Source organism: Schistocerca cancellata, chromosome 2 (assembly GCF_023864275.1).
Source record: "Schistocerca cancellata isolate TAMUIC-IGC-003103 chromosome 2, iqSchCanc2.1, whole genome shotgun sequence".
Lineage (NCBI taxonomy): Eukaryota > Metazoa > Arthropoda > Insecta > Orthoptera > Acrididae > Schistocerca > Schistocerca cancellata.
In genome coordinates, this window is record NC_064627.1 from 589,145,042 (window position 1) to 589,217,130 (window position 72,089).

At 39.9% G+C, this 72,089-nt stretch overlaps 1 protein-coding gene and 1 long non-coding RNA gene across 2 annotated transcripts; both read right to left on the reverse strand.

Moving 5' to 3' along the window:
• Nucleotides 1-8,827: 8,827 nt before the first annotated feature.
• Nucleotides 8,828-9,301, reverse strand: LOC126156742 (uncharacterized). Its single transcript, XM_049916330.1, has one exon. It carries the CDS (start codon nt 9,299-9,301, stop codon nt 8,828-8,830), a length of 474 nt encoding a protein of 157 aa, XP_049772287.1.
• Nucleotides 9,302-15,495: 6,194 nt separating this feature from the next.
• Nucleotides 15,496-45,955, reverse strand: LOC126162217 (uncharacterized). Its single transcript, XR_007535037.1, has 2 exons — nt 45,589-45,955; nt 15,496-15,938 (listed from the first exon to the last, which is right to left on the reverse strand). It is a non-coding gene; the product is annotated as an uncharacterized LOC126162217 (long non-coding RNA).
• Nucleotides 45,956-72,089: the final 26,134 nt, after the last annotated feature.

Consider the following 72,089-nt stretch of genomic DNA (forward strand, 5'->3'; position numbering starts at 1 on the left):
CCATTATCTTAAGGCAGTGTGATTCCTCGGTAATTAGTGCATTTCTTTCTACTACCTTCTTGAACAATGGTATTTTAATTCCTTTTTCCATTCATCCAGCACTGTTTTCTTTCCATATCACCCCCAGCACCTGGTGTAACCATTGTATTCCATGGATTCCTGTGGCTTTAATCATATCCGCTGTCAGCTCATCTACTCCAGCTGCCTTTCCACTTTTCATCTGTTTCAGGGAATTCTCAGTTTCTAATTAAGAGATTGGATCCTGCTCTTCCTTTAATTCAATGACTTTGGTGTCACTTTTTTTGTGCACCTTCCCCATTCAGTAAGATTTCAAAATAATTCATCTCTTCTCTGATACCTTCCATGTCCCTGATAATATCCCCATCCTCTGATACAATTGCTTTTATATCTTCTCTATCAGATATTTACCTTTTCAATAACCCATATAGCAATTTTTGGTTCCCTTTGCTATCCTGCTCTAGTTTCTAAGTGAATATTTTCCAATTCTTCCCCTATTTCTTCTTTCACAGTTCTCTTTGCTTGGAGTTTCTTTTGTTGGTATTCCTTCTCAAATATTGTCATCTTGTGTTCATCTTTTGGTACCAGCCCCTGGTTCTGATTTCTTTTTTCAAACTCCATGTTTTTGTTTGCCATATTATGTTTTTTAATTGCATCTTTTACTGTATCGTTCCACCAACTGGTTTGTTTGTCTTTCACTTTACCCTTTGTTTTGTTGCATATCTGCACAGCACTGTTAACTATTGATGTTTTAAAACAGGTACCACTCTTCCTCTACACTACCCCTTTCAGTTTTTGGCAATTTTTGTGCTACTAGATTTTGGAAACTTTTCTTATTTTCTTCTTCTTCCAACTTCCACTCCTAATTTTTGGCATTCTTTGTACAGCAGTAAAACTTTTTCATCTTATAATTTAGATCAGCTACTATAGTCCGTTCAGCATACGAATAAACCTGATGTAAACATTGCACTATGTATTCTTCCGCATTGGCTGGAACCTCATTGTGTTTCCATTTCATGTGGGACTGCGGCCAAGCTGTCTCGAGTACTGTCAAGTACGATAACAAGGGTGCATTTTGTGCTGTGCATTATGGGCACATTGACTTTGCAATAATATGGGACAATAGCTTTACCTGCGCATTTAACTTGGACAGCACTGGCCGGGCAGCTGGTACAGCTAGCCTGCAGTGACTTGGCCAGTTGCAGTTCACACATAAAGAGAGACGAGCAGAGGAGCAATACAGCTTCGAATGTCATTTAATTTTTAAGCAGAATGAAATAATACACTGCACATCTCCCACAATACACTCATTAGACGACTAGACGAAAACTGTGCCACATTATCTGTTTTAGCTTACAAACTATTGTAATTAAAAAAAAGAATGATGAAAGTTCCTGACTTAACCACAAGGTTATTTTTTCTGTATAAGCTGTGTGTAACGTAAGAGTATTGAAGGATTTCACTGTATAGTTAAATATTTAAGCCACATTAGGTACTACTTACAGTCAGTCATTTGGTGATCTCTTAGCTCCTTCCATATCCAAATCCGAGAAATACATTTCAGTTCCGGAACTGTCACCTGCTACACTGATAATGAGCCTACCAACAACATTTTCCCTTCTTGTATGACGAGCCGTTCTATATCCCACCAGTGTTCGAGAAGGACGCGTTAAAAAGCTGTGTGCACTAGTTCCAGGACCTCTGGCAGCTTAACAGCCTTGTTACTTCTCGGGCCAAATCCTGCAGCTTGGCTCCAAATGTTCTGTTGGGTTCATATTGTAATAGTACAGTAGCAAATGTAAAAATGCAGCATTTGTATCATGTGCTCAATGCTGTGAAAATTTTTGTTTTTCACGTTTCTACGATACTTATCTACCTCTGGGGTATAAAACGATGGACATATTCCAAATAAAGAGGATTTGGTTTTTCATTCTTACCTTAAAAATTAAACTTACGTTTCCTTAATTTAATCAACTTTTACCAACAGTCCTCCATAAAACATCGATAATTACGAATTTGTATTTGAAATGGAAACAGGTATTTTGTGTCGAATATGTAATTAGCAACAAGAAGTGCATTATTCATAAAAATGATGATGAATTTTATAATTACAACAAGTAGGTATGTGAAACTGAATGAGGAAAAAAGGGTTGCATATTGATTTGAACCAGCACACGAATAACTGCATGTGTGCTCCCTGCCGCCGTTGGATAAGCAGCTGCAGCAGCAAGTCGTATACCCCTAGCTTACTTATTTGTTACATAGTTTAATTCTTAATTCCTTTGCGTGTTTTTGGGTACTTGCATTGTTTAATTCATAAATTTTGGGTTTATTATAGTATTTGGGAGTTGTAGCATCACACTTTAGTGTTTACTTCGTAGATTCTTACTTAAATTGCGTGCGAGTTTCATATGAGGTGTAATTTCGAGTTTTAGTTACTGAAATCGTAAATTCAGGCAGATTGTAGCGCAGTCGTTAGGCATTTGTACAGGTTAGTTAATACATTCTTTGTGTGTTTCCCTTGCATTATCTAGGCACGGACTCGTGTTTCAGTAACTGTTGTTCAACATCGATTAGAATGGACAGGGACTGTGATTGCTGTGTTCGGATGAGGTCTGAGTTGGCATCCCTTCGCTCACAGCTGCAAGCGGCGCTGACTTCGGTTGCGCAGCTTGAGGCTGTTGCCAATGAGCACTACTGTGGGGAGCCGGACTTGGGTATCACGGGGATGTCAACCTAGTCCCGTCTGTCCCCAGATCGGTCTGCCGCTGTGGTTGCCCCGGTTGCTGTCCGCAGTGGGGCTGAGCCATCGACTGAGGTTGATTGGGAGGTCGTTCCAAGGTGTGGCAGGCAGCGAAAGACGTCCCCTGAGGCTGATCAGAAAACCTCCCCAGTGCGTCTGACAAACAGGTTTCAGGCACTGTCTCTGGCTGAGCCAGATGCGGCTGCCTGCCCTGTTTCAGAGGATGATTCTCAGCCTTCAAGGTACGGGCAATCACAGAGGGTGGGCTTATTGGTAGTTGGGAGCTCCAATGTTAGGCACGTAATGGGGCCCCTTAGGGATATGGCGGCTAAGGAGGGGAAGAAATCCAGTGTGCACTCCGTGTGCATTCCGGGTGGAGTCATTCCTGATGTGGAAAGGGTCCTTCTGGATGCCATGAAGAGTACAGGGTGCAGCCAGCTGCAGGTGCTGGCACATGTCAGCACTAATGACGTGTGTCGCTTTAGATCTGAGGAAATGATCTCTGGATTCCAGCGGCTATCTGATTTGGTGAAGGCTGCCGGTCTTGCTTATGAGATGAAGGCAGAGCTCACCACCTGCAGCATCGTTGACAGAACCGACTGCGGACCTTTGGTGCTGAGCCAGGTGGAGGGTCTGAATCAGAGGCTCAGACGGTTTTGCGACCGTGTTGGCTGCAGATTCCTTGACTTGCGCCATAGGGTGGTGGGGTTTCAGGTTCCGCTGAATAGGTCAGGAGTTCACTACACTCAGCTGGCAGCTACATGGGTAGCGGCGGCTGTGTGATGTGGACTGGGCAGTTTTTTAGGTTAGAAGGCCTCGGGAAAGTACGGGGTGGGCTGCAATCTCAAAGGGTGCATCGCAAATACAGGACGTGCTTGGATCAAGGGACTGTTGGCATTGTAGTTGTAAATTGTTGTAGTTGTGCTGGGGAAAGTCCCTGAGCTTCAAGCGCTAATAGAAAGCACAGAAGCTGAAATCGTTATAGGTACAGAAAGCTGGCTAAAGCCTGAAATAATTCTGCAGAAATTTTTACGAAGTCTCAGACAGTGTTCAGGAAAGATAGATTAGGCAGAATTGGTGGTGGAATGTTTGTGTCTGTCAGTAGTGGTTTATCTTGTAGTGAAGTCGAAGTAGATACTCCGTGTGAATTGGTATGGGTGGAGGTTATACTTAGCCCAACTAAGTTAATGATTGGCTCCTTCTACCGACCCCCACACTTCGATGATATAGTTGCTGAACAGTTCAGAGAAAATTTGAGTCTCGTAACAAATAAATACCCCATTCATACGGTTATAGTTGGTGGGGACTTCAACCTTCCCTCGTTATGTTGGCAAAAATACTTGTTCAAAACCAGTGGTAGGCAGAAAACATTTTCCGAGATTGTCCTAAATGCTTTCTCAGAAAATTATTTCAAGCAGTTAGTCCATGAACCCCTGCAAATTGTAAATGGTTGCGAAAACACACTTGACCTCTTAGCCAAAAACAATCCAGAGCTGATAGAGAGCATCATGACTGATACAGGGATTAGTTATCACAAGGTCGTTGTAGCTAGGCTCAATACCGTTTCTTCCAAATCCACCAGAAACAAAATAATTTTATTTAAAAAAGCGGATAAAGTGTCACTAGAAGCCTTCCTAAGAGAATCTCCATTCCTTCCGAACTGACTATGCAAACGTAGACGAGATGTGGCTCAAATTCAAAGATATAGTAGCAACAGCAATTGAGAGATTCATACCTCATAAATTGGTAAGAGGTGGAACTGATCCTCCGTGGTACACAAAACAGGTCTGAACGCTGTTGCAGAGGCAACAGAAAAAGCATGCGAAGTTCAGAAGAACACGAAATCCCGAAGATTGGCTAAAATTTCCAGACGCGCGAAATTTGGCACGGACTTCAATGCAAGATGCCTTTAATAGGTTCCACAACGAAACATTGTCTCGAAATTTGGTAGAAAATCCGAGAAATTCTGGTCGTATGTAAAGTACACAAGCGGCAAGACGCAGTCAATACCTTCGCTGCACAGTGCCGATGGTACTGTTACCGACGACTGTGCCGCTAAAGCGGAGTTATTGAACGCAGTTTTCCGAAATTCCTTCACCAGGGAAGACGAATGGAATATTCCAGAATTTGAAACATGAACAGCTGCTAGCACGAGTTTCTTAGAAGTAGATACCTTAGGGGTTGCGAAGCAACTCAAATCGCTTGATACGGCAAGTCTTCAGGTCCAGATTGTATACCGATTAGGTTCCTTTCAGATTACGCTGATACAATGGCTCCTTACTTAGCAATCATATACAACCGCTCGCTCACCGACAGATCTGTACCTACAGATCGCACCAGTGTTTAAGAAGGGTAGTAGGAGTAATCCATCGAACTACAGACCTATATCATTGACGTCGGTTTGCAGTAGGGTTTTGGAGCATATACTGTATTCAAATATTATGAATCACCTCGAAGGGCATGATCTATTGATACGTAATCAGCATGGTTTTAGAAAACATCGTTCTTGTACAACGCAGCTAGCTCTTATTCGCACGAAGTAATGGCGCTATCGACAGGGGATCTCAAGTTGATTCCGTATTTCTAGATTTCCGGAAAGCTTTTGACACCGTTCCTCACAAGCGGCTTCTAATCAAGCTATGGGGTATCGTTCAGTTGTGCGACTGGATTCATGATTTCCTGTCAGGAAGGTTGCAGTTCGTAGTAATAAACGGCAAATCATCGAGTAAAACTGAAGTGATATCAGGTGTTCCCCAGGGAAGCGTCCTGGGACCTCTGCTGTTCCTGATCTATATAAATGACCTGGGTGACAATCTGAGCAGTTCTCTTAGGTTGTTCGCAGATGATGCTGTAATTTACCACCTAGTAAGGTCATCCGAAGACCAGTATCAGTTGCAAAGTGATTTAGAAAAGATTGCTGTACGGTGTGGCAGGTGGCAGCTGACGCTAAATAACGAAAAGTGTGAGGTGATCCACATGAATTCCAAAAGAAATCCGTTTGAATTCGATTACTCGATAAATAGTACAATTCTCAAGGCTGTCAATTCAACTAAGTATCTGGGTGTTAAAATTACGAACAACTTCAGCTGGAAAGACCACATAGATAATATTGTGGGGAAGGCGAGCCAAAGTTTGCGTTTCAGTGGCAGGACACTTAGAAGATGCAACAAGTCCACTAAAGAGACAGCTTACACTACACTCATTCGTCCTCTATTAGAATATTGCTGCGCGGTGTGGGATCCTTACCAGGTGGGATTGACGGAGGACATTGAAAGGGTGCAAAAAAGGGCAGCTCGTTTTGTATTATCACGTAATAGGGGAGAGAGTGTGGCAGATATGATACCTGAATTGGTATGGAAGTCATTAAAGCAAAGACTTTTTTGTCGCGGCGAGATCTATTTACGAAATTTCAGTCACAAACTTTCTCTTCTGAGTGCGAAAATATTTTGTTGAGCCCAACCTACATAGGTAGGAATGATCATCACAATAAAATAAGAGAAATCAGAGCTCAAACAGAAAGGTTAAGGTGTTCGTTTTTCCGGCGCGTTCTTCGGGAGTGGAATGGTAGAGAGATAGTATGATTGTGGTTCGATGAACCCTCTGCCAAGCACTTAAATGTGAATTGCAGAGTAGTCGTGTAGATGTAGATGGTCCAATACGCAACCAACTGCGCTATACGTTCATTGTTATGATCAATATCAACTACAGTATGTTGCTGGGAAAACTTCAAAGCTGATTATCTCCGTAAATTTATGAAAAACATTAAGAACAGCCTACTTCTCGGCACTTTTTAACCGTGTTTCATGAGCATGTTTCACTTCGGAACAAAAAGCAGTCTCAGCCATTTTCATACTGCGCATTAACTGTACACGATTTTTTTGAAATAAAAACTACGTAACTAAAACATAATTAAGAAAAACGTTGATGGCTGTTAATACATTTTAATATCTTGAAGTTTCATTTAACGTAACTTAGCAATAAGATATATAATACATAATTAGGACCTACTTCCAAGAGCGTAACAACACCAGTGTACGTGTGCTACAGCTTCTGACCAGTCATCGCATTTGTGTTTGTTTACATTAGGTTTATTCTTATGATAAACAGATTACAGAACAGAAGAGAATCTAAGCATTTGAGATGTGGTGCTATAGACGAATGTTGAAAATTAGATGGACAGATAAGGTAAGGAATGAGGAGCTTCTAGACAGATTCAGAGAGAAAAGAAATATGTGGAAAACACTGTCATCAGGGAATGACTTCCATGGTACTAGAGGAAGCTGTAGATGGCAAAAACTGTAGAGGAAGACCGAGATTGGGATATGTCCAGCATATAACTGAGGACATAGGTTCCAAGTGCTATTCTGGGATGAAGAGCTTGGCACAGGAGAGGAATTCTTGTTAGGCCACTAAGTAAAAACAATTCTCAACCCTGTGGCACAAGCCTACGAAATCACAGCCTAGCTTCTCACAGAACTTTTGCTCTCAGTGGCTCCAGCCTTCCAGTCAACCTGGAACCAGAGGGCCATGATCTGTTCTGGGGACAATTTTGCAAATTGTGAGCTTTGTTGAAACTCCATGAGCAAGTTGTTAACCACCAGCTGGATTTTCTCAGGTTTTCAGACTTCCTTTATAATTCAGATTTCTTATTTACAGAATCATACGAGGGGCTTTCAGTAAGTAATGCAATACTTTTTTATTGCACACTGTCGGTTGAAAAAAAAAAAAGGCAGGACTTTTTGTGAGGCATCATGCAATATTCCCCTTCAGCCCCTATACATTCATGAAGTTCCAAAGGTGGTGGCACTATACGTAGCCTTCAAAATGGTGTAAGTAATGGAGGTTCATTCCAAGCAGAAAGCTGTCATTTAGTTTCTTTTGGCGGACAACGTTGATGGCTGTTAATATATTTGAACAGGGGAAGAAAGGGAACTGAGATGCAAAAATTGAAATCTAAATAACACTTTTTTAAAAAAAATCTTTATTGGTTTAATATCTTCTGGTAACCATGTATACTGTGCTTAAGTATGTCCAAAGTGGTACAATAATATTTTAATGTATTGTTTTTCCTTTTAAAAAAATTAATCACGAAAGTGTCTCACTGTACCCTTGAATTTTTAATGGTGGGTACAGTGAGACAGTGCCTCAAATTCTAACAAACATCATAAGAAGCAAAGTTAATCTCAAATGAAATAGCAGATTGTTGTCTTTTTGTCTTGCTGTGCATTTTTGTTGGGTTAAGCAGTAACATTTTTATGCATTTTGTGTCAATGAACGAAATATCTGGAACTACAGGAATCGCAAATTTGTTCTCTAGTTTCAAACTTTTCCTAAGAAATGTAACTTCGAAATTCGGATGACTCTCCTACAATTGAAAGAATTTTTCCTATATAATATATTTTCTTTTTTGCCTCGAACTCTACTAAAACAAAGTCACCCACTTTGGGTGAGCGCTGTAAGTTTTCAAAGTTAACCATTTCCGATTCTGGAATCAGTTGTATCTGATCAAAGGTCTCATCATCAGAAAAATCGTGCAAAGTTAATTCACTTTTGTCAGCATCCGTTTCACCAACTAGGAATAAAGCTTGCTTTGCTTTAGGTCCCTTAATGTCTTTTCGTTTCCTTTTCATTTGTAGTTCATTCCTTTCTGGTGTGTCAGTCGCAATCATTGTTCTTCCTTTAGGCCGCTGGCGACTACAACTTTTTCTTGGTCTTGCCTTTGGGAAACCTCTTATGTCTTTTGGAGAGAGATAATACATTGGTGCAGATTTTCCATGTGATTGTGAAGAACTGGATGCTATAGACTGTGCTTCACTTTCATCATGTGATGAGTGTCCCACGTAGGTTTCAGGTTTAAGGTCTTTTTCGGGTGATGTGTGTTTCCAATTTAGAGGTCTGTCAGTAACAGAGGATGGAAGAAAATCATCCTCATTGAACACATGGCAATCTAAAGGAAATATTCCTGTCTTCTTAAATTCGGCAATGATATTGACAGGAGTCATTCCTCGGGGATATGCTATCCCCACACAGGTAAATTGAAAATGTTTCACCTGGATGAGACATCATCTATGTGTTTACAGCAACATCATGAAAGGTATCGATAGGTTTCATGACACTGACAGCAAGAGGCTGCAGCATATTGGTGCAATGAGGTGGAATTGTCAGAATTGTTATCCCATTATCTTTGCACAGATCTATTGCCTCTATTGAGAGGATGCTCTCATGATTATCCATCAGTAACGAAGGTGGATTTGCTTTTGAGCTGGCAGAGAACTTGACGAAGTGACAAATGACCTTCACAAAACATTCTGAGTTCACCCAGCTTCCTTTAACGGCAAGACCTAATGTGCCTGCAGGTGCTCCTAATATGATATGATCTTTAAAATTCACACGTGGAAATATCATGACAGGTGGTAGGCTGCTACCGAGAGCATTTATAATACAACATGTTGTAACCAGTGTTCCACATTCTGCACTGGTTGCCTTGTTAACTTGTTTCACACCCTTTACGGCCAAAATCTTCTGTGACTTCTGCACCATTGTTGTTCCAGTTTCATCAAGATTGAAAATATGTGATCCATCAGCAAAATTTGGATGACATTTGATTACTTCTTCCAGTTTATCAAAGAAACTTGACACATTAAATTTATTAAAGTCTGTAGCTCTAGATAAGCTGCATACTTCTGGGGTTTGAAGAGACAGTTGAGGGAATCTCTGTAAAAAACCTTTCATCCAGTCTATAAATGTTTTCTCACTTGCAGTCCAGGTTTCGGGTAAAACAATGTTATTTTTAATACTTAATTCATAAGCCAAGGCATGGCAGTTGTTCATAGTAAGTCCATAAAACATTTTAGAACACGCAACTAGATATTCAAACAAACTAAGCTCCAATTCTGGTGGAAAAATGTGGTTCATTGAATAGGTGGGGCACAAGTTTGAAGTGTTATCCTCATGATATTTCTTAACGTATCGACTAACATTCTGAAAAAACCTCCCTATTTCCTTATCAGTCTTCTTTCTCCTGGGATTTTTATAACCTAAAAGAAAAGGTTGCACACTAAAATCTACAGAAATCACTGTTTTATATAGCAAGCATGCACTGTCAGACACTATGAACAAGCATTGCGAACAGTGAGACATGTGCAAACACTTTCAGCTTAAAACAAACATTTCAATTAAGGGGATTTATGTGTCTTGAAAAACCACAGTTTTGAGTGACTAATGAAATGATTTGAAAATACCAATCGTCTACTCAGAAACCAGCTGCATAAATTTAGTAAAAAGATACTTTTCTTACCTCTGAGCACAAATATACCAACAACGAAATCACAAAAAGAATGTCAAGTATGAAACATGGAAATCCATAGACAATAGGACAGTACAGCATGGTGCAGGGAATGGCAATTGAATCTCAATGTAGACAAGTGTAATGTGCTGGGAATACATAGAAAGAAAGATCCTTTCTCATTTAGCTACAATATAGCACGTCAGCAAAAAGACGATCATGTGAAACCCAGCTCGCGCTATTCGTCCACGAGGCTCAGAGGGCCACAGACACAGGTTTCCAGGTAGATGCCGTGTTTGACTTCTGCAAGGCTTTTGATACAATTCCCCACAGCCATTTCATGAACAAAGTAAGAGCATATGGACTATCAGACCAATTGTGTGATTGGATTGAAGAGAGTTCCTAGATAACTGAATGCAGCATGTCATTCTCAATGGAGAGAAGTCTTCCGAAGTAAGAGTGATTTCAGGTGTGCCTCAGTGGAGTGTCGCAGGACCGTTGCTACTCAATATATATATTTTTAGGGGGAAAAAAGGTAAGTCTTTCCGCTCCCGGGATTGGAATGACTCCTTATCCTCTCCCTTAAAACCCATATCCTTTTGTCTTTCCTTCTCCTTCCCTCTTTCCTGACGAGGCAACCGTTGGTTGCGAAAGCAGATTTTGTGTGTATGTTTGTGTTTGTTTGTGTGTCTATCGACCTGCCAGCGCTTTTGTTTGGCAAGTCTCATCATCTTTCTTTTTAAATATATTTTTCCCACGTGGAATGTTTCCCTCTATTTTATATATATATATATATATATATATATATATATATATATATATATATATATATATATATATAACCTTGTGGATAACATCGGAAGATCACTGAGGCTTTTTGCGTATGATGCTGTAAGTATATCGAGATATTATAACAATGGAAAATTGTACTGAAGTGCAGGAGGATCTGCAACGAATTGACGCATGGTGCAGGGAATGGCTATTGAATCTCAATGTAGATAAGTGTAATGTGCTGCGAATACATACAAGGAAAGATCCTTTATCATTTAGCTACAATATAGCAGGTCAGCAACTGGAAGCAGTTAATTCCATAAATTATCTGGGAGTAGGCATTAGGAGCGATTTAAAATGGAATGACCATATAAAATTAATCGTCTGTAAAGCAGATGCCAGACAGATTCATTGGAAGAATCCTAAGGAAATGGCAGTCCAAAAACAAAGGTAGTAGGTTACAGTACACTTGTTCGCCTACTGCTTGAATACTGCTCACCGGTGTGGGATCCGTACCAGATAGGGTTGATAGAAGAGATAGAGAAGATCCAACGGAGAGCAGGGCGCTTCATTACAGGATCATTTAGTAATCACAAAAGCGTTACAGAGATGATAGATAAACTCCAGTGGAAGACTCTGCAAGACAGATGCTCAGTAGCTCAGTATGGGCTTTTGTTGAAGTTTCGAGAACATACCTTAACTGAGCAGTCAAGCAGTACATTGCTCCCTCCTACGTATATCTCGCGAAAAGACCACGAGGATAAAATCAGAGAGATTAGAGCCCACACAGAGGCATACCGACAATCTTTCTTTCCATGAACAATACGAGGCTGGAATAGAAGGGAGAACCGATAGAGGTACTCAAGGTACCCTCCGCCACACACCGTCAGGTGGCTTGCAGTGTATGGATGTAGATTCCAGAGATAAAATCAATGTCTCACTGTTCCCACTCTTCCCCTACCTTAAAGTTTCAAGTAACGGAACATAGTAATAAGATATCTAATACAGAAGTATGACCTAGTTCCAAGAGCGTTACACCACCAATGTACGTGTGCTACGGCTTCTGACCAATCATCGCGCTTGAGCTTGTTTACATCAGGTTTATTCTTATGCTGAACGAATTATAGTAACCTGTGGTTGCTGTAAGTGCTCACTTGGTATGACTTTGTGTCCCTTACTTTTCCTCCAATTAATTTGTCCCTTAATATATAGTCTGTAACTGTCTTAGACTTGCCATTCCAGCCATATTTAGTAATCTTATGGCTATCTTGTTTCCTGAAGAATGTATTCTTCACTAAAAGATGATTCCTTATGCACAGATATAGAATTTCTTTACCCTCAACATTACGTCTTCCGTATCCAGAAGGGCCCATCACCTCCTCATATCCATTTCTATCTGTGCCAATCTGAGCAGTAAGATCCCCAATTATCATAATGTTGTCTTCTCTTAGTTGGTCTTCAAGTTCTTCAGGGAATTTCGTTTTTTCTTCCTCACTGCACCCTTGCTGAGGTGCGTACACTAAGTATAGTAAACCTTTTGTTTCCCAAGTTCACTCTTGCTCTAATTATCCTTTCACTTACAAAGCTCACATCTGTAACTGGGTCAATGTCTTTGTGAAACAAAAACCCCACTCCATTTTTGCCTCTTTATTGTGACCCTGCCAGTATAATTTGTACTCACCTCTCAGCAATTTAGAGTTTTTCCCTTCCACTTGATCTCATTCAATCCAAGGATATGAATCTTTCTCCTCTCCATCATGCCCACAATCTCTTCAGTCTTTCCTGTCAAGGTTATTACTTTTAATGTTCCCACTCTCAACTTGTTTTTGTCTTTTGTTGGGTTCTAGTTTTTTGTTCTTGTTGAGTGTATCTTTGTGTTCCTTGGTTTTTCTTTAGGCTGTGAAGAGCTGACATTCTTTCCAGGGGAACAAGAAGTGCTGTCTACATTAGGTATTTTTAATCCGAGGCTCTTTCTTTGATTGAAAGCAATGACAACATTTTCTCATTTGCTGGCCTGTTAAGCCTAACACATCCAAGGATTTTCTTTCAGCGTTTACTCCCTCAGTCTTTGAAGATCCCTCTTCACCACAAGACAGTGGTTCCACTCCTCATTTGCCCTTGGAAAGGGTGTCTCCTCCGCCAGCTGTGCCGAACCAAGGATGTTCTTCTCCGCTGTAGCTGCCGTTAAGGACTTTGCCATATCCCTAGCAAGGGTTTGATAATGGTAAGGAGATGGATTGGAAAGGATAGGAGACAGGCTAACGACAGATCATAATTAAAATAGTAAATAGTTAAAATAGTAACCTCATAATATGTGGTTTGTTGACCACAAAAATTTGGAGTGAGCTGTCAACCCTGATATTATAACTATCACTCAGGTTGGGGAGAAGTTTTAGAAACACAAATTAAATGCAATGAGAGAGAGTCTTGCAGGTACTATAAATCTGTGGCTTGTCTAGGTGGAGGAAGTAAAGGCATCTAGGAGGGCAATGTCCAGCAGGACTGTTTCTTACTCTTAAGATGCTGAAATGAAGTTGCAGAGTAGATCACCTTTTTTTCTCAGTACCAGGTAATAGGCTATAGTGTGCCACAAGGTGGTCTTGCCAAGCCCTTCTATGATCTAGGTTACTTATATCTTCTTCTGCTTGCTGTGATAGTCCTTCTCCTGAAGGAAATGTGCCAGGAATTATCCATCAGTGTTAATTTACAGTACTTTTTTGAACAGCATGCAATACACTTAGAAGTCCAAAACATCTTAATTTGCAGTGCACCTTTTCACTTCAGTCCCCTCCCATTGTTCAACTGTTTCATGACATAACAAGAAGAAAATTAGGAGATGGAGTTGCCATCAGCTTTATTATGGGTATTAAAAGAGAAGCATGGCAATTTGGATACTATGAACTTTACTGGTGTTCAAACATAAAAAGGATATATGGGGAACCTAACTCAAAAAAATTTTTGAGATTGTTCCTGAACATTTTCTGAATATTTTGGTGACAGGGACCCCATGTTTCAGAGGCTCATTATTGAGAATAATGACTTTATGATTTAGTACACACGGAACAACTCGGATTAGCATCATCACGCTGCTCTTCCATTACAGTCAGTGAAGTCACAGTAGTCAACTACCTCTTCATCAGGATACATATTCGTACTGTTGTGTTAACGCACAATGCACACTACTGAAAAAGCACATCTGAGACAGAACCAGGCAGTACTGAATGAAAGCTGGAGGATGAAGAATGAAATAGGTATTACTGGAGGAATAGAAAGAAAGGAGAAAGTATGAATGACTGGAATAAGCAGGTTTCCGAACAAGACACACAGCATATACTGGCCACACTTGCAATATTGTATTGATATTTTCAGGTGCAACAGAGATACAAAGAAAGCAAACAAAATTATATCAAACTTCTCAAAAAATATATCTGAACAACTTCTGAAATTTTATTGGAGTTTCTCAGATTCACCCCGTATAATGATGAATGTCAAAGAAATAAATTAAAATAGCCTACAAGTAAGTGAGGTAATCACTATGAAGTGGATGCAGTAGTACCAATAGAGAAATAATATACGTGATGTACACTGACAAACAAGGAATCAGCCTAATACTTTGTGTAAAGTATATGGTGCAATTCACTATAAATGTGTAAACTAAGTATACCAATGAAAATTAGGAGCAAGAGAATGAAGCAATACAAGAGTCAGACACAGTCATCCAGAGGAAATGATGATATAGCAGTGATCACTATATTTCTGAAAATGATGTACATAAACCCCCCACCAATTATAGGAAAACTGGAAGAACTGCTCAAGAATAATGTTGTTACTGCCAGGGAGATACTTGTATTTGGCAATACCATTGATTTCATTTCAGTTTTTTAAATGTTTTGTGCCTGTATTAAATTTTATACCTTACATCAGCCCAAAGGCCGTGATAAGAAAAACAGAACTCTGGTTAGAATTATTTTGATGAAGTGCTTAAGTTTCGTATCATTGGTTGAAACTCCCAAACAACTCACTAGAGTACTATATGAATCACTAGTAACTATTTCATATATCAATGTTTGTGAATCCTTGTGTCTCTGCTCACTGTTTCATATAATAAGTTTTGATTATGTAGTTTCATAGTTGCCATGTCTGTCATACAAGGCCAGATCATATGATCCACTTATGATGAATTTGGTTTTCAGTTCACTCTTCATCTGTAAGCTAACAGTTACAAAGGCAGTTATAATGGGAAAACAAAGAAACTGAAAATCCTTCACAGATCTCCAATATATAAAAGTCATAGTGTTGTTTATGCCATTGCATGTCATTAAGGATAATTTAAAATTCACTGCAGCAATTATCCTTAACATATTAACATCTTAATTTGTTGTAAGTTTATACTTATCCATATCAACATTATCAACAATTTTAGCAATGTTGAGAATGTACAGATTTATCATTTGAAGGCTCATTTCTCAAGAAAAAAAGAAAGACAGTATAAACTGATATATGAATTTAAAAAATAAACAATAGGAATGCAGCATCAACTCATAAGGATTTTAAAAGAATGAGACTTCACATTTATAACAAAATGTGTAAATAATACAGTAACAATTTCCTCTGTTCATTACAATATTACCAATAGATTATTTGATCAACAGCAGCATTAACAATGATGATTACACTATGTATATAAAAGTCCATTGTTTATTATTAATAAGTAGCATATTGCAAAATACACATTTCTTTCATAACATAGTAATATATTTTAGAATTCTGAATTTCTCACAGAGCTTCCTTTTCAACTAAACAGTACACCAAGATAAATGACATAGGCTACTCAGACTATCGTGTACTGTATGGAATGCATGTAGTTTGTCGTGGGATACACAACTGAAAATAAATTTCAGTGACTTTATCACAAAACCAGATGACCTTTATAATTTTTTGTAAACTGATATCCCACTTTCATGTTGAGACACTATGCTTATAGCACAAAATAAAAAGGCAGCACTGTGCATATGTCCGAGCACTAAACTAAAGTGTATCTCACAATTGATGATGTGGCATAAAGCAGAACAGCATAATTGAAATATGATAGCATTAGAAATACCACAAGTATGGCAACATCTGAAGTGGTGTTAAGGTCAACTGGCAGCTGAATGGCACACGTTTGACAGAACTATGTTATTTATATTACAGTAATGAGATCAAATTACTTCTACACAAAGAATGTAAAATACTCTCATAATTTAAAAAATAAAGCCAATTATTAACAACCATATTTTTTTTTTTTACCTTAAATGATTCCTGCATATGAATGTCAGATTCATCTCACTCCAGCTTTCCTCCAAAACACAAATACACCCCACGACCTATACATTAAACTGCAACAACTATTTCAATGACCCTGATCTATGGGGCTACAAACTTTATTTAACGCCCAATGTCAATAAATTCCACATAGTAAACTATTTTATATTGATGTTTGAGAAAGAATTACTCAGATTATAAATTATTACCGGTACAGCAAAGAATGAATTTATGATTTGGACTGCGACACATAACTGAAAATAACTGCCAGTAAAACTTTCCTGGCAGATTAACACTGTGTGCTGGACTGAGACACCATATCAGGACCTTAGGTTTTCACTGGCAAGGGCTCTAACAACTTAGCTACCCAAGTGCAACTCATGATCCATCGTCACAGCCTTACTTCTGAAAGTACCTCATCTCCCAAAGCCTAGGGTATGATTCCAGAATGAAATCATCACTCCGCAACGAAATGTGTGCCGATATGAAACTTTCCTTGCTAGTTTTGCAAGAGTACTTCTGTGAAGTTGGGAAGGTAGGAACAAAGTACTGGCAGAAGTAAGGGTGTGAGGATGGGTCGTGAGTCGTGCTTGGGTACCTCAGTTGGTAAAGCACGCACCTGCAAAAGATAAAGGTAGCCTACTGAGTTCAAGTCTCTGTCTGGCACCTAAGTTTTCATCTGTCAGGAAAGATTGATACCGGTGCACACTCCACTGCTGAGTGAAAATTTCATTCTGGAACTGCCAGTAAATTTATCACAAGACAAGTTGAGCCTTATAAACATGTATAAATTGATATTCCACATTGATCCAGAAGAGAACCAATCAATATGAACTAGTCACTTATTTGTACTATATTAATTAACAAAATGGTCAAAAAGAGATGTGTAGTACAAAGGAAGGAAGATTAGCTCTAACTGGGCCAGTATAAGAGAGGAAATTATTACGCTCTATAGAAGGAATCATCTTAGCACACACCATATGATGTCGGGAAGCTGTGGAGAACCTATATCTGTATGGTCACATGTGGGATTGGTTACCTAGTCCTCCAAAATGCAAGTTTAGTTTGGTTAGCTTCATGTTCCATGGATCATCTGCACAATAAATCATACTGATGTGAAACACTTCATTTAACATTCACTTCACAAATTAATTTGTAAATACTAAATACGGCTCTGTGCTTAACATTTATAGGTTCCCCCCCCCCGCCCCCCTTTTCCTATATTTGTGGAAAAGCAGTCAAAGTACATGCCAAAAACATGTATATTTAGTTTATGCATCATTTTTAATAATGAATATCTTGTTATGGTGGTGAAATGTCCTTTATTTTCTGGATGGCCCTCATATGCAAGTCTAGTATGATATATACAAAGGCCAACCAGATAGTGAAGAATGTTTCACCATCCTAAGATATTATATAATAATAATAATAATAATAATAATAATAATAATACAGACCCATACACATTCCCTAATACACTTACCCATGGAATAACTTATCTGAAACCTAAAGATCAAGCAGACACAGCAAACTCAGCTAAATATCACCCCATAACATGCCTACCAACAATATACAAAATATTAACTTCAGTCATTACACAGAAATTAATGACACATACAACACAGAACAAAATTATAAACGAAGAACAAAAAGGCTGTTGCAAAGGAGCACGAGGATGTAAAGAGCAACTGATAATAGATGCAGAGGTGACATATCAAGCTAAAACTAAACAAAGTTCACTACACTACGCATACATTGATTACCAAAAAGCTTTTGATAGTGTACCCCACTCACGGTTACTACAGATATTGGAAATATACAAAATAGATCCTAAATTGATGCAGTTCCTAAACATAGTAATGAAAAATTGGAAAACCACACTTAATATCCAAACAAATTCAAATAATATTACATCACAGCCAATACAGATTAAGTGTGGACTGTACCAAGGAGACTCATTAAGTCCTTTCTGGTTCTGCCTTGCTCTGAACCCACTAGCCAACATGCTAAATAATACAAATTATGGATATAATATTACTGGAACATACCCACACAAAATCACACATTTGCTATACATGGATGATCTAAAACTACTGGCAGCAACAAATCAACTCAACCAATTACTAAAGGTAACGTAAGTATTCAGCAATGCTATAAATATGGCTTTTGGAACAGACAAATGTAAGAAAAATAGCATAGTTAAGGGAAAACACACTAAACAAGAAGATTGCATATTGGATAACCACAGCGACTGCATAGAAGCGATGGAAAAAACAGATGCCTATAAATATCTAGGATACAGACAAAAAATAGAAATAGATAATACAAATATTAAAGAAGAACTAAAAGAAAAATATAGACAAAGACTAACAAAAATACTGAAAACATAATTGACAGCAAGAAACAAGACAAAAGCTATAAATACTTATGCTATACCAATACTGACCTACTCATTTGGAGTAGTGAAATGGAGTAACACAGACCTAGAAGCACTCAATACACTTACACGATCACAATGCCACAAATATAGAATACATCACATACATTCAGCAACAGAAAGATTCCCATTAAGCAGAAAGGAAGGAGGAAGGGGATTCATGGACATCAAAAATCTACATTATGGACAGGTAGACAATTTAAGAAAATACTTTATAGAACAAGCAGAAACTAGCAAAATACACAAAGCAATCACTCATATAAATACATCGGCTACACCATTGCAATTTCATAACCACTTCTACAACCCTTTAGATCACATAACATCAACAGATACAAAGAAAGTAAATTGGAAAACGAAAACACTAAATGGCAAGCACCCGTATCATCTAACACAGCCACACATCGAGCAAGACGCATCCAACACATGGCTAAGAAAAAGCAATATATACAGTGAGACGGAAGCATTCATGATTGCAATATAGGATTAAACAATAAACACCAGATATTACAGCAAGCATATTATTAAAGATCCCAATACCACAACAGATAAATGCAGGTACTAACAATAATTTTGAAACAACTTTCTATAAAATATACATTAACACTAACCTGAGACAAAAATTTAAGTTTTGAGTTGAAAGCAGTTTCCCAATAAATTGTCTTGGAACTTCACATATTACATTTTAATAAAGCTGACTGGGTTTGGTTTACATCACTTTCATTAAGAATGTATGTTCTCCCTGTCGGAGTAAATGGATTCACTTTTGTGAGAACATCCACAACTGACACCCACAGGACATCTGCATGTGCAGGATAAGAGAATGACTTAGCTGGTCCACATGGATGAAGAAAAGTTATTTTCACTTCATCAAGTTCTTCGTTTTTTTCTAAAATGTACCCAAGCCACCAGTTTCTGCCATATACAGTGATGACATAGTCTGATACACCTTGTAACTTCAGTTTGTCTGGTGATGTAGTTACTTCCCTCTCCCAACTCTGCATATCACCTGAGAAGTATTTGACTATTAATTTTGATGTAGTGTTGGGAATGAAAGCGTGAAATTTCTGTGTTTCTTTGATTGTCAATGCCTCTTCAAGTTGGCTTTTTAAGAATATTTCTGAAGCAGCATAGTCTTCTTGAGTGGAATATGCAAAATCAACATTTATGATATTATCTACTGCCCACTCAAATAGATCTTGTGCAGTTTGGATCTGATTTTGGTATGGCCTTTGCAAACTTGCACGAGCTGCCAGTATCTTTACTGCAACCCCTACTCCATCACAAGGCCCTTTCCCATGTGCTGTGGCTGAAAAGTGCCACTCAGCTTTTATGTTGAAGTCTTCCTCATGAAGGCAAAGGTTCAGGAAGTTTTTCTTGTTTTTATACTGAGTGGCAGAACCGTCAGAATAATAGTATATCTTTTTTGGAATCTCTTCAAATTTATTTGTTAGATATGAAATTAGCTTCTTTTGAAAGGTGTAAACCGCAGTTGTATTGTGGCTCCAGGCAATCAGAAACAATGACAAAGCTCATATGCTCAATTTTGTCTTCCTGTTTGTAATATATAACAAAAGGATGAATGGTAATCTGTAGTCTTGTCCAGTGGAAACTCTGAGCTTCATCCTGTAGAACTATACTATAATTTTCTGAAAAATCACATATGACAACAAAGTCAGATTCCATAAGGTTTCCTCTTGTGGCGTTAAGGAATGTTCGTTGTTACTTGGCAATGAAGTCATGCCAAATCAAAGTCGACATCTTACTACAAAATAAAGCTATGGATTCTTCAGAAGTTTTTTGAACAATTTCCAGATTACATCGGTCAACTGACATCCACTGTCGGAACTGAACTTGTTCAATTAAGTTTTCATGAAAACAGTCTTTTTAAAATTTTACGTATGACAGTTTCTCCTGGGCAGTATTCACAGTTTCCCATGTTGCAATCAACTGATGATGGGTTGCAAAGCATTTTTGCAATGCACAGCTTATAATTGTTTAAGCTGCTGTTTGTTACTGTATTTAGTTTGGCATTTTCTATCATTAATTTTATGTTTTGGTGAGTTGTGCACACGCAGACAGTGTGTATGCCACTCCAGCCAGCTAATACACAATGTTTTGGTCTCAACTCATCAAATTTAGAGAAACCTATTTTTATGTTAGGAAACTTGTCTTTAAAATGTTTGTAAGCTTCTTTAAGGTTACACAAAATAAGTCTTTTTGATATTTTTGTTTTATTTCCACTTGTTTCTGTAATTGTCACACAATCTTTAATACCTGGCATTGCCCTGCTAACTTCATCATTTTCATAAAATGAATGTACAGTTTTGACAGTTTCTGTTGGTGAACACTTCCCTGGTTTTGGGTCACTTTTCTCTTTTAAAATTCTTTTGGACTGCCGAACAATGTAATTAGGAGCATTAAATTCCCTCATTATTTTCCTTACACTCCACTTTTCAGGTAAATTTGTAAGAATCATTAGTTTTTTTTGCTCTACTTATAGAATTTTTAAAGTTTCTTTTAAGATTTTCAAGAACGGATTCATCAGTATCAGTATCTGACGAAGTTTCAGGAGCAACAAAAAGTTTACATGACACTGATGAGATTTTCTTCACTTCTGATTTGGCGTAATGCCTAGATGTTAGTTTTCTCTTGTCAATTGGGGACTCTCCTAGTTCTTGAAGTGTTGTGTTAAATGTTTTAACAGCTACTGAAGTTGGAGTGAAGTCAGGGTCTTGGTCTTGGATGATTATCTCTGATCCAGAAGATCATCACTGATGGGCTCTGGTGTATTTTTCCATTTGGTTACATCTTTCCTACATTTATCACAAATCTTAGCACCACTTGGTATTTGAGGAAATAATTTGGGCATCCATGCTGTGACATTTTTCAGTTTTTTTTCTGTATCTAATAAAATGATTTGACTTCTTCAATGGATTACAACACTGCACTCTTACAGCACTGCACTTTTTACTTGGTTCCATATTTATACAAAAACCACTTATAAACTGTCCTTCAATGTATAAATTTACTTAAAAATGAACTATTAAATATAATAGATACAGACTGGTCAACACAGAGGTAACAATTGATTTGCACTAAAACCACAGTGCACAATAATGCTGTAGGCACACAAAGCCTTAGAAGGTAACAATGCAGACTACATCATTTCATTTCAACAATGGCTCCAGTCTCTGAATTATTGTACAGACATCAAGCCCTATGTATACGGTCTTCTACTGATGTACTACCTTAAAGGTCAGTTTGGTCAAACTAGGGCCGTTAGTGAAAAACAAAAGTCCAAAATAATTTTTTTTTTAACAATGAACCCATCATCATCATCCCACATTTATATTTTGCCATGTGATTTACAAAAGAATGAAGTAGTTATGGAAATATTTTGAAAATTTTCAATTATGTACTTTTTGTAAAAAAATTAAATCAAAATATTAATTACCATTTTGAAAAAGGTTATTAATTAGAGGCTATGTTTTTTGTCTATCACTGGAAAGAGCATGAAAAATGCTGCAAAATGACACCTTTCCCAGTTCTCTAGCTCAATTAGGGCAGCTCCTATGGCAATTTAAAAAAAGTCCATTCACAAATTTTTGGCCAGTTTTTGAAAAGTTTTCATGACCATATTTCAGGAATAGCTTGAGGTAAAAAATTGAAATACAGTATTTTTCTTAGTTTCAGCACCCACTATAAGTATACCAACTTTCAGCAAAATCTAAGAGGGTGAGGTAAAATTTTTATTTAAAGTGTGTTGACTTGACATGGAGTGACTCCCTGTAATACAGGATCAAACAATGAACACCAGACATTACAGCAAGCATATTATTTAAGATCCCAATACCACAACAGATAAATGCAGACTTTGCAAACAACAAATAGAAACAGTAGATCACATCACAAGCGGGTGTACAATACTAGCAAATATACCATAATACATGACAATGTAGCAAAAATAATACAGCAACAACTTGCTATACAACATAAACTAATAAAACAACATGTTCCCACATACAAGTATGCACCATAAAATGTACTGGAGAATGATGAATACAAATTATACTGGAACAGAACCATTATAACAAACAAAACAACACCACGTAACAAGCCTGACATCACACTCACCAATAAAAAGAAGAAATTAACACAACTAATTGAAATATCCATACCCAATACAACAAATATACAGGAGAAAACAGGACAGAAAATTGAAAAATACATCCAACTGGCTGAGGAAGTCAAGGACATGTGGCATCAGGATAAAGTTGACATTATACCAATTATACTATCAACTACAGGTGTCACACCACACAATATCCAACAGTACATCAATGCAATACAGCTACATCCAAACGTATATATACAACTACAGAAATCTGTAATTATTGATACATGTTCAATTATCTGAAAGTTCCTAAATGCAATGTAACATATACCGTACAGTTAAAAGGAAGTCACGCGTGATCAAGGTCCGCGTCACTTTCCATTTTTAACCAGACATAACGTCTGAGAAAGGAAAGAAGAAATAATAATAATAATAATAATAATAATAATAATAATAATAATAATAATAATAATACAGAAACAGAATATACACGTTTTGGCACATACTTTTCCACACAGTAGCCTTTGACATTTAGGCAATTCTTGTACCTTGGCACCATTTTGGATATACCCCCTTCACACCCTATGACCACATGGCTATTCTAGCAGGTCACAACATTATCCTTCAGGAAATCATGATTTGTGAAGCATTAACCAGCAAAGAGCTCCTTCAAATTTGGAAACAGAAAAAATTCTGATGGTGCCAGGTCCAAACTGTAGGGAGGACGCTCGAAAATGTCCCACTGGAATTTCTCATGCAGCAGGTTTGTGTCTGCTGGGCAGTATGTGGACACGCCTTGTCATGCAACAGAACAATTGAAGACATCCACGGAAAAATAAGCTAACCCTCAACTTAGAGATAAGTGTTGTCATCTGTTGCAGGGTACGTGATATTTAGGGGTGAGACCAATGTCAATTTTGATAGTTCCTGTACCCAGAACAGATGGGAACACTTATCTCTAAGTTTTTACAGTCAAGGGTTAGCCCATTTTTCCACCCATAACTTCAATTCCACCTGAGAGCTTGCCTCTTCGGCGGTTGTGAATAGCCCAATGAAGACATTCAAGGATAGCACAGTAAGCTTGACTATTTATTGGTGTGTTGCGGGACACGAATTCGACAATAGGACCCCTTCACTGTCGCAAATATAGAAGCCATCAGTTTTTGAGTTGATGCATTTTTTTAAATTTGCGTGGCTTCTGTGGCAACTGAAGATGCCTATCTATGGACTTGCTTCATTGTGTGGGTATTATGAGAAACAAGTTTCATCCCCTATAACAATCTGGCCAATGAATATGTTGCTGTCCCTTTCATGATGCTCCAAGAATGTTAATGCAGCACCCCTTCTCGCAGCTTTCTGGTCATCCATGACTGTGTGGCAGCCTCTGTGCGCAGATTTTGAGGTATCCCAAGTGCCAAGTGATAATTTCATGTACAATTGGACGAGACACTTCCTAACATTGTTCATACATGCTGTTAATCATGAATCATAATTTTTTTTAAATGATGCAATCCATGTTTTGTTTCAGTGCATCTGTGATAATGGTGGGTCATCCTGATTTTTCTTGATAATGAAGATCTGTTCTCCCATTTTTAAACATTATGCATCACTTTCAGACACTGGGTGCATTCATTATACCTTCAGCATAAATGCTAACAAGTCTATGGTAAATGTCACAGGGCCTAACGTTTTACATCTCCAAAAAATGAACAACACTTCGTACCATGCCGTTGGCAGGATTCACAATTGGCACAGACATGGTCACAGCTATGTCTGCATTTATTGTTTAACAAACAGTCAAATGTTGAGAGTTCTGAAGGGACCAAACTGCTAAGGTCATCGGTCCCTATACTTACAACTGCGAGCAGCAACTGTCTGCATCACATCAAACAAGCAACAGCCTCAAAACAGGTGCGTGGACTGTTTGCACAAATGCTCTTCACTTTCTGGATGGACCTCGTATTTCAGAATACAAGTTATTAATCAGCTGTACAGTTATTTTTATTTTGCTTTGCCAGTTTTGACATCCTAATCTGTCATCTTCAGAAGCCTACAAAATTTGGGATAATGTAAATAAGAACTTTATCATAAATTATTAAATAAGTTTTTCTAATACACCTCTTATGCTTTACATAAATGTACAGCCAAATTCTTACGATTTAAATTTTGTAGGCTTCTGAAGATGAACGATTAATCTGTCAAAACTTTTAACATAAAATAAAAATATGTTTAAAACTGATCTCTGATTCTTCTATGGAATGCCAGGAGTTGTCAATGAAAAACTTTTTAGTTGGTTTTCAAATTTTATTTTGGAGTCTGTGAGACATTTTGACCATTGGGTCAGTGATCAAAAAACTTAAGTTGCAGCACTGTACACCCCTTTTTGTGCTGACAACAACATTACTGTGGAGTAATTTTTTCTTCTGATATTGTAATTACCTACATCATTGTTCCTTTTGAAGTGCAATGGAGTCTTTACAACAAACTTCACAAAGGAATAAAGACACTTTGAACCAGTAGTCACGAGGGAATAAATACAGTGTGAAGCAGTATTCAGGCTGCCTAATTATTTAAACTGATATCTACAAGTGGATTGTGGGTGGGCACCACATATTGTTCTTAAAGTATATTTCTGTGCAACAAACACTACCTTCCTTAGAGATCAGTTACCCCAGAACATTACTCTGTATGACATTAGTAAATGAAAATTTGCAAAATATTGTCAGCTTACCGATTTCTCCCGCCCCATGCTCTACTATGATTCTAAGAGCACATGTGGCTGAATAAGTTGTTTTAAGAGTTCCAAAACGTGCTTTTTCCAGTTTAAATTCTTGTCTCTCTGGAAAAATGCCTCGAGTTAGTGATGGATTCAGATAAAATTACAGGACTCTTGTTCAAGCAATGTCCTAATATTTGCTTGAAATGAATAGCCAATAGCAGACTAGAGTAATAAAAAATAACCAGAAGAAGGTATAAACATAGACAGCTTGACCCCCTCCCCCACCAAAAAAGAAAGAATACATGTGGGGGGGAGGGGGGGAGAAAGAAAGAAAGAAAAAAAGAGTGAAGCACATGTAACTTTAGCTATGGGCTAAACATGGTATCCCCAAAAGATATTGTCAACATATACAAATGAAATGGCTGTATACAGTACAGAACTGATCTACATGTAGACAATGTAACATAATAAAGAATAGTGTCTACTTGGCAAATCTTGAAACAGCAGCAGGTGCACACGTGCACGCACTCATCCACAAATGCACATGCTAACTAGTTTGAATTTTTGAGTTTGTGTATGTGTGTTGCCATGTAGTTCCTTCTTCGGCTCCTGTCAAGAAAAGACAACTGTAAAATGTGTGTGACAATCTAATATTGAGTGCCACACAACCTCTAATTTACACCACCTCAAGTCTCAATCTGGCTCTCAGTTCTAAATTATCATCTTCCGAAAGACCGAAAGAACAATCTCAGTACCTGCTGTAAGCAATCTTGCAATCACACTGAAAATCTAAATGTGAATGGCTGGATTGGGATTTGAACCAGTTTGATACTGACTGCAAGTCCAGTATTTGTTTTACAACTACATTATCTCATTTAGCAGTGCAACATATGGTAAGCTTATTCATTCTTAGTCTTGTAAGATGAATAGTATATAAATTTTCAATACAATATTACATTCAGTTTACCTGAATAAAACTTCTCCCATGCAGGGATATTACTGTTCTTACCATACCTATGATTACACATTTGCAGGAGTAAAATTTCATAGCAAATTCAGTAGTGAGAGGAGGCTGTACATGTCACTGCTGCTTGAAAATTACTACAAGTCAACAGACATGTTATTTGTAGTGATAAGGAGAGAGTATCTTACTTCATTCTGCATATACACCTTTACATTCCAAGTATGTTTCTCAATATAGTATTCCACACCACTGTGGATTAGGAAATAGCACTATACATACCACAATACGTTCTAAAACACTTAATATCTCAAACTGAAGGAGATGCACAATCTGACAGCCAACTGTACAACAGTTATTCAAAGAGGGGTGAAGTGAGCCTGAAAATTGAATTATCAAATTCCTAACAGCTAGAACCATGAATGACAACAGAGACATTACCAAAATACAGAAGTGGCTATAACATGTCTAGCACAGTTCAGAGAAGATCTACCAGAGCAACAATAGCATCTCATCCTGCATTTAGTAGACATCACCCCCCCCCCCCCCCCCACACACACACACCATCTGCAATTCACAATTAAGTGCCTGGTAAGTGTGTTCATCACACTACCTTCCAGATATTTCTCTACTGTTCCATTCCAGAACAGTTTGCAGGAAAAACAAACCCTTAAATATTTCTGTGCAAGCTCTGCTTTATCTTACTTTATTATGATGATCATTTCTCCCTATGCAGGTGGGTACCAACAAAATACTTGCACATTCAAAGGGAAAACAGGTGATTGAAATTTCATGATGAGATCCTGCTGCAATGAAAAATGCTTTTGTTTTAATGGTTGCTACCCCAATTCGCATAACATCCAGGGCACACACTCATCTGTTTCGTGAATAATACAAAACAAGCTGCCCTCTTTCACCTTTTTGATGTCCTCTGTCAATGCAGTCTGATACAGATCCCACACCACACAGCAATACTCCACACGAGGACAAAGGTCACTCTAGTAAACCTGTAGCATTTTCTGCGTGTTCTGGCAATAAAATGCAGTTGTAGTTCACTTTCTCCACAATATTATCTATGTGATCATTCCAATTTAAGGTATTCATAACTATAATATTTTTAGATTTGTGGAATTTAGCATGTAACCAAAATTTAGCAGATTCCTTTTCGTAAGTGTGAATGACTTCACATTTTTCATTATTAAAGCCAATTGCCACTTCTTGCGCCCTAAAGATATCTTGTCTACATCATTTTGCAACTGGTTTTGATATATGATGAATTGACTACTCAGTAAATGACATCATCAGCCGCAAACAATTTGAGAGGGCTGTTTAAATTATTCCTAAATATATTATATAGATTAGGATCAGGATAGGACCTCTAATGCTTCGTTCGGGAATGCCAGATATTACTTCTGTTTTATACAATAACTTGCTGCCAATTACTACCAACTGTGCTCTTTTTGACAGGATATCATGAAGCCAGTCGCACAATTGAGACAATACACCGTAAGTACGCAATTTGATTAAAGTCGATTGTGAGGAAGGGGTTTTGTGGGGTTTTAGGGCACTCAACTACTGAGGTATTAGCGCGTAAGTGCACATACAATCTAGTAAAACTCAAGGGAGGGGAACACCAGAAAGTTCTTACAAAGACGCAGATAAAATAATTAAAAGAGTTAGATGTCTTTGGACAATTCCGTCAAAGTAATATAACGAAGAACACGAGTAGCTGCTTGAGCGTCAACAGCTAAAATTTCCTGTAAAGTAGATGGCAGAGACAGGAAAACACGAGATTTATTAAAATGGGGACACGACGATAAAACATGGCGCACTGTCAATGCATGACTACAAGGGCATTGCAGGGCCGGGTCACCAGATAGCAGGTAGCGGTGGCTAAACCGGTAATGCCCAATCTGCAACCTGGCCAAAAGGACCTCTTCTCGCCGAGATGGTCGGGAGGAGGTTGTCCAAGCTGTTTGGAACAGTTTTATGGCCTGGAGCTTATTTTCTTGAAGTGACGACCAAGTATCCCACCATAATGACACAAGCCTCTTACAAACAACCCCACTAATGTCAGACAATGGGACACAAAAGGAAGCTGGAGCTGGCCGAGGCAGGAGGACTGCAGCCTTGGCCGCAGCATCAGCAGCCTCATTCCCAGGCACTCTTACATGGCCTGGAACCCACATAAAGCTAACAGGAGAGCCATCATAAGCAAAAGAATGGAGGGATTGCTGGATCCGTTGCATCAAGGGATGGACTGGATATGGAGCTCCAAGGCTCTGAGTGAATCAGAGCAGAGTACATACGGATAATGGCGGTGGCGGTGGACATACTGAACGGCCTGATTGAGAGCAAAAAGCTTGGCCGTAAAGCTGGAACACTGGTCAAGGAGCCGGTATTTAAAGGTGACGTCACCGACGACAAAGGCACAGCCGGAGCCTGGAGCCAAGGTTGTGTCAGGCTCTCACCCTCTCTGAATGTGGTAGGGAGGGCAAAATCCAATTGTCGAAGCAGGCGACGAAAGCGGACCCCAGGGGGCAGCAGGGCAGACACATACAAACCATACTGACGGTCGAGAGAATTGGCGAAGGACTGATAAGAGGGGTGGTCGGGCATTGACAACAGCCGGCAGGCACACCGACAAAGCAGTATGTCGCACCGGTAGGTCAATGGTAATTTAGCAGCTTCAGCATAAAGACTCTCGACGGGATTAGTATAGAATGTTCCGATCACAAGATGTAACCCCCGATGATGGATGGAGTTAAGATGGCATAAGAGGGATGACCGAGCAGACAAGGCTCCCATAATCCAGCTTTGATCGGACTATGGACCGATATAAGCGAAGCAGGACAGTGCGATCCGCTCCCCAAGATGAACCACTAAGAACACGGAGGACATTAAGGGAACGTGTACAACGAGCAGCCAAATAAGAGACATGCGGAGACCAACAAAGTTTCCTGTCCAGTGTGAGCCCTAAAAACTTCATTATCTCCACGAATGGGAGAACAACAGGACCGAGATGAAAGGATGGTGGAAGGAATGCTTTATATCGCCAAAAGTTGATGCAAACCTCCTTCTCTTCAGAGAATCAGAAGCCATTAGCCACACTCCACGAGTATAGGCTGTCAAGACAACGCTGAAGGCAGCGCTCTAGGAGGCATGTTCTCTGGGCACTGCAGTAGATCGCGAAGTCATAGACGAAAAGAGAGCCTGAGACGTTAGGTGGAATGCAATACATAATTGGATTGATCGCTATGGCAAAAAGGGCTACGCTCAAAACGGAGCCCTGAGTCACTCCCTTCTCCTGGAGGAAGACGTCGGACAATACGGAACCCACATGTACCCTAAACATTCGATCTGTTAAAAATGAATCAATAAAAAGGGGCAGGCGACCACATAGGCCCCACCTCTGCATAGTGCGAAGGATACCTCCTCTCCAACAGGTATCGTAAGCCTTCTCCAAATCGAAGAACACAGCTACCGTTTGGCACTTCCGCAAAAAGTTGTTCACGATGAACGTCGACAAGGTCACAAGGTGGTCAACAGCAGAGCGGCATCGACGAAAGCCGCATTGAACATTTGTAAGTAGCCGTCGAGATTCAAGAATCCAAACCAACCGAGCATTAACCATGCACTCCATCACCTTACAGACACAGCCTGTAAGGGAAATGGGATGGTAACTAGAAGGAAGGTGTCTATCCTTCCTGGGTTTGGGTATGGGACCAACGACGGTCTCACGCCAATGCATGCGGACCTGACCTTCGGTCCAGATGTGATTATAGGTACGAAGAAGAAAGCATTTGCCTGCCGGAGAAAGGTGTGTCAGCATCGGAATGTGAATGGCATCTGACCCCAGAGCAGAGGACCGGGACAGTGCAAGTGCACGTTCGAGTTCCTGCATGGTAACAGGGGCATTATAATCTTCCAGATTCAGCGAGTGGAAGGAAGGTTGCTGAGCCTCTTCTGCCTCTTTTCTTGGAAGGAAGGCAGGGTGGTAATGGGCGGAGCTTAGAAACCTCCGCAAAAAAGCGGCCGAAGGCGTTTTGAGACATCCACAGGGTCCACAAGTACCTCATTACCTGAAGTAAGGCCAGGTATCGAGGAGTCGGCCTTAATGCCCGACAGCCGGCGCAGGCCACCCCAGACGACAGAAGAGGGAATAAAACTGTTAAAGGAGGTTGTGAAAGAGGCCCAACAAGCTTCTTTTGCTGTCTTTGATGACTCGACGACATTGCGCTCGGAGTCGTTTGTAATCAATACAATTTGGCAGCGTAAGATGGCGGCGAAGGTGCATAAAGCATGTCATTGAGCACAGATAGCATCTCTGCAAGCCTTATTCCAGCAGGGTACTGAAACGCGATGTGAAGAAGAAGCAGTACGAGGAATGGAATGTTCGGCAGCATTGATGATAACAGCCATGAGCGATTCAACCTGACTGTCACAGCTGAGAAAATCGTGGTCCGGAAAGGTCACCAGGGAGGAGTAAAGTCCCCAGTCAGCTTTCGGTATGTTCCAAGCTTGAGGGACGTGGGGTTGGGGTGTGGTGCAGGAAACTAACGACACAGGGGAAATGGTCGCTCGAATAGGTGTCAGAAAGGACACACCACTCAAACCGACGGGCAAGAGTGGTAGAACAGATCAATAGGTCCAAGTGGGAGTAGGTATGAGTAGAGTCTGAGAGGAAAGTCGGGGCGCCAGTATTGAGGCATACAAGATTGAGATGGTTGAAAACATCCACCAAGAGGGAGGAGCCTCTCTGACAGGATGCAGGAGAACCCCAAAGGGGGTGATGGGCATTGTAGTCGCCCAACAATAAAAACGGCGGAGGAAGCTGAGCAATGAGGTGCATCATGTCAGCCCGACTAACTGCGGATGACGATGGAGTGTAGACAGTACAAACAGAAAAAGTTAAGGCAGAAAGAGTAATACGAACAGCTATTGCTTGGAGTGGGGTGGTCAATGGGATGGGACAGTAATAGACATCATCCCGAACGAGCAACATGACCCCACCATGAGCTGGAATACCATCCACAGGGGTTAGGTCAGATCGCTCCGAGGTATAGTGGGTAAAAGCAATACGGTCAGTTGGGCGTAGCTTCAGTTCCTGGAGACCAATGACGGGCAGACAGTGCAGGCGGAGGAGCAGTTGTAACTCCTCCCGATTAGATCGAATGCCTCTTATGTTCCAATGTAATAGAGTCATTGCGAATCAGAGAAAGGGGGAATGAAACGGGTGAAGAGCTGGTCACCTTGATGGGCGCGGAGGGCCGGGTTTCGAGGGAACATCGCTACAACCGTCGGGAGGCGGATCCTGTTCCATCGAGTCATCGCCAGCTGCGGCCACATTTCTGGGTTGTGCAGGAGGGGGCAGCATCGTCCGCTGACAACAGACGAGCTGAGCGCCTGGCAGCGGAGCGTCTCGGCGAAACTTAGGACGGCCGGGAGCAGCGACTGTCGGATGGAGCATCAGACGAAATGCGCTGGGGTGGAGAGGGGGATAAAGACTCCTTCTTTGAGGCTTTCTTGGAAGACCGATGAGTCACAGGGATGGTGGGCTGTGGGGGCTGGACCCGAAGAAAGTGCTCACGCTCGGGGTCCTTTTTGGAACGCCGGACCTCGGAAGCCGGGGTCCGTAACTTTTTCCTGATGGACACCTGAGAAGAGGATTGCTTCTCAGGCAGCGGAGGAGGAGGAGGAGGAGGAGGAGGAGGAGGAGGAGGAGGAGGAAGGGTGGCCCCTGGGGCAGAGGGGGCAGGGGCCGCGAGGGAGGGATTTGGGAGGCAGAGGCATAGACCCCGGAAGAGGTGAGGAGGTGGAGGGGGGGACAGGACAGTGGTGAGGATACTGCGGAAGGAGTGGACACGACTAAAGCAAACGACGTTGTCAACATCACGGGATGGAGGCGGTCATATTTCTTCCTGGCCTCAGAATAAGACAGGCGGTCCAAGGTTTTCAATTCTTGTATCTTCTTCTCCTTCTGATATACGGGGCAGTTGAAAGATCTAGGCGAGTGGAGGCCAGGACAACTGACGCACCGAGGTGGTGGGGTGCATGTATGTCCCTCACGAAGAGGACGTCCACAATCGTCACAAAGGGGCTCAGCTTCACACCGTGACGACATGTGCCCGAAGCGCAAACATCGAAAGCATCGCATAGGAGGCGGGACGTAAGGTCGCACGTCGCACCGGTAGCACATCACCTTTACCTTCTCCGGGAGAACATCCCCCTCGAAGGCAAGGATAAAGGCCCCAGTGTCAATGTGACGGTCTTTGGGGCCACGCTGGACTCGCCGGACGAAATGAACGCCGCGGCGCTCCAGGTTGGCCCTGAGCTCCTCATCAGATTGCAGCAGGAGGTCCCGATGGAAAATAATCCTCTGCGTCCTATTGAGCGCCCGATGTGGGACAATGGACACTGGGATGTCCCCTAATCGGTCGCATGCCTGAAGCGCCGCCAACTGTGTAGTGGAGGTGGTCTTTATGAAAATGGACCCTGAACGCATTTTACTAAGAGCCTCGATTTCTCCAAAGATATCCTCGATACGCTGCACAAAGAACATGGGCTTGGAGGTGGCAAACGTGCCCCCATCGGTCCGAGAACAGACTAAATAGCGGGGGAAGTATTTCGCCCCAAGTCGGCGGGCCTGTCCTTCCTCCCAGGGAGTGGCCAAGGGGGAAAAGGCAGAAGTACCAGAACCAGAGACAGAGGCAGAACCTTTCCTTTTGGAAGACGCGGCCGCAGAGTGACCTGATGCATGTTGACGTTTCATCTGCGAAACATCCGCCCCAATACCACCCACTCCGACCAGGGGCTCTCCACACGGGCGCCACCCAGCCTCAGCAAGGGCCACCTGGCAGGATGACTGTTGCCAGGAGTCCTGATGCCCCAGGTAGATGGGCATCTACTCCTTGGCTGACGTGGAGAGGGTGCAGCTCAAGTATCGGCAGTACGATCTCTGTGTTGTCAGGGGGTTACAACCTAGAGGGTACATGACCCCACCACAACGGGCTGACTACCGTGCTGGATGCCGTGGAAAGTCCATCATGATCGTAGGTGCAGATGGGGATGCACTATGGGCGTAACTTGTGCAACCCATCAGGCGTTTAGGCCCGAATTGATGAACAGTGGGTGCAGTTACGATGCCATTACGATGATGAGTGCCAAGGTCTTAGTGGACTGAGGACCGGTGATACACCACGTAAGGTGTCCTTCCCCAAAAGGCTAGTACTACTGTAGAATTTTGAAAAATGGAGGTCAAACCCTAATGGGGACCATTACATTGAAGGCCGAAATGGTTGAAACTCCTTTTAGTCGCCTCTTACGTCAGGCAGGAATACCTCGGGCCTATTTGTACCCCGGACCCACAGGGGGAGGGGGAGGGCAGGCGAGGGGGGAGGGGGGGCTGCGAGCGAGGAAGGGTGTCAACAGCACGCTGGAAATCTAAAAATACGGGATCAATTTTACAGCCCCTGTCAATAGCACTCATTACTTTGGGAGAATAAAGAGCTAGTTGTGTTTGACAAAAATGAAATTTTCTGAAACAGTGTTGGCTATTTGTCAATAAATTATTTTCTTTCAGGTAATTCATAATCTGTTGTAGTGGCACTTATCGATAACATTCCCGCTATCATGAATGAAGTTGTTGATTACATCTTGTCGTTATTGCACTTCACATACAGTCAGAATCTCTTTGGGTTTGCTGCCAGATTTCCGGACAGAGTTTCATTGCAGAAAGTATTAAAAGCATCTTGAGTTGAAAGATCATGCTAAATCTCGAGCTCCTGTAAAACTTCACCGATCTTCGAGAGTTTGCATTCTATTAAAATTGGCATGCTTTTTTCGCTGTTTTTACAACAGTGTTCTGACCTGTTCAGTCTTGCTACAACAATTTTGTGGCCAGTAATCCCTGAGCCATCATGATGTTCTGTATTAGCTCAGGATTACTTGTAGCTCAGAGGTCCAGTATGTTTTCGCAACCAATTACACTGCGTGGGCTCCTGAACTAGTTATTCAAAATAATTTTCTGAGAAGGCATTCAATGTGATATCTGATAATGTTTTATGGCTATCATCAATTTTAAACATACATTTTCACCCACATAATGAGGGTAAATAAAAGTAACTTCCAACTACAATTCTAGGAGCGGGCTACCTATTTGACTCAAGGTAAAGACTGAAGTTTTCTTTGAACTGTTCACCAAGTGTATCATCTGAGTTGGGAGTTGGTAAAACCAATTATTAATTTATTCTAGTTGATAAGTATAACATCTATCCATAATAAGGCACATTAACTATCTACTTGAATTTCACTACAAGGTAAACTACATCCTCCTCCATTACCCATGTTCAATTGACTGGGTGAGATAACATCGCTTTCCATCTGTATGTGTCCAGCTTCACTTCTTGCCTCTCGACTCAATACAGTTCCACTCCTCTTCCTCCCAGATCATATTTCACTTGGGTGATTTACTATCACTTGTGGAAGCATCCAAGTCTTTTGCCTACAAGTTCCTTTTCAAGCTGTTTCCCTACTGTTCTTTATTGATCCATCCTCTTTATGCATACAAACCATCTCATTCTGCAGGTTCTTATGCTGTCGCATGGTGGTTCTTTACTTCAGTTTCCTAATGTATGGGTAGTACAGGTTTCAAGGACACATACAGGATAATTTTTTTTGCATCGTGTACGAACTTTAGGGACTGATTCATGAGAGGATACAGAAGAAAACAGATCTAATGAACTTATGTCCAGAAGTGCTAGAGACCATTTATTCAATCAAACTTTGTTACATAGACTGAAGTCTAATACAAGCTGTCTCATGCAGCCACAGTTACAGTATGCATGGTTTCCTCCTAGAGGGTGGTACTGTTCCCCATATGTCAAGCTGCAGCACCCTCTCCTGCGATAGTAATTGCTAATGTTTTGTCTGATTCACTTCTCTTGTTGACTCACTTTATAGTGGATAAGATACAGTGCTGTACACAATGGTTCTGTATTCGAATTGAGAGCTTGCCGACATGGTGTTTACTTACAGAAATACAAATGGCAATGAGCAGCAGGCAAAAACATTGTATCACGAGACCTATCCCCGTGTACAGAAACCACAGCATTCAATGTTTGCAACAGTGTTTTGCCATTTGGCTGAGACATGGTCATTTCAGGAAGCAGGAAATCATGAAGGATGTACCTGAAACATTTGGGCACCAGACTAGGAAGAAAATTTGATTAACACTGTTGAAGGCGACTGCCGTGTCAGTACCAAGTAGTTGGCCCACCAGTACAGGGTAAGCCAGACAACTGTGTGAAACATTTTCAATGACAATTGTTACTACCCTTATCACTTACAGCTTGTGCAGAGCTTACTAGCGACAGACATTACGCATCGGGAGCAGTTTCATCACTAGGCAACATGATTCTGAGATTTGTGTCATTCATCCTATTCGTAAATAAGGCCACATTTACACAGAGTAGTGTCCCCTACTTTCATAAGAGTCACCTGTGGAATTGTGTGCAGAACCCCTATGGTACAGTGACAGCAAATCATTAGGGTCGATGCAGCCAGAATATGTAGGCTACGATAATTGGCGACTATTTTGGGACCAGTCTTCCTTCCATGTCTCCTAACAAGCTGTCAATATCAGAGTTTCCTGCAGGTGACTTTGTCTTCCCTGTTGGAAGAAGTGCCACTGATAGTTCAATGGACTATGTGGCTGCTACATTATGACGCTCCAGCATACTTAGCTGTTAATGTATGGACAGATCTCAACTGTTTCTTTCCTGGCCAATGGATCTGAAGGGGGGGGTCCAGATGCATGGCCTGCTAATTCACCAACTCTCAACCAGTGCGATTTCTGGTTATGGGGTCATCTCACAGGTATCATGTATGCGCAGCCCATTCCAAATGTGGAGACACTGGAGCAGCATATTCATGCTGCCATTGACACTTTTTGGATGCAGCCTGGCTGCTGTGGCATGTAAACGCTTGCGTTGAGGCACATGGAAATCATTTTCAACACATACTGTAACTGTGGCTGCATGGTACAACACATATTAGACCACAGACTCTATAACAATATATGACTGAACGAGTGATCTCTTTCATGGAAACCATGCATTTCTGGACACAAGTTTATTACACCTTTTTTGTTCCGTATCCTCTCCTCGATCAATCCCTAGAGTTTGTAAACATTGGAAAAATCACTCTGTATAGTTTTTAGTAAAAAAATTATTCCTGATTTGGTTGTCCTACAAGACAACCCTATCTCAGTGGTAAAAGTGAAATCGTTTTTAATTATATTAGTTGGGGTTTTTTTATTTTTTTTATTTTATTTTATTTTATTTTATTTTATTTTTTTTTTTTTTTGGCAGAAGAGTTGGTGCAGCAAATTGTGATACTACCAATGTACTGGAAGTGTCAATATCTCTCCATCTGGGTCAATGTTGACACAATCTTTGTCTGCTGGCTGCCTGATTGCTTTTTACACCAAATTGCCTCAATAGGTGGTTCCATATGTTAATTTCTGTTGCACTTTAGTAATTACTTCATCCATCATAGTGATGAATAGGATCAGCATCCATGCAGTGCCCATTTGCTTTCTTTGCTTGTGATCAACCAGCCACTATCTCCTACAGAGATGCAACTCTGGCAGTACTGTGCTGATAAGAGACTGGTACATTCCTGCTAGCCAGATTTTCCATAATTTCTCTTGGCAAGCTGTTGTAGGCCTTTTTCTAAATCTAGGACAACAAAGATGTTAACTCTTCTCTTCTCCCAATATTTTTGTGTTACCATCCAAACAGCTAAAATGTGGTCTGCTGTTGTATTATCTCTAAATCCAAACATTCTTTTTCAAATTGTGGTTCAATTATAGTTTTTAAATGGTGTTTAATAATTTTCTACATCAATACGTTGCCACATTTCCACTAGCTTCCTTTCTTACACAAGGAAAGATTGGTACAATTACACCATTTTTACAGCCTGCTGGGACTTTTTCCTTCTTTCCAAATGATATTTATTACTCTGTACTGTTGGTGGAGCCTATGAATTGCAGCAGGTTTGATCATGTCTGTACACCATCTACACCCAGTGATTTGCTTTTGTCCCTGCTCTTCAAGGCATTGACAACATCAGGCAAAGTCTGTAGCATGTCACTTCTCTTTTTCTGACTTTCCTAATTCTTTCTCTGGTCAATCTATTCCAGTTATTCATGATACTTAATCTCTTTTCATATCTTCTCATATCTCCATGTTGGGGTTTCATCTTCCTTATCCAGAACTTTTATTGGTTTTTCACAATTCAGCACAGTGCTTTCTAGTTATTTTTACCCTTCATGTTTCTCAGAACACTCTAGACAATTTTTTTTTTCTTTGCACTATTATCAGGTATCTGAATTTTTACAGGAGTCTCTAGGCCTTTCCATGGTTTTTTTTTTCCCTGCTCCCTTCTCATCTCTTTCTTTTTTTTGCTGTCTTCCATTATTTTATGGCAAACTGAATGGAAAACTTGAATGGAATTCTTCCAAGAAGATGCCTCTCTTTCACTGCTGTACTAGTTTCTCCCACTGCATCTGCTGCAGTGTCCACAAGAACTTCCTTAAATTCTGTACCCTGCTCAAGTTCCTGTTTAATTTTTGGGTAACTGGTCACAAATCCTTTCCGATTTCTTTCCGTTTCTCAGGCTCTTACGATTCACTTCTACTGTAGGGGTAATTCTCAGAATGACAGTAGCTTTAGGTCTCTGTCCACATTTTCTCTCCCATGAGGATTTTTGCAAAAGTGTAAAGGGTTCCAGTGCCTTTATCAGAAATAACAGAATCAATCAGTCTCTGTTCACCAAACCAAATATATCTTTTGACTGACTGAGCTGTTTCCTGAAACATATTTTCGATAATGAGATTATTCTGTTCCTTACTCCAGAGCCATTAGGCCCAAGCACACTTTAGTGTCCAAACCTTTCCTCACCAACTTCGTCACTTGAATCTCCCATCACAATTACGCATCTCCACAGCATGCATCCTTGTCCTCAAGTGCGTTCACAATAGGAAGTATCTTTCTGTTTACCTTTCTTGTAGTTTAATTATTATCTCACTGACATCCTCAGTTCAGACACGTCATGTACGATAACATCCAGAAAGTAGATTATGTTTTCATCTGCAGTAACAAGGGGTGGAGCTTTATTATAGTCCGAGTGTCTATCAGTTCAGTTGGCAGTCCAGCTGTGCCATTGTGAGGTTTATATAATTTGCCATTATTTCACAGTATAAGTTTTAAACGTGTGCCACACTTGAAAATTGTGCAAGTTATGAAGTGGGCTCAGTAATAAGGTTTTTGTAGGCAAAAAACCATAAACTAATAGACATTTATCAGAAACTGGTATGGTGATGTATACAGAAATAATATAATCACTGACGGAGTTTCCTAATAGTGCAAGAGGCTTAAAAGTGGCCAAACTGATGTTCACCATGAAGAGCAAGGTAGATGGCCAAGCATTGTGACTGACAATCTGGCCACAAAAGTCAGAAGATTCAAGAAAACTACCTATTCATAATGGAGCTCCCATATGGTTTTCCACAAATTTCACCAAGTTTGTTGCATCAAATCATGCACAGAAGCTAGGCTATCACAAACTGCCAGAGGGTGTGACTAACTGGTTGAAGTCCCAGGTGACAAAATTTTATGACAATGGAATTTCAAAGCTTGCTCACCACTACAATGAGAGCCTAAATTTGTGTGGAGATTATGCCTAAAATACAGTACCGTTACAATGTGATCCAAAATTCTTTCCCTTCCACTTGTTCTTACTCGGTCCTAAGATATCAATCTTCCTTCTCTCTATAAAATCAGCAAGTGCATCAAACTAATCTGCCAGGACCTACATATCAAAATGCTTAAGACCTCAATTCTAGTCTTTTCTGTGTTGATATTTCTTTGTAGTCTTCTGGTTAACTTTGAGTTGTTGGCCACGATATCCTGCAGAGGTATGCAAAGGTATGCAAAGGTGGGGTCATTTTTGGGACTAACTCAAGATTTCAAAGGGTCTTTTTAATTTTCAAAGCAGGTGCAGTTACCCTTCTGCTGCCATTCTAGTCCTAAAGTCACAGGCTTTTCTATTACTGTTTGCTCCCTAGCATTTTGAAGTTTCCCACCTAACATGCAGGGCAGCAGGTCCTCACATATTTCATTGGTTGGACCAACACTGTTGTCTGAGTTATAGCTTTCTGAGTTATCAAGTAATGGTGTTTTTAGTATAAATCTATGACAAACGGATTGTCACAAGATACATAAAAAGTAAGCGAAGAAGAAATAAACACAATGACAATGCAAAGCCTGAGGTGAAGCAAGGTTACTTATATACAAAACTTAAAACAGTATTTGTTCAAGAAGTTCAATCCTATTATTCAAACACACTTTAACTTTTAGCATTTTTTTGTCTAGTTCAGAAATGTTAAGTGGCAATGTGTTTCAGATTTCACATTAAATTGTGTCCACTGATAGCTAGAACACTTACTTTTGTTGAAAATTGTCAGACTTATGTAGGGAACACAGAAAATAGCTTCAAGTAGTGCAAGGAGGGTCCCGACATCACTCATCCCATGGCGGACTGGAGCTGCTGTGAGCTGTGCAATTCACCTTTTGCATAAGCATCACTTTGGCCCCCTCTGATTGGTGCCAGATGCTGCAATTGTGCCTATGTAAGTGGAAAACTGTGCTGACCCCAGCAGTCGGTGGTTTTTTACTCAGGACTACGACAGCAGCGATAGCCATCGAGAACTCAAGTGTTTTATTTGTATATGTGTGTGTGTGTGTGTGTGTGTGTGTGTGTGTGTGTGTATACCTGTCCTTTTTCCCCCCCCCCTAAGGTAAGTCTTTCCGCTCCCGGGATTGGAATGACTCCTTACCCTCTCCCTTAAAACCCAAATCCTTTTGTCTTTCCCTCTCCTTCCCTCTTTCCTGGCAAGGCAACCGTTGGTTGCGAAAGCTAGAATTTTGTGTGTGTGTGTGTGTCTCTCTCTCTCTCTCTCTCTCTCTCTCTCTCTCTCTCTCTCTCTCTCTCTCACAAAGATGATGTGACTTACCAAATGAAAGTGCTGGCAGGTCGACAGACACACAAACGAACACAAACATACACACAAAATTCAAGCTTTCGCAACAAACTGTTGCCTCATCAGGAAAGAGGGAAGGAGAGGGAAAGACGAAATGATGTGGGTTTTAAGGGAGAGGGTAAGGAGTCATTCCAGTCCCGGGAGCGGAAAGACTTACCTTAGGGGGAAAAAAGGACGGGTATACACTCGCGCACACACACACACACATATTCATCCACACATATACAGACACAAGCAGACATATTTAAAGACTTGCTTGTGTCTGTATATGTGTGGATGGATATGTGTGTGTGTGCGCGCGAGTGTATACCCGTCCTTTTTTCCCCATAAGGTAAGTCTTTCCGCTCCCGGGACTGGAATGACTCCTTACCCTCTCCCTTAAAACCCACATCCTTTCGTCTTTCCCTCTCCTTCCCTCTTTCCTGATGAGGCAACAGTTTGTTGCGAAAGCTTGAATTTTGTGTGTATGTTTGTGTTCGTTTGTGTGTCTGTCGACTTGCCAGCACTTTCATTTGGTAAGTCACATCATCTTTGTTTTTAGGTATATATATATCTCTGCTTGTGTCTGTATATGTGTGGATGGATATGTGTGTGTGTGCGCGCGAGTGTATACCCGTCCTTTTTTCCCCCCTAAGGTAAGTCTTTCCGCTCCCGGGACTGGAATGACTCCTTACCCTCTCCCTTAAAACCTACATCCTTTCGGCTTTCCCTCTTTCCTGATGAGGCAACAGTTTGTTGCGAAAGCTTGAATTTCGTGTGTATGTTTATGTGTCTGTCGACCTGCCAGCATTTTCATTTGGTAAGTCACATCATCTTTGTTTTTAGGTATATGGGAAGTATTTTACTTTATTTTTTAAAATATAATCTACACCGGTTGAAAATCTTAAAATTTTTACGTGTATTACTTCAAGATCTAATGAAATCAGTAATTTTTTATATAGAAGGCTATGGATTACTGTGTTATAAAGGTTAAATGTCATGCCTTGCCCAGAAGAGAATGGACACCAGGTTAAAGACGATGAAACAAAGTTTGAGAGACAAGAAACTTTCTGATGGTAAAACCATAAGAGGCAGGCTGACAGACAAAATGATTGATGAACTACGGCAGTATTACAGTATGGCCATCAGAAATAATACTGAGGATTTGTTGAAAATGAAGCAGGCAGTATGGGCTACCTTCTTCCACAGACTGTCAACTGATGGAAAACCAGTACACCACCTTTGCTCTCCTGGACCTGATTCACGGTGCAATTACCGCAATGCCCAGTACTCAAACAGTTCATACAGCCATAAACATTTCATCCCAGCAGCAGTCATGTATATCTTACAACCTATTTACAGAGACCTGGCAAAACCTGAATGACTGAAGTGTCTGAATGATCAGACAATATCCCAATAATCTTGTATGGACCTACTTACCAAAAAAATGATTTTGTAGGAATGACAACACTAAAGTGGGTGGCCAGTGACGCTGTTATTGCTATTAATGATGGTAACATTGGTCGGGTGAAAGTGCTACAGCGTATGGGAATTAATCATGGGGCAAACTGCATCAGAGAACTTGATGGACAAGATTCGCATTGATAAAGCAGAATATGCAGCACAGTTGGCCACTAAGGAGTTCAGAAAGAAGAAAAAACTTGGAAAAAGATGAAGAGGACAGTCTCTTGAAACTTTAGAAGCCGTTCCTGATAATTTACATTTTCTGTTGCATTTTTCCCTAAATCGCAGAAACCACTTTGATTATTCAAATTTTTAGGGAGTAATAATATACGTATCCTGAGTATATTGAACTAAAAGAAGAACATAATGTTATGCATAATTAAAATTATTTAGGATAACGTACAAAAAAGTACACACAATTTTAACCATGTAATTAAAAAATTGTATTTTCAAATGCAGTGGCTGAAATGCAATTATTGTAGTTCAGTAGATTCAAAACATACAGTTTAATGTCTTGTAAAAGTTTCAGTGGTTCCTGAAATACAGGGAAGCCAAGTCACTAAATTTAACATTGTCAGGATAGGGCTTTCCAACTCCCCGTAAGTCAGTAGTGTGCGAGTGTGGAGATGGAGCCCAATAGCACCCCAGATGTGTTCCACTTTGTTCAGAAAACGTGAATTTGGTGGCCAAGACATCAATGCAAGTTCCCTATCACGCTCCTCAAAGCAATGTAGTAAGATTCTGGCCTTGTGATGTTCACATAGTCCATAGCTGTCATGGTTCCTTCAATATACACAACCACATCTCTCACAGAAGCACAAGAAAATGTCCTGCAAAGCATAATACATCAGCCTGCATCCGCGTTACTGTACATTTTGAGCAACCATTACCTGGATAATAGCTTATACGGACAACCATCACCTGATGTACCAAGACACATTTATCTGACCAAGCAACATGTTTCCACTTATCCATGGTCCCTGTTGCATGCTGGTGGTGTCAGGTGTCACTATCCTTCAAGCAGTCTCCACTGATGATAATGACAGTAGCATGAGAACACACAACTAGCTTCGCTCCTTCTGAGATGCTCATTCCAGGTGCCGAGCCACATAAATCTGCCCTTTGTCAGTGTCATTTGTGTCAATCTGTTTCCACAATTGTGGCCCATATTACTACTAGAATTCTTACCCATTCATCCTCGCTCCACTTATATACTCTCCTTATCACGTCATATGCCCGCCACGCCACCAGGTGGCATTGTCTCACAGTGGGCAGTGGTAATTGTGTGTTGGCTCAGTGCATTTGCTTAGCCCGAAGTACTGGAAGCTGAGCAGTAGTATTTTCTTTTCCTTAAAAATAGGTACTTTACAGCTTATATAATCTGCTCAAACAAATGTGTCGCCACACTCATGACTTATTGAAAACTCCTTTCTTGATACTCTTGACAATATGAAATAACCTTAAGTAATAACCTGTGTAATAGAGGTAAAAGCAAATCTGCATGCTCAGTGCAGCTTAGCTTCATAATGACCAAGACATTGCGAACAATCTGTTAATATATGTCTGAATTGTTCTTTTCAAGCTTAGACTGTGTGGACATTGTCACCTTATGGCTATGTAGGTCGATTAGCACAGGGAGTTCCCCACCACGAGAGAGTACACCAAATAATCCTTTTCCACCATCTAGCTTGAAACACAATACTGAAGAGCTGTCTGTAGTAGTCACTCTCAGCCAACAACATCAGCTGATGACTGCAACCTATAAATTATCAATTGTAGGTACCCCAAGGACAAGGCAACATACTGCGCACTGACTTCTTGGAGGGCTGTGACGGCCTCAACATTACAGAACTGTTGTCAAATGATCAATTTGGTCTCTAGACGTGCATTACAGACAGCAGTACAAACTCTCACCCCCACTCCCAGCACTGTCATGTGCAAAGGAGGAGGACAAGGGAAAATCTTGAAAGATGCTTGAATCAATAGCACTGAGTTCTCTTTACCTATGAGTGGCCCTGAACGAAACCTGCAGGACAGTAACGGGATGCCTCAAAGCTACACCTATTGATAAACTCCATAAACTAGCAGGTATTGCTCCTCCAGACATAAGGCGTGAAGTCGCAGCCAAACTTGAGAGACATAAAGCAGATCATAACACCGATCACCTGCTACATGGATACCAGCCACCAATTAGTAGACTCAAATCTAGGAGGAGCTTCATGAGAACTACTACACCCCTCACCGGTCGGACTGGAGCAGCCAGACTATCTCAGTGGACAGCAAAATCTGACAGTAATGATTGGATGACTCCTTCTGAGACCCTTCCTCCTGGTGGAAATCAAGTCTGGACAGTGTGGAAGTCTCTAAATCGGCTCAGGAGTGGCGTCGGACGAACTAAGGACAATCTGTTTAAATGGGGCTTCATGAAGGAATCTTCCACCTTGTGTGACTGCGGAGAAGAACAGACAACCAAACATTTAATTAACTGTCCTAGATGTCCTGTATCATGTTCCACACAAGAGCTTGTTGATGTTTCAGACAATGCTGCTGCCGTTGCACAATTTTGGGCTAATACCGTTTAGTTTGTTCTTTTATGATTTGACCTGATTTGTTATATTGTATATATTGTAAATATTGTTGTAATGTTTTTGACTCGAAATAAATAAATAAAGCCTCCAGAATATGTACAATGGTGATCTACTCCAACTGAAATTACTTTGTGATCGACAGTTTGTAGTGGGAGGGTGCAGTCTTGCCAACGTGCAGCCGACTAGATTTCATAAGGTGCTGTATATACCTACAAAACAGGCAACACAGTGTGTGTGCTGCACTCAAGAAAGAACTAGGGCTAGATGATAAATGTCCCCTACCACTCAACTCGCTGAAGTATTAATATAAAAATAATTTTAATTGGAGTATAGCATAAGCGCATGTAGTCGCCGAGTATCGATGCACTCCTCAGGCATTCAGTCCCATATCCTCAGCAGGTAGATGGGTTATTAGCTTTCTTTTGCAAGGGTATCAGATACGTCTATTCACTTTAAAGGGTAATTTGAGGGCTATTCAGTGTTAGCACAGGATGCTCCAACCTATTATGCAGTCCTACAGACACCTCGGCAACAGGTTTGACTTTCAAGGTAATAGAGCAGAGCAACATCGTTACGAAATGTCGTATTCGTGCTCTATCGAACAATTATTAACGTAATGTAATGCATATAATAAGGTTAAAAATACTTCAAAACTTTTACATTATCTAACCTGCTAAAACGAATATTTTAAATTCAAGTTACGCTTGTTAGCTATCACTGCAGCATTTAATGTGTTATATCATCGTGTAACTACTACTACATTTAGTTTACGAGAGCACGCAAGTAATTTGTGGCAGCACCAAACACAAGTACTATCCGGGAAGGCGGGATATACATACAGACACACAGAAAAATCCTTTCATCACACAACATGAAGTCCCGCACACACACACAAAAAAAGTGGAATAGCTGTACACAACACAGTAATGTGTACGATGCAGTAGGGCAACCTGCAGTCTTGACGACACTGTGACCTGTAACTGTACTCCGAATACTGACAGCACTGCTATCCCCTGTGACAAGTACTTAACTATTAAATACATTTCCATTCAAATATCGGATTAATTCCGTGTAATTCCTACATTACGAAAAGGATACTTATGACTGCTCTCTCCCACCTCTCTACCATGTACAATTCAGTCACCATTAAATATCTGAAATACCAATAACTGATAAACTTCCAAAGTGACTGAATCATTTCGAAGCCGACAGCACTGCGCTACCTTCCACTAAACATCAACATCAGCGACTATGTTGCAAGCTAAAACCTCCTAAATACAAATACACGTTCCCCTAACTTCAAAGACTCTCATAATATACCACAATCCACACTCGTATTTCACATCTCTGACTACACAACAAAGATCACTGACACGACTGCTTGATATCACACCATGGAGGTCATAGAGATGAAAAAAAGACGGGAGCATAGACCATATTATGGTCTGCACCTCCATCGTTCACCGCAGTGATAAGTTACTCTGACGTGCCCGTGCCCAGTTTCGACGATGATGGGAGCTTTGATTTCTTATAGACATAGCTGTTTCATCAGAAATGCCAGCTTGCGTTGTTTACGGGTGTACTGATCGATCCGATCGTAATCTAAAGTTTAAAGGAATCACATTCCATTCGTAAGTGAAATAATTCAAGCAATATTTTCTTTTATACACATGGATTATTGTTGCACTCTTTACTTTTATTGTAACGGTTTTATTTCCGTCATATGACTTTAGATTACCTAACTTTACTTAGCGTCCGTTCTTTCCGGTGTTTTTCATTGCTTTCCAAATCGCAAACGCTCCGACACCTGAACGTCACTGTGTTAAGGGGCTTGTCTGCGCGCAACACACGGCTATGTAACCACGCTGATTGTTGGTTCAGCATCTGATGCCCTAAATTCCTCTTGCCGGTAATTATTATTACGTGTTCACATGTCCTCCACCTTTAAAAAAGATTCTGGCTAGAACAGCGGGAGACAGCGGTCATATGTGTGCGAGTTTGATGTGTATAATTGTATGAATGTGTATGTGTGTGTGCTTCCTTTCTGAAGAAGGCTTTGGCCGACAATTTATGTGAACATTCTTTTCGTCGTGCCTGCATTGTGTTCGGCGAGTAAACCAATCTATCGGTTTCACAGGATAGTTATTCTCTCATGAACTTTGTTGTAAATTATCAACAGCACCTCAAAAGGAAAATGACAACACCAGAAGAAACAAATGACGTTCATTACGCCACATTAAGGTTGACTGTAGCTGAAACAGGAATTTACAATGCTGCAATTGAAAGTTTAAATCACTTACCCATTTCACAGCAAAGTAAAACTTGAAACTAAACTGAAAACCTTTCTGTTTGATAAATACTCCTGTTCTGCAGCAGATTATTGATGTAATGTGTAAATTGTGATGGGTAGAAATTAGTGACTTACATCTGTCTGTCTATAATTAAAAAATATAGAAACTAATGAGCAATAAACACGGAGGCTTATTTACAAAAAAATTATGTCAGTAAATAATGACTCATTCCATATCATTACGATTTATAGTGCAAATGATACATGAAACTAAGTAAGTAACTATTAGTACATCATAAAGCATGGTACAGCTTTGAAAACCTCAAAATGAAATGCAAAAGTAAAATCAATCAGATGATCAAAGTAGACATACATTCCAATTCTGCTATGTTTGGTTATTCTTTAAACCCTTGGCGAGAAATACTCCGAGAAAAGAAACAAATAGGCTACTGCTGAAAAGGCAGGCCTACATCTTACACAGCTTGAGCTGTCATTACTAAAATGGTACTCACATACATGTTATAGTAAAATATCCATTCTAAGAGGTCTTAAGCGTTTGAGACCATTCCCTTTATCACATTTAAAACATTCCACAATGGTAGAAGATGTTGAAAACATTATATGGCTTTTTAATCTAGTAAGTTGTTATTATTGGCCACACACTGAATGGTGCATTATAGGTAAGATTTCAAAATGAGAAGATGTGTAAACTACAGTGAGACTGATGCGATGATAATGTCATAAAACAATAACTCTATTCTATATGGAGGCATACTTCCATGCAGTTCTGTTTCTTTGACGTTTCAGTAATCATCCACTTCGTTGATGCACAAGATACGATAGCATCCCCTCCTTCTTTCCTCATTGCACACGTTTATGGGTAGCAAAAACACGTGGTTAAATTTTTTGGAAATGTGAACACTAAAAATGTTATCCATACGAGTTGAAAGCTGAAAAGTAACGCAGAAGAAGCAGTATCGATACCAGTAAACAAACAAGCACTGGTTTCGTTGTTCCAGTTTCATTTGCTATCGATACAAATAAGGATGAAGTGAAATTCTGTTTCCAGTTATCCAAAACGTAGCAGCCAAAAAACAAGTCACTGTAACGAGGCCAAATGTATCTTATTACTAGAGCAAATACGCATTCAAGAACAGAAAAACGTTCGAAATTGCTTTCCTGATACTATGTTATTCATATAATCTCTAGAGTTTTTAGTGTTTAAAACTGTTGTTGCATACACATTACAGAAATAATGAACAACAACAATCGTAAAAAGTAGTCTGGTAATGTTTTGGGCTGCTTAAAATGTCCGCTGGCCCCGCCGACTCTGGCTTCAGAACAACGTGCAGCGTAAGTCTGAAGTGCCACCTCCATTTTTTTTTTACCTCTATGCATCACACCAAATGCAACAAAGAGTGGAGAGTGTCTCAAAAGTGAAAACAGAATGCACGCACGTATGTTGCAGCACGGCTTCCAAAGGGAATGAAAATTTGTCCAAGAAAATATTAGTCGAGTTACCTGTGGAAACCTCCTACTGGCTAGCCTTCATGCTAGCAGCCAATGCTGTCAGAAAAGTTAAAACGTTATGGCCTCGTACACTTCCTCCCCCACCACCCAGGACATCCATAACAACTGCTATATATATAAAGAACCTACACAGCCTTATATACACTAAGATAATACTGTAAATATTTGTGAAACTATAATCTTTGAATGATCGTTTGGTTTTGTTTGAAAGTCAGTTGAGGAATGAGATTCAGCTTCGTGCATCACTCTGTTTTTAGTGCACCTTCTGTCTCAGCTGCTGGAATAAGGTGGTCATGATCTTATCTTTGTACTTCTTAGACTAATAACATGTGCTTGGAAGATGTGATGCTTTTATTTAATATTACCATAATTCCTTGGCCTAATTTCGATGTTTAAATAGTTTTACAACTTTTTTTAATGATGAGCAACGAGTTAAGCTGGCCATTACTAATATGATTGTCGCACAGATGACAAAATGGTAGATATCGAAATAGACGACAGAGGGATAGAGAAACAATTAAAATCGCTCAAAAGAGGAAAGGCCTCTGGACCTGATGGGATACCAGTTCAATTTTACACAGAGTACGCGAAGGAACTTGCCCCCCTTCTTGCAGCGGTGTACCGTAGGTCTCTAGAAGAGCGTAGCGTTCCAAAGGATTGGAAAAGGGCACAGGTCATCCCCGTTTTCAAGAAGGGACGTCGAACAGATGTGCAGAACTATAGACCTATATCTCTAACGTCGATCAGTTGTAGAATTTTGGAACACGTATTGTGTTCGAGTATAATGACTTTTCTGGAGACTAGAAATCTACTCTGTAGGAATCAGCATGGGTTTCGAAAAAGACGGTCATGTGAAACCCAGCTCGCGCTATTTGTCCACGAGACTCAGAGGGCCATAGACACGGGTTCACAGGTAGATGCCGTGTTTCTTGACTTCCGCAAGGCGTTCGATACAGTTCCCCACAGTCGTTTATTGAACAAAGTAAGAGCATATGGACTATCAGACCAATTGTGTGATTGGATTGAGGAGTTCCTAGATAACAGGACGCAGCATGTTATTCTCAATGGAGAGAAGTCTTCCGAAGTAAGAGTAATTTCAGGTGTGCCGCAGGGGAGTGTCATAGGACCGTTGCTATTCACAATATACATAAATGACCTGGTGGATGACATCGGAAGTTCATTGAGGCTTTTTGCAGATGATGCTGTGGTGTATCGAGAGGTTGTAACAATGGAAAATTGTACTGAAATGCAGGAGGATCTGCAGCGAATTGACGCATGGTGCAGGGAATGGCAACTGAATCTCAATGTAGACAAGTGTAATGTGCTGCGAATATGCAGAAAGATAGATCCTTTATCATTTAGCTACAAAATAGCAGGTCAGCAACTGGAAGCAGTTAATACCATAAATTATCTGGGAGTACGCATTAGGAGTGATTTAAAATGGAATGATCATATAATTTTGATTGTCGGTAAAGCAGATGCCAGACTGAGATTCATTGGAAGAATCCTAAGGAAATGCAATCAGAAAACAAAGGAAGTAGGTTACAGTACGCTTGTTCGCCCACTGCTTGAATACTGCTCAGCAGTGTGGGATCCGTACCAGATAGGGTTGATACAAGACATAGAGAAGATCCAACGGAGAGCAGCGCGCTTCGTTACAGGATCATTTAGTAATCGCGAAAGCGTTACGGAGATGATAGATAAACTCCAGTGGAAGACTCTGCAGGAGAGACGCTCAGTAGCTTGGTACGGGCTTTTGTCAAAGTTTCGAGAACATACCTTCACCGAAGAGTCAAGCAGTATATTGCTCCCTCCTACGTATATCTCGCGAAGAGACCATGAGGATAAAATCAGAGAGATTAGAGCCCAAACAGAGGCATACCGACAATCCTTCTTTCCACGAACAATACGAGACTGGAATAGAAGGGAGAACTGATAGAGGTACTGAAGGTACCCTCCGCCACACACCGTCAGGTGGCTTGCGGAGTATGGATGTAGATGTAGATGTAGATGTATGATGATGCTATTGATCGGCCGCCATTGCAGCATTGCTGAGCCTTAATTGTATATTGCATGGTCGCTAACAGAGCCTGCCTCTACTCTAAATTCCTCACAGGAAGTTCAATACCTTCTAAAGGATCACTAGCTTGCAAAGCCCATATGGCATTGAATTACTAATGTTTATTCTCACAGTCATGCATCACCCCATAAGCAATTAGCCAGTGAGCACTGATTACGCTGATTCCTTCCTTGGCTCCCATCATCAAAATAATTCCACTTTCTCTTCTTGCTAATTATCAAATAAATCAACCTTTAAGATTCAATCCAATAGAAAGAGGTCTAATAAGATCGAGTTCATTTCAAGACTTATAGATATTTTATGTTGTCTGTTTTTATAATACTAAAGACAACTAAATAAAGCAGGAGATAAACAAAATGAAAGAATATTATTTACAAGGAAAAGAGAAGAAAAGGGACCGTTATTTGGAATCTACAGTGTCACTACTCAAGGTAAGGACAAGAACTTACTTTCACTTATGTTTCACATGCATGCAGCCTTTAACATTAATAAGATCTTCAGCTGTTACAAATAAAAGAATCCAATTTGAAAAAAATATAATTTTTGCTACAAATTGATTTTTTTGCCTCATGATGGCTCTTTTAGTGACATGTAGTACATAATGACAAATTTACATCACATTCTTGTATGCATGGCACATTGGATACGGCACATTGATTCAGATTAGTGTGAATATAAATCAATATTACCAAGTAGATGCTTTTTCAAATCATAATACATTCAGAATTCTTTTCAAAAAAAATATAGTGTATACTTTTATTATGGTAAAAATAGGGAAAGGCTGCAGAAGAAAATCGTGACATGGAACAAAGCAATTTTCGTAATACAGAAATTGACAATTCACATGTTTCAAAATACGATCGACAATGACACCCTGTACTTTAAATGATAATTATGTATGTGAAATTGATGTTGATACAAATCGTCCTTTAAGTAATGTAATTATTCAACTGAACTGAAAATGATAAAAATACAGGGTGTTCGTAAATTATCTTTACAACTTACGATTTTAATATAGATATTAACAAATGATTTTCAACATATGATAAGAAAAGTTGCAAGTTCTGTCTCCCCATTCATACACATCAATCAGTCTTAGTGGTACAAATAATGTTTACTCGGAATTCCAGTTCTCTCCACGTACAATTCAAAATCTACACAGTGATATGTTCAAATGCATTGCGAATGCACGCCTTCAAATTCTGTAGGTCTCTAACCTGCGTTTTTCAAGGCAGTTCCTTTACAAGATCCCACAGGAAGAAGTCTAGTGGTGTACTTGGACCTTTTTGTTCAACCCACCCGTCTGGAAACTTTTTACCTAGAAACTGACAGACATTTGAGGACCAGTGGGGTGGTGCCCCGTCCTGCTGGAAAATGACATCAGGTTGCAGGTGTTGTAATTACGCTGCAGCAAACTTCTGTTACATGTTTAGGTGAACACTACCGTTGACGGCAGATTCGATGAAAAATAATGGACTAGTGATGCAATTGCGCAACACTCTGCACTAAAAATTGACCTTGGAACTGTCTCTTTTCTTTACATGTGTAACATGAGGATGCTGTGAACTCCATGTACAAGCACTATGACGATACAGTTTGCTGTATGTGTGAAACAGTTCCTCACCATAGAAACAAATCTTTTCTAAATATTCATTGTTTGTTTCAATCTTGGTAGCACATCCACTATAAACTGTTCTTGCTGAGGTTTTTCTGTAGGCCATAATGTCTGAAGGTGCTGCACCTTGTAGGATATAGATGTAACCTCTTACGCAAGACACTGCACATTGTTGATCGTCTCATTTTCAACTTTCTGGCTGTCATATGCACCGATTTTGTTGGACTCCTTGCAAACACCTGCTCTACTTTGTCCACATTGCTGTCTGAAATAGACCCAGCATCTTTTCGTGAAGACCACTAATGTTTTCTTAAATGATATATGTCAAGCCTGAATAGTCAGTCAGAATGGTAGTTCTCTTCTATACCATGTTCAAAAGTTCTGTTGCACTTGTATATCGAGCATCGTATGTATGAAGCAGGTCATACACTGAGCTTTCTCCTGTGGCGATCACATTTTATCAATTTTCAAGTTCTGTTTTGTGTCAAAATTGTGTCACTTGGAAGGAAAAATAAGCTTTATGACATGTTGAAACCATTTGTTAATATCAAGCGTAGATATAAAGTAATTAAATTCCATAGTTTTAAAGATTATTTATGGACACCCTGTACTTTAAATGATAATTATGTATGTGAAATTGATGTTGATACAAATCGTCCTTTAAGTAATGTAATTATTCAACCCAACGATGTTTCATGTGAAGTAAATGTTACAATGGACGATACTTTGCGCGAATAAAAGGTGCAAACAATTAATCAGCCAGTTGGCCCAATGACACTACTGTTACGAAGTTTTTGAGCAATGGAAGAAAGTTTAAAAGGTCTTAAGACTGAATAACAGACGTACTTTAACAACATATTGCCGCAAATATAGAAGCAATTCACAAGCCATTAAATAATTCATATGACCTTCAAAAGCAATGTAATTATCTGACAACATTGACTACTAATTTTTACAATTTATCACTGCAGTTTAATACTTTAACAGGCGGACCTAACCAAATAAAGATGGTATAGTCTGATTAAATTTTCTTGAGAGCTGACACTTCGTGCCATGAAGGTAGTTTCCTCCAATCCAAGTGCTCAACGTCATGCCCTTGCCACTCACCTTTGTCAAAGTGTGACAACGATAACTGGTCAGTTCACTTCCAGTTCCTTGTCTGGCTTTCATTCTTGATGTGTTTGGATCCCATATCATGGATCTGGTACTTTTGTTTCGTATTTCGTAACACACACACAATGATGCTAACAAAATACATACATTTCACACACAGCATTAACCAAGCACTACTGCATACTTCCACACAACACACAATTCAGCATTATGTACACAGTTATCATAGTATTTGATGGTAAGTATTAAAATACTTATGTGTACCATATGAATGTGATGCCACATGACATTTTTTGCCAAAAATCTTACTCCATCCTGTGGGCAAAATGAGGGGCTGTTGCTCAAGAAATAAACTGAATGCTTCATTGCGATGACATTGAACCATTTAACTCCCTGTCCTGTAGTCTATTAGTATCAGTACATAAACCTAATGGCAATATTCGTTTAGACTTTGATGCATGTGCTGTTAACAAAATAATTGTGCCAGTTTGTACACATCCTGAAAATTTAGAGAATTTATTCCAGCAATTTTACAGTGTACATTTTGTATCTAACGTTGGTCTCAGATTTTCCTACTGGCAAGTCCTATTGTCTAATGAATCTAGGATGTAAATGACTTTTGTCCACACTGATATAAAATGCCTATTTTGTGTATTACTCTTTGGGCTCACTGTAAGATCTGGTGAGTTTATTGTTGCACTACACAAAGGTATAGGACCCAACCTGCTAGGTAAAGTGACACTGTATGTAGATGATACCTTAACTGCTACTGCTATATAGGAGGAACAGCTTGGTGTACTTGATAGAACATATGTAAATTTTCACTGGCTGGAGTGATAACCAACCTACAAAAATCGAACTTTGGTCAGGGAAAAATTAAATTTCTGGGACACATTGTGTCTCCTTCAGGAATAGCACCCAACCCTAGTAAAATAAGTGCAGTTGGGAATTTTCCAGTTCCTAGAGCAATGCAGAAGCTAATTATTGGTCTCTGTTCGTTTTTTCGTCGTTTCTTCCTGAGAAATTGCTCCATAGCCAAACACTGTTAAATTTGCTAAAGAAAAATGCAAGATGGAGTTGGATGAGACATTTCTGTCACATTTTAAATCTATGAAAATGCTTTAGTAAATTCTGAAATCCTGTGTCATCCCAACAATAATTTGAACTCTTGTATTGCAACAGACATATCTTTTTCTGGACCTGGTCCCTGTATATTTCAAGTATCTCTGTAGAACAACAGAGTTGAAGTTAACATGATTGGTTTTGCAAGTCGAACCCTTTGAGAATATGAGTGTGAATATTTGGTTACTGACCTGGCAGCTCTGGCCATAACATGGGCGTTAAATAAATGTAACTACTACAGTCATGGTAAGCTGATTGAAGTATTTTCTGATCATGAGGCATTGAGCTTTTTGTTAACCTGGAAGTTAATGCATACTAGAATCGCAATTGACTGGCTATTAACCTTGGGTGCACGTGTACCCAACAACAATTCCATTGATGCAACGCAAACTTGATATCAGCATGGAGTGCTGTGTCCATGATGCCATTAAATAATATTCAAATAGTGTGAGCAACATAATAGGTTTTACAAGGACGCTTACTGTGCCTGTTATGAACATTAGTGATGTGTGAGACTGATTAAACACATATTGAGGTTCAGGATAATTAAAGTAATAATAAGATCTCCTATGACATCAAACAAAAATCATTGTGAAAAATAAGCAATAAAACGATGTCCCTTGATAATAATGCAGAGATCTCCTTATTCTATGGGTATTTCTCATATGATCAATGTCTAACATGTATAAAGAATGGTATTCTTAGCAATAAGAACTTTCATTGCTGCACAACCACTAAGAGCTGTGCAAAGACGTTGTGATCCTAGTGTAAGATTGTTCAATGAAATCTGGTTGATGTTGATCCCTGATACCTGCACGAGTGACAAAATGGTTGATTCGAGTTTATACTGTACCAGTCCAGGTATGTAAATCATCTCTGGATCCTATCCTTCTAATTGGTAGCCACTCGTGACAAAGCAGGTTGACACCCACCATCTTGCTGTAAATGCACTCCTATTTCATTTATTAAGGTCTACAGAAAATTCTCACTAATTTTCATTTCAAAATTCTGATCTCCAATTTCTTATGTTAATCAGATGTAATGCATATTATCAAGATTGTAGAAACAAATCCCCCACAAAACTTAAATATTTGGATCAATCAGTCTGATGTTCTGATTGCAATGATCTATTTAATTTTGTCAGAAATAATGACCATCAAAAGTCATTCCAATTATAAAAAATTGAACATCTTATGAGCTAACAGATAAATCCAGAAGGGAAGACCACTTTCAAATTAAAGAGCTACTTTTTCCCATTTCAGTAATATATTTACATTAGCCCAAACTTGATTAGTTTTAAAGATATTGTTAATTAAGAGTTCATGTAGTCCAAACTTTCAGAGCCAATTATAGCCAAACTGCTGTAAATTTCTGGACGATGTTAAGATACTTTTCACTGACTGATTTGGGTGAATCCAGTGACACTTATATTGATGAACAAGAACCCTTAGATGAAATTACTAAAGTTTCAATTACAAATTTCAATGTACAAGATAGCTCCCATGATCAACCTGGGATTCCCAACTGCATAAACATAAATTTGTGCTGCATATTTTAAGACATGTTGCTCATGAGAAATAATATGCAAACAAAATATAATGGCCAAATCAATGGTCAATAAAAAATTAACTTCATAGTCTATGGAACTTGTAAACTATTATAAATTAACGAAGTTCAGTAAAATCCTGGAACAAGGCTTTATAAGGCCAAAGCTCATGTCGTTTCAGTCAGTCTGTTTATAGGTTTCATTCAATCTGATCATTCTGATCTTAGTCTTTGTCTAGTATAGCCACAGGCTAGCTAGTCAGCATTTTCGCCAAACCCCAGTTCGTTTAATTCAGGCCGAGATATTTTATAGTTATGAATGGCAGATATCAAAATGTGTGTGTTACAGTTGAGCTGAATAATATTTGGTGCTATAGTAACAGTTTGATGACTTTTTCTACTTAATGGCTTGTGAAGCAACATACGATCACTTCATCTGTCCTTTGCGCAATTTTACCTTTTGACAAAATAAGAAGTATTAAGTTTTGTATGTCTCTACTAACTACAAAGGTTTAAGCATTATCAGATACCGTTAGACAACTGGTTATCACTGGTATATTCTAAAGAAAAATTTAAAGATTGGTGATATTCGAATTTCGAACTTGAAAAGAACTTCTGGCTCATCTTTTTAAGGATACATCCTACATCTGCATTTTTAGGTGGTTATCCATCGAAACTGTGCACCTGTCAAAAGGTTATTCCACAACATTTGCCCATGGGTCCACTTCATATTCCTTGTTAGCAAAATTGTTTCAAATTCTTTTGCAAATGAACAGCAAGATTAATACTTAATTGCTTAGTGAAGAACAGGTTGAACAATTCTTTATGTGTCGAAGTACTGCGGTTTGCAGACTCAGAAAAATTTTATGATTTAAAAGTAACCTTCTTTTATATATGTCAACTAGGCAAATCTATTCTATATGTCTGTACATCTATAATATATAACATATTGCGTATTGAATGACTTAAACTAAGAAATTGCCCTAATTATAGGTGCAAATGAAGTGCAGCTCAAATGGCTGTGAGCACTATGGGACTTAACAACTGAGGTCATCAGTCCCCTAGAACTCAGAACTACTTAAACCTAACTAACCTAAGGACATCACACACATCCATGCCCGAGGCAGGATTAGAACCTGTGACCGTAGTAATCTCACGTTTCCATACTGAAGCGCCTAAACCTGTTGGCTACCGAGGCCGGCAAGTGCAGCTCATGAAGAACTGTGCCAACACCATTCAAGGAGGATGTATAATAGAACAATATATGAGGGTGGTTAGATGTTCTGATAAAAAAAGCAAGAAAAAATGTTTGTTTTGTAAACAACTCATCTTACTTTTCGATGCAGTCTCCTTTGAGGCATATGCACTTCATCCAGTGATCCTCCAGGTTTTTCATCCCACTGGGAAAATAGGTTCCATCAAACTGTGCAAAATACTTGTTGACTGCAACTATCATTTCCTCATTTGATGAAAATTTCTTCCCAGCAAGCCAAAGTTTCAAATTAGGGAACAGGAGGAAGTCCACTGGGGCTAAGACTGCTGAATAGGATGGATGAGGAACCTCTTCAAAGCCGAATTCGAGCACTTTCGATACTGTTATCGCTGGTGTGCGTGATGGTGCATTATCCTGGTGAAAGAGCACTGTTTTGCATGCCAGCCTTGGTTTTTTCTCAGCCAACACAAGTTTCAAACGATCCACCTATGAAGCTAAATAGGGTTCAGTTACGATTCTGCCGTTTGCAAGTAATCAATGAGGATTATTTCTTGGGAATACCAAAAAATGGTGATCATCAGTTTACCAGTTAACAAAATGGTGTATGCGTTCTTTGATTTACTTTCACCAGTCTGTCCATTATTTTGACTCCCATTTAGACTCTGGTGTGTAATGATGGAGCGAGATTTCATCAACAGTCACAAATCAGCGCAAAAAAATCTTTCAGATTGCAATTAAACATCGCTAGGTATTATATTGGTTGAGGAGAAAGATATATATTAAGTCGCACCAAAAATTGTCTGCCCAAAAACTCGCACAGGCATAGATGAGTGTGTGTTATAAAGGCTTTGGCAGTCCCAAAACATAGGATTAATATTAATGTCCTTTAGTTAAGTGTGCTGGTTGGTAATTTACCTTTTTTTCCCAATGATGCATGACAATGGCATCTTTGCTGCAACGGCTTTCCTCTCCTGCTGTTGACTTCCTCTCCAAAGAGGTGAATTTTAAAATGAAAGTCCTCATCGCATTGGGAGAAGAAAATTAGGAGACAGCTCAATAGTAGATGACTTCCGCATATTAGAACATTTACTTAAGAAAATAATGAGACACCTCAATTCCATGCATCTTTCTCTCAGCAGCTCAGAAGACCGACAGATACCTATGTTGATGAAAAAAGACCAATGAGGTAGATAAAATGATATGCGTAGATATAATCATGCATCTCTATGATCTCTTGGTTCGTATGGAGATGGTGCGAATATTTATTTATATGTGTAGGCCATTAAAGAACCTACACAATATTGCATTGAAATGTTGTGCTGAATGCGCTTTTCGTCGACTGTGAGCAATCAAAGCATCACCTTGCACACAGCTCCATCATAGCGAGGTCTAGATACAGGATACTATGCACTCGCTCAGGTGAGAACCTTACAATCTCACCAGTCTCACAAGTTTTTTATTCGGCGGTCTTGCATTACCATATCGCGGATTTTGTCAATAGTTTCCTATAAGGTGACTTCAACTGGATTGACAGAGCGCGCTCTGTCTCCAGTGCGTGTCCAATCACGTTTAAATTCATTAATCTAGTTCTGTTTTGATTTGTGTTACAGCCCAACCCTTCAAATTAAAATGTTTAATAACAGCACAAAACTTGGTTTCCTCCGTTTTTAGCATTGACCAATTCATATGGCTGTCAACAATTAACTTTACATTGTACATTGTTAAAGTTCTTTATATGACCAATGGAATAATCAAGTTAACCAACTATGAAGGCGCAACAAAAATGACATACCAAAGCATCCTCATATATACTGCCAGAGCAACAAATTATTACACCTGGAAAGGCGACATCGATTTTGATCCAACGGTGGCATATAACACCTTAGAGGTAGTGGGTGTATTGACAACGATTTCATCGTCGTCTACCAATAGATAGCGTAGTGGTACAGCTACCAGACCGTTATCTGTGTACCCTTTAATAGGGAACGCTTACAGCCAGAAGACTCTGTGCAATGCAAATGTGTGGAAGCAAGCAGGCAACGGGATGAGATCGATGACCTCGCTGTCTGGTCTCCTTCCCCAAACAACCCAACCCCAAGCAGGAAACCATGCCACAAAGAAGCGCTCCTGCCTCCTACAGTCAACAGAGAGAGTTTTTAACGGGTCAAATTGTGGCCACCCGAGTGGTGGGATGGTCCTTTCAGAGAATTGTGACATAAGATGGATGTGCTGCATCAGTTAGGAAATGATGCTACTATCAGTAATCACGTGAACATCGTCACACTCATAAACGAGGTTCTGGACAACCACGCAGCACAGACGTCCGCCAGGATCGTCATAAGGGCAGCAGTGGCAGATTGCACGGCTACCAAAGCACACACAAGAGGCCTAGTGAGCACAGACATGTCAACACGAATTGTGGCGAACAGATTACTACCTTGGGACTAAGGGCTCGAATGATGCCTGCAGAAGACCACTTGGAAGCTGAAATGGTGTGCCGTGGTCTTCAGCAATGAAATCAGTTTATGCCTGCATGCAAGTGATGGTCGTTTACGTGCACGACATATACCTGGTGAGGGCTGTGTCATAGTTTGCATTCGTCCAATAAATATTGGTCCCAACCCATGGCTCATGGTCTGGGGTGCGATAAGCTGCAACTATCGTCCACCTTTGGTATTCCTGGAGAGGTATGTGCAGAATGCTGTTAGACCTTCTCTTTCTCAGTTATGGCAACAGGAAGGTGATGTGTTGGTCCAACAGTAAAATGCTCGCCCACACATTGCCTGTGGAGCTCAGTGTTCTCTGTAAGAGGCGCAGCAACGTCCCTGGTCAACATAATATCCAGACTTGTCTCCAGTCGAGCACTTGTGGATATGATGGGACAAGAAGTGACTCATGCAATTCGTCAACCAAAAATACTTACACAACCATGTGAACAGTTGGAACAGGCATGACATAGTGTATTTCTGGAAAGTATTCCCTATCTATCCATCTGACTGGATGCAACAGTCGGTGCCTACATTGCTGCCTGTGGAAGCTGCACCACATGCTAATATGTGTGTTTCAGCATTGGTCAATACCTGGGACCTGAGAACTGGTTGTGGTATTGATCTGTAAATGTAATCATTTCATTACTCTATATGCACTGTTGCAATAATAAATCTTGAATGACTTGGAATCTCTAAAAGACTGTACTAATTTTTTCTGGGAATATGTAAACAACCTACACAGCCTTATAGACACTCTGTAAATATTTGTAAAATGTATAAACTCTGGATGATCCTTTGGATTTTATTTGAAAAAACAATTGAGCAATCAAATTCAGTTTCTTGCATTACTCCCTTTTTAGCACACTTTCTGTCCAAACAGCTATAATAAGGTGGTCAGATCCTTATTTTTGTGCTTCTTAGAGTGATAATACATGCTTGTGGTTTTATTTAATATTAACTTGATTCCTTGTCCTAACATCAATTTTTAAATAGTTTACTCGCAAGTCGCCGAAATGGCGTCAACTAAAAGGGACTTGCAATGCGGCAGCTGAACAACCCCAGATGGCGTCTCCTGGCCAACAATGCCATCCGATCATTTCATTTTTTCATCAATTTTTAAATAGTTATTACGAAATTTTATAATGATGAGCAATGATTTAAGCTACACTCCTGGAAATGGAAAAAAGAACACATTGACACCGGTGTGTCAGACCCACCATACTTGCTCCGGACACTGCGAGAGGACTGTACAAGCAATGATCACACGCACGGCACAGCGGACACACCAGGAACCGCGGTGTTGGCCGTCGAATGGCGCTAGCTGCGCAGCATTTGTGCACCGCCGCCGTCAGTGTCAGCCAGTTTGCCGTGGCATACGGAGCTCCATCGCAGTCTTTAACACTGGTAGCATGCCGCGACAGCGTGGACGTGAACCGTATGTGCAGTTGACGGACTTTGAGCGAGGGCGTATAGTGGGCATGCGGGAGGCCAGGTGGACGTACCGTCGAATTGCTCAACACGTGGGGAGTGAGGTCTCCACAGTACATCGATGTTGTCGCCAGTGGTCGGCGGAAGGTGCACGTGCCCGTCGACCTGGGACCGGACCGCAGCAACGCACGGATGCACGCCAAGACCGTAGGATCCTACGCAGTGCCATAGGGGACCGCACCGCCACTTCCCAGCAAATTAGGGACACTGTTGCTCCTGGGGTATCGGCGAGGACCATTCGCAACCGACTCCATGAAGCTGGGCTTCGGTCCCGCACACCGTTAGGTCGTCTTCCACTCACGCCCCAACATCGTGCAGCCCGCCTCCAGTGGTGTCGCGACAGGCGTGAATGGAGGGACGAATGGAGACGTGTCGTCTTCAGCGATGAGAGTCGCTTCTGCCTTGGTGCCAATGATGGTCGTATGCATGTTTGGCGCCGTGCAGGTGAGCGCCACAATCAGAACTGCATACGACCGAGGCACACAGGGCCAACACCCGGCATCATGGTGTGGGGAGCGATCTCCTACACTGGCAGTACACCACTGGTGATCGTCGAGGGGACACTGAATAGTGCACGGTACATCCAAACCGTCATCGAACCCATCGTTCTACCATTCCTAGACCGGCTAGGGAACTTGCTGTTCCAACAGGACAATGCACGTCCGCATGTATCCCGTGCCACCCAACGTGCTCTAGAAGGTGTAAGTCAACTACCCTGGCCAGCAAGATCTCCAGATCTGTCCCTCATTGAGCATGTTTGGGACTGGATGAAGCGTCGTCTCACGTGGTCTGCACGTCCAGCACGAACGCTGGTCCAACTGAGGCGCCAGGTGGAAATGGCATGGCAAGCCGTTCCACAGGACTACATCCAGCATCTCTACGATCGTCTCCATGGGAGAATAGCAGCCTGCATTGCTGCGAAAGGTGGATATACACTGTACTAGTGCCGACATTGTGCATGTTCTGTTGCCTGTATCTATGTGCCTGTGGTTCTGTCAGTGTGATCATGTGATGTATCTGACCCCAGGAATGTGTCAATAAAGTTTCCCCTTCCTGGGACAATGAATTCACGGTGTTCTTATTTCAATTTCCAGGAGTGTATATGATGATGCTAATGAATGACCGCCATTGCAGCATTGCTGTAGTGTTAATTGCATATTTCATGGTCACTATTAGAAGCTTCCTTTATTCTAAAGAATGACTGAATTGCAAAGACCACACAGGGATAGAATTAGTGATGTTTATTCTCAGGCTCATACATAACCTCGTTAGCAATGAACCAGTGATTACTGATTAAGCTGATTTCTACTTTAGCTCCTGTCATTATGATAATTTGGATTTCTCCTCTTGCTAGTAATGTGTTCCAAATAATTCAAGAGAAAGAGATGATATAGGTACTGTGTTTGAATAATAATCAAAACATCATGGGTCACAGTTCGAATCTAGCCACTTTTTAAATTTTGAATAAGAATCATCAGCAGTGGTGGCCAAAGACTTCCGGCATAAGAAGTGTCCTTCGTTCTATCAACGCCATTGTCAAAGAGGGTAGTGGATCAGACGGGGATTCAAGGGATTCTCTTGCCTTTAATGTGGGAAACTGCTCTAAAATATGGAAGAATCAGCAATGGAAAATGGCTTGAGGATGCAGAAGGCATTGAAACCACAACATTAAAGAACACATAAAGTGTACCCACAAGGCATGTGTCCTGTAATGAAAGAAAGTATAATGATCTATCCATTGACAAATACTTCCAGATTAGTCCGCTATTCAGATCTCTGGAAGTGACCATGAGAAAAAGATGGATTAACCAAAGCAAGAATAACATTCTTCAGAAATTTGAACATGGTAGGGAAGCTAGAAAATCTGAAAACGGAATGCAGAGGCTAAGTCTAGATGTAATAAGGCTAAGTCAAGTGGAACGAAAAGCGCATTAACATTTCTGGTCAGACTAATATAAGGTTAATAGGAAACAGTATAATGGGAGTAGGATTTGTTACAAATGGAAAGGTAGGACAGAGAGTGAGTTACTGCTAACAGTTCAATGACAGGATTATTCTTATCAGATCTGACAACAAACAAATACCAGATGAAGAGGTAGAGAAAGTGTATGAGGATACTGTATGGGTAGTTTACTAAATAAAGGGAGATGAAAATCTAATGATCATGGGGTACTGGAATGTAGCTGTAGGGGGTGGAATAGAAGAAAGAGTTACAGTTGAAGAAGGGGTTGGTAGTAGAACTCAAGAAGGAGAAAGAGTGAGTGAGTTCTGCAATAAATTTCATTTAGTAATAGCAAAAAAAAACCTTCAAAAATCACAAGAGGAGGATATATACTTGGAAAAGGCCTGGAGATATGGGAAAATATCAGTTGGATTATATCATTGTCAGATAGAGATTCTGAAACCAGATACTGGGTTTAAGGCATATGCAGGAGCATATATAGACTCAGATCACAATTTAGTAATGACGAAGAGTTGACTGAAGTGAGTGTAAGAGAATTATAATGAAGAATTAGTGCACAAAGAAGTGGGATATTCAAGTACTGGAGATAAGTTTGAAGTTTGCTAAAGATGTGGAGACTGTGATAAAGAATACCCCATTAGACACTCATTTGAAGGGGAGTGGATATCTCTAAAAAGAGCAATCATAGATTTTAGAAAGACTAATGTAGGTACTAGGAAGGAAACTGTGAAGAAACTTTGGGTAACATGAAATATTTCAATTGATCAACGAAAAAAGGAAGTAAATAAACGTTCAGGGAAAGACATGAATACAGCAATACAAATCACGCAAGAACTGAATAAATAGCAAGTGCAGGGAAGTCAAGGCGAAATGACTGTATGAAAAAAGTGAAGAAATCGAAAGAGAAATGAATGTCAGAAGAGTTGACTCAGCATAATGAAAAGTCGAAACAATCTTTGGTAAAATCAAAAGCAAGGACAGCAACATTAGGTGTGCCATGGGTACTTCACTGTTAAACGCTGAGAAGATAGTGGATGGATGGAAAGAGGTCTCTGAAGGTCTCTATGAGTGGGAGGAATTGTCTGATGACAGTATGGAAGAAAAAACTGGAGTCGATATGGAAGAGATAGGGGACACAGTGTTAGAATCAGAATTTAAAAGATCTTGATAAGATTTGAAATTAAATAAGGCTGAAGGAGTAGATAACATTTTGTCAGAATTTATAAAATCATTGGGAGAACTCTGTAATGTAACAGCTGAAACTGAGCTTAAAATTAATACACATTTTTAGTTTACCTGTGAACATAAAAGTCGATTCAGAAATATCGACTTTATGGACAACTTCCAGTCCAGTAATAACACCTAACATTGCATAAATAATTGTTAATTAATAACTATAATATGCTTATCATGAATGTTCAATGTAGTAATGATGCCTGATGTTCTTGGGGTCAATAATTATGTATTAATGTATTGGAATGAAATCTATAGAAAACGGGGATCTACTGTAGGTTTTGAATTCGATCGTTTAGATGACCTTGATACGCCAAGTGATGTGCAACTGTAGAAGAGGTTGGGGTCGAAGATAGGACAGCCGTGTACGTGGATGTGGAACTGTGTCGTGTGTGGATGGGTGAAATTAATTGTATCAGTATTGTATTTAAGTGAAATGTGGCATGGTTGTGGTATTTATGGTGGAAAGCCATCACTTCAAATAATGGGATGCAGAATGCAAGATTTTCTGGTCATAATCTGAGATGGGATTTTGAACCATGGCTATTTCAAGAATAATGGCTTCTGCTGGCAATGTGGTTCGCTACATATTATTTTATCAACTGTCAGATGTGAAGATCTTATCAAGCTACCAGCCACAAGAGTCTATGATGCTCTTACAAAATTTTCAACAACTAACACAAAAATGTTTTCCTAAATTTAGGTGTGCTTAGAATTGTGCAAAATATTATCGTCTCTTATTACTGTGCAATTTTTTGGATGATAGTATATATTTAAAAAGCTTTACAAACTCGTTATCCAGTTGTCACCTATTGAATCATGTTTCCTGATCACAGTTTTCGTAATAAATTTCTATGAAAATTTATACTATTCAGAACATCATACCTGAATCAAAGTTGTACTACAAAGCGTATTTGTCGTAAGTGCTAGGTAACTGTGTTCCAACTTATTGAGCTATTATTGTTTCAGTTAAACATAGAAGTAGCTTCAGCAACTTGCTGGTGATTGAATACCTTTTAAAATAATTTTAGTTTTTTAGGTAATTAATCTCAATGATTACATAATCCAAAAACATTAATGATAGTACCCATTGTGCTATGTATTACTTTCACAGCTTGCAAGCAACTTGTCACTAAGTAAAAATCAATTTGACAAATGTTTCCACAGCTCTCGGGTGTCCAGCCGGGTGCCATCGTTGAAATCCCACGATATTTCGGCGAATAACCTTTCCACCATCATCACGTGGTTCTGATGGAATGGTCTGTCTGCTCATTGTCGGTGTTATTTATGTCCGTCAGTCGGGCTTCTATTCACTGTCACTCTTCACATGTGTCCTGCAAGAAAATTCACTCCATCTTATCAGCAAGAAATTTGGCCCCGAGTTGATACAACTTTTCCAGCATGTACTTACAACCACCTAATTCGTCTTCAACGGCCAATACTACGAACAGACCGACGGTGTGGCTATGGGGAGCTCTCTCTCACCAGTGCTAGCCAACTTATTTATGGAGAGTTTCGAAGAGGGGGGCACTACAAGCGGCCGAACGGAAACCTGTGTGTTTTTTCTGATACCTGACGACACGTCTGTCATCTCGCCCCATGGGCCTGATCAGCTGCAGACGTTTTTAGAACATCTAAATTCAGTCCACGAGAACATACGGTTCACCATGGAAATCGAGAAGGAAGGAAAATTACCCTTTCTTGGTGTACTTGTAGAACGGAGATCTAATGGCACATTGGGTCTTAGGATGTAACGCAAGCCTACACATATGGACTTATATTTACATGCCTCGAACTGCCACCATTCTGCACAACTCAACAGGATGCTCAACACACTGATTCACAGGGCATACTCGATATTGGATGAACAAAATCTACACAAAGAACTTAAACATGTAGAAAATGTGTTCTGCAAGAACGGGTACAGCAGCCGACAGATCCGGACAGCCTTCGGACGAAGGAAACGCAGCAAAAACCCAGATGAAGAACAGTCTAAAGATGATGAACCAGACCTTGCCTTTCTACCGTATGCAGGCAACGTGATGTCAAAATTGGAAGACTGCTAAAACAACACAAAATTGACACGGTCCTAGCTCAATAAGCTGGAACACCGTTACCTAGAACTTAAGACAAATACACTTTGTTGTAAAACTTTGATTCAGATATGATGTTCTGAATAGTATAATTTTTCATAGAAAGATATGCGCCTTACTGGGGACAGTGAAAGACGGATTTGGCCTCAAGAAAGCGAGCGTATATAATATTCATTGTGGTTGCGGCAAATCCTACATCTGTCAAACCATCCGAACAGTCGAAGACCGCGGCAAATAACACCAACGCCACACACGCCTAGGCCAGCCCAACAAAACGGCACTGGCAGAACACTGCTTGGAAACTGGACACAGCGCGAAATACGAAGAGACCAAGATTCTGGCCCCTACCAGCTGCTACTGGTACAGCATCTTCAAGAATTGAAATTCGAGTAATGGACAATCTCATAAACCGAAACATAGGTTTTCAACTGAGCGAGGCATGGAAACCCTTACTTAGCTCTATCAAGGAGTCACGCCTCAAGCGAACACAAGATCTTTCCACGACGGCCCTGGGGACACTCCTCGAGATTTTGCATTTTCAACAACCTGGCGCTACGCCCGGGACAGCGCGGACCTGGGTCGGTACCCACAAACGGATTGTAGGCGGCCGCAATCGGAGCGTCGGCGCTCGCAATCGGAATGTCGGCGGCCGCAATCGGACCGTCGGGGCAGGGAATCGAAGCCCGACTGACGGACATAAATAACACCGACAATGAGCAGACAGACCGTTCCATCAGAACCACCTGATGATGGCGGAAAGGTTATTCGCCGAAAAATCATGGGACTTCAACGATCGCATCCGGCTGGACACCCGAGAGCCTGGGAAACAACACAGACGCTGGGAAAGCCTCCAATCACAATTTGACAAATGTTAGTTGACTTCATTTCAGCAAAAGTAAAATTATTTTTGAAACATTAAAGTCAAATTGCTCCTTCAGAGCTTGGGACCAAAATCTACGTTGACTAACATTCCTTACAAAGGGGTTTTCTATGGTAAGGTAATACCTGTTCTCCTCTAGTCTTCAAATTGCATGCAGCCATGTTGAGGAATACAATTCATATATGAAGTAAAGTGAATGCTCTTTACATATCTGTCATTTATTTGTGTACCAAAATTACCGATCGGACCCTTTATCCTTATTGTGCTTTGGAAAAAAGTCAGTGATAGTTTTTGATCGTTTTGACTATAAAGTAAATTCTAGTTCGTCCACATGGTCAAAATTAGTTTAAAGTATTTGGAGTAGGTTCAGCAAAGTATTTACAAAGTGCAGAACAAGTGCTAATACTCTACTAAATGAGCCATAGTGCTAAAGGAGACTGTATATTTCATGAATGGCAACTTTTATGACTGCACATGCAAAGATGAGCCAGGGGCTGCCCCTGCACAGAGATGGACATTCAAATAGCCAATTTGTAAGCAATAGCCAGCAATCTGGTCTGTGATTTCCAGACATTAACAGTTTGAGTCTCTACAGTATTTAAATATTAGTGCAAGTAAAGCAGTTACTTCAAATCATGCAAGCTTGTTATATTCGTAATTAAAAATTTTAGTCCCAATTGCGAAAAATTTATAGGTTCAATCATATGCAATGAGTTTCATAAAATATCGGAAGATAGGTCAAATGGAAAATTGGAGGGTTCAGGTACAAGTGGCAACCGAATGGCTATTCAAATTGGTGTGAGCGTAAAAACTGTAGAGAAAGACAGCGACTGGAATATATCCAACAAATAATTGAGGACATAGGGTGCAAGTGGTACTCTGAGATGAAGTGTTGAGACAGGAAATAGTGGTGGGCAATGTCAAACCAGTCAGAAGACTGATGACACAAAAAAATTGGAGAAACATTCTTAAACCTGCTGACAGGATTCTCATTCAACTCTTCAAAAACTCCTTTTATTCACTGATTAATATTAAGACTGATTACACCTGACAGAATAACGATTGTTGAAGGATTTCTTTACTTTTGGGAAAAGAAAAAAGTTACATAGAGACATTTACCATTGCCACATTACGACATCTTTACCTGTGATGTGTAATTGGGTATCAACCCAATTTGCTACCCCAATTCATATAATTGATTGTGGGAATAACCAAATCACTAAAGGAGAAATCATGTTAACTGTGGAGTAAAAGAAATGTATGGATTCGTTTGCGGTATTGGCTACTATTAGAACAGACAACTTTGTAATGATTCAAATCATTAATAAATTGTTGAGAAAACTGAAATACTAAATACTTGAAGCGCCATAATTTCTTTAAATCAAATATAACACTTAAAGCTAAGTTTCATATATGACATGTCATGCTACAAACAAAAAAATTACGACTGTGATATTACAATAAACTGATGTTAGTGGATAGACAGTGAATGGTAATCCAGGAATGAAGTCTGAAGTATGAACATATTTAGTATTATGTGAGGGGTGGGGTGATCAGGGCTTGTTTCAGCAGAAAAAGTATTGCAAAAACACCCTCATGTGAGACATAAAAGCTGATGTGAACGTTGAGCTATACAAGTTTTGTAACAGCAATTCCTGACATTTAACATTGAAGGATCATTGCTGCGCATGAAACACAAAATAAGTTCTACATACAGCAAAATGGTTAAGCCATAAGAGGCAAGAACGTTCTCTGTGTCCCAAGTAGAATTTGGGAGACCCTTTATTGGATTACATTGTTTTCAGTTGAAACCCATATTTGGTGAGTTTTATATTATAACTTCTAAATGAATGTAACAATTCCAAATCAAAAGAAAGCAGGTGCTGACAGATGTGAATATTACTAATCTCTCAGTTTAATAAGTCATGAGTGCAAGATACTGACATGGGTTGTTTACAGAATAGAAGCTGATGTTAGGGAAGAGCAGTTTTGATTCCAAAGAAATGTTGAAACACATGAGACAATTCTGCCCTAACAAGTGCTCTTAGAAGATAAGGTAAGGAAAGGCAAACATATTCTTATAGCATTTGTAGATTTGGTGAAAGCTTTTGCCATTACTGAGTGGAATAAACTCTTTAAATTTCTAAAGGCAGCAGGGATAGAATACGGTGAGTAAAAAGTTATTTACAACTAGTATAGAAACCAGGCAGCAGTTATAAGAGTCAAAGGGCATGAAAGGTAAGCAGTGATTGAGAAGGGAGTGAGTCAGGTTTATAACATACATCCTGTGTTAATCAATCCGTACCTTGAGCAAGCTGTGAAGGAGTGAAAGGAGAAATCTGGAAAGAGAATTAAAGCTCAGGGAGAAGAAATAAAAACTTTAAGGTTTGCCAATGACATTGTAATTCTCCCAGAGAGAGCAAAAGACTTGGAAAAGAAGTTGTGTGGAATGGACAGTGTCTTGAAAGGAGGACATAAGATGGATATCAACAAAACCGAAACAAGAGTAATGGAATGAGTCGAATCAAATAAGGCGATGCCAAGGTAATTAGATTATGAACTGACATACCAAAAATATGAGATGAGTTTTGCTATTTTGGCTGTAAAATGACTTACAGTAGCTGAAGCAGAGGGGATATAAAATTTAGGATGCCAGTGACAAGAAAGGGATTTCTGAAGAAGAGAAGTTTGTTAACATCGAGTATAGATGTAAGTAATAGGTAGTCTTTCCCAAAGGAATTTCTCCTGAGTGTAGCTGTATATGAAAGTAACATGTGGACAACAAGCAGTACAAACAAGAAGAGATAAGAACCTCGAAATGTTGTGCTGTAGAGGAATGTTAAAGATTACAGGGGCAGATCACGTAACTAATGATGAGGTACTAAATAGAACGGAGGAGAAATGAAATTTATGGTATAACTTGACTAAATGAAGGGATCAGTTGATATGACACATTCTGATATGTCAAGAAAACGTCAGTTTATTACTGTTGGGTAGAGTGGGAGGTAAAAATTGGAGAGAGGAGACCTGGAAATGAGTACAGTAACTGATTCAAATGGATATGAGTTGCTGTACTTATTCAGATTTGAAGAGGCTTACACAGGATAAAGTAGGGTGGAGAATTGGATGAAACAGTCTTTGGACTGAAGACCATAACAACATCTTATAACTTACATACTATAAAAATATGACGTTTCAAAGAAAGAGTACAATGAGGACATGTCGAAAACGCATCGTTACTGGTACAATTTGCTGTAGTAAAATAACTGTAAATCTCATACTGCTAGTTGAAGAATGTTCTTATTTGGTTATTTCCATAACATAACTTGCATGTTACTAAAGTATGCCGTTTTAAGGCAAAGACAATTTCAAGATCCATCAAAAACGCATCGTTCTTGGTATAATATATTATAGTCCAACATCAGTTAATAAAATACCGACAATCAAAACCTTCAGGGGATTGTAACATTAAATACATGGTCATATGTTACACAAGTTGATATAGTGTTATGGATAGCTGCGTGGATGTCACAATATATCTACATTGTTTTAGTCATCTGTGCATATTCTAAAAGGGTCTGGAACTTTCTTATTAATGTAATAGAACTATATTCTATACTGTTTGATGCCATATAAATATAAGTGCCTTCCTCTCGATTTTGTGATGATGCAAAGAAACACAGACCAACAAACTGTTAGATTGATTTGTACTTCACTGCATTTATTTGTTCATTCAAGAAAAGTCCTAAATTTTGGTATATCAGCTCTTTCGTAAACATCTTTTATGATTGTGCATACACTAACACACGCACACACACACACACACACACACACACACACACACACACACACACACACACACACAAACATACATACACTTACATGAAGTATAGAAAGTGTAACAGAGTTATTGCAGTAAATAAATGATTCTTTTTTGCCTTCATCTACATGAGAGCTTGCAATCATGCAATAAGATATTTTGCACGTTTTGTTTCAAGTTTTGTGTTTCACATACTCTAAAAATTCTACTACTGAACACTAACAGAGATCAAATACGAATGACCTTATAGTTTTACTGGAAGGTGGCAATGATAAATAGTCTTTATCTTATGTGCATGGCTATTGTATGTACTACACTATTTATTTTAGAACTTTGATAAACTGAAAGCCTTACTAACCAGATACGGAACTTCCCTTCTTGTCTTGTAATATGTGCATGGAGACTGAAGTTTTTATTTATGCTTACCACAGACAGTACAAAACGACTAAAGTGCACGTCATTTATGTTGGCGGACGAGTTTAGGTTTGTTCTGCGCATCTGACGTCACAAAACACAGTAAGCCAATGAACAGAGAACGACGTTGCCAGATACTGACTGCAGTGCAGAGCATGGACGAGTGTCTTCAGTTTTAGAAACGTTCAGTCATAAATAAAGTAATAGAACAAAAGCCATGTCTTGATAGCAGACTTTCTTTTATAGAAAGTTTGGAAAAAGCATTCTTTATACCAATTGCTTCATATTCTATTAATTAATTAAACCAAACAAGCAATAAGACTCCTAATTCAGGCGATAGCAAGGAAAGGTGTTCGTATCAGTCTCACGAACCGCTTTTTCGCAATAAAGAACAGCGGTAATTGTTTATTTCCTATTGTACTTCGACGAAGTGTGAGTAATTCATAGTCATATCAAGTGTTTGTCAGTAATTTGCGTCACGTGTTAAAGTCCTCATGAAGTTAGCCTGTGAGGTGAGCTACGTTAGCGTAATGGTGAAGGTGTTTGGCTACTGAGTGAAAAGTTATGAGTTCAAACCTTGTGCAGTGCTTAATATTTTCTTTATTTAAAAACAATATCGAAGTGTCTTACTTAACGAATTTTATTCGTTTGATGCAATTTTTTTTTTTAAATTTCTAGTGCTTTGTCTCTTCATTAACCCTTTCGCTGCTG

Excerpts from the sequence above, each read along its gene's own strand:
- LOC126156742 (XM_049916330.1), bottom strand. The coding sequence starts at position 9,301 with ATGGTGCAGAAGTCACAGAAGATTTTGGCCGTAAAGGGTGTGAAACAA.